We start from the raw sequence: 72,089 nt of genomic DNA, 5'->3' as shown, positions 1-72,089 counted from the left end.
AGAGATAAGACAGGAACACAAATAACTCTAATAAAAATTAGCATATGGCAAATGATCTAGACCTCAGTAACATCATTAGATAGTAAAGCCTATGTATATAGACCTGTAGATTTAAAAAACATGAAGCCAATATATTTTTTAGAAGCAATCATGCATCCTAAACAACTATTTGGATAACTTGTGATGAAATTTTTTCTTCCATTGGGCCTCAGTTTCTTCATCCAGAAAGTGAAGGGATTGGAATTAAGCTTCCTTAATTAAGATTGAAGTTACAGGAAGTGGAAGGATTTTGTGTGCCTCATTTCCATTCCTTAGTTTCTCATAATCTTTGTATAAGCCAAGGTGATTGTTGCTCTCAAATGTTCTTGGCAGTCCAAGGTCTTTTTTCATCCTTACTTTTTTCAAACTAATTGAACAAGTATTTGTTAGGTGCCTACTACATGCAAGGCATTGTAGTAAGCAAAAAAAATGCAAAGATTAAAAATTAAAGTGTCTGCCTCCTCAAGGAGTTTCCATTCCATTGGATATCAGGAAGATAAGAAATAGTTAGGGAATTTTAGGAAGTGAATAAGTCATAACTTTTATCAGCAGTGCACACACTTTTTAAACCTCTTTACAAATATTAAAAGTGGCTTATTTAGAGAGATTCACGTGATTTGTTCAACTTTAGAATGAGAAAAGTCAGATATCTCAGTGAAAAAGATACCAGACCAATAAAATGATAGGATAAACTTACTTCTGATGTTGAACTACTAGACATTGTCCAGATAAACTGGCCACTGCTGTACTATCTCCAGCATCCTCAAAGTTTAAATTATTCCTCTGGGATATCAGTAGATATCTAAGATAGCAGACCTACCTTGACTGGGAGACAGATTATGTTGTCTTCCTCCATAAAGTGTCAAATGCAGTCCTTTCAAATCAGAATTCAGCAAAACATTTCTCCGCTCCTAATCAAACCAACTATAGGCTTTTACTAACTCATGTCTTAAATGCTTATACTCTTTTTAAAAAATCCTTACCTTCCATCTTAGAATCAATACTGTGTATTGGTTCCAAGGCAGAAGAGTGGTAAGAGCTAAGCAATGGGGGTTAAGTGACTTGCCTAGGGTCACACAGCTGGGAAGTGTCTGAGGCCAGATTTAAACCTAGGACCTCCTGCCTCTAGGCCTGACTCTCAATCCACTGAGCCACCCAGCTGCCCCCATTTTACTCCTCTTATCAAAATAAAATATCATATGTATTGATCCAACCATTCTGGAAAACAAACTTGAATTCCATGAGAAAAATTATTAAATTGCTCATACTCTTTAGCTTTAAGATTTTATTACTAGGTACCTACTCCAAGGAGACTCAAAATAGAAAGGCACAAAACATATAGAATACATGGAAAGGTTAAATATATAACAAAATACTATCTGTGATAGCAAAGAAAGTAGAAACAAAGTGAGTTTCTATCAACTGAGGAACAGCTCTTAAAAAACCCATGGCACAGATATGCGATAAAATATTATTAGCATGAAATTAGAAATCATAAACATGAGAAATTCAGAGAAATAACTGGGAAATTGTTATGAACTAGTGGAAAGAATACAACCAGAAAAACACTATACATAATGACTTCAACGTCAGTTAAAAGGACAATAAATTGAATCTTTGATCTATGTAATTCCATTGATTCATCTTTCCTCTAGAGTAGGGGTTGGCAATGTATGGCTCTCGAGCCATATCTGGCTCTTTTGAGGGCCAGATATGGCTCTTTCTGCAGGAGCCATAAAGTCAATTTTTTTTCAGGCACTGTTACAGGAGTGCGCACTGTGAGCACTGTACAGCTCTCACGAAATTACATTTTAAAAAATGTGGCGTTTATGGCTCTCAAGGCCAAAAAGGTTGCCGACCCCTGCTCTAGAGAAAAGGTAGATAACATAATATTTTTTCAATAATATGGATAAAGGTATAGATATGCTATTTATCAGATTTTGCAAAAAGTATAAATTTGAGAAGGATAGTTAAGATGCTGGATGACAAAAGTCAGGACCCAAAAGAATCTTGACCAGTTAAAGAATTGTACTAAATCTAAGAAAGAAATTCAAAAGGGATAAAGGTAGTCTTTGGGAAGGCATTATTAAAGAGAAGATATTCTGGGAGGAAAAACGTTTAATATATAGCAAGCAAGCAATATAGTAGCCAAAAAAAAGTTAATGTAATCTTGGGCTGTATTAAGGACATAGCTTCCAGGAATAGGGAGATGATAGGTCCCATTGTATCTTGTTCTTCTTAAAACTTTTTCTGGAACACTGTGGTCAGTTTTGGGCATTGTGGTTTAAGGACACTAATACACTTGGGAATGTTTAGAAGAGGAAAACCATATTTAAGAAGAACCTTGAGTCTATGAAATGGTTGAAGGAATTGAATATTCTTAGCCTTGAGAAATAAAAACTAGGGTAAGGATAAAGGATAAGATGGCTGACTTCAAATATGAAGGAGGGATTAGACATAGTCTTTTTTGCTCCATAATGCAGAACAAGAAGCAAGAAGTGACAATTGAAAAGAGTTAAATTTTGGTTTACCATCAAGAAAAACTTCCTAACACTTAGAGTTGTCCAAAAGGGGAATAATAGCCTATTTCAAAAAGCTGTGAATTCTTCTTCCTTAAAAGTGTTTAAGCAAAGGCTGGATAACTACTCATTGAATTTCTTATAGTAGGAATATCTTTTTTGTTTTGGGGTATACTATATGACTGCAGAGGTTTATTCCAAATCTAAAATTCTGTGTTTCAATGATTTTATAAAAGTGAATTGAATTGTGAAAATGGAATAGAATGCTGATTAGATAGCAAGTTCCTACCATCATCCCTGGAAGTGCTCCTCAAGACTCAATATCCAGTTGTCAGAGGCTTCATGGATCAGCTAAAGTTTGGATTAGGTGATCACTAACGTCTTTTCTCATATTAGGATTTTAGGATTTAATCAAAAACCTAAGAATCTCACTGTGGTGTTGTTGAATAATTTGAAACACAATTTGGGATTATATTATATTATATATACACTGATAATTTCTGAAGGTTGTGGAGGAGGAAACATTGTGGGAACTCTGTACAATATCAAAATGAATCTATCTAGGTTACTAATTAAATATCTCATTAACAATTTCTGTGCCTGGAGCAAGAAGCACTAAACCTAGAGAGAAAGAAAAGAAGCTAGAGAGATTGCCTGGAGTTTGGCTGTAAAAAGAGGTTTCTGAAGATTTTTATTTCAATTAATTATTCTTGCTCAACTAGGTGATGAACTCAGATGTAGACATGCTGCTAAAAAATTGCAAGTTGTCTCAGTGCTTTTTAAATTTCAATGCCCTGAGAAATAGTTTCAATGACCCCTCCTCAACTGCTAAAACTGATTAATTCAGAGAAGGAAAATTTCTCAGATTTAGAAAAGTAAGAGGTGTCAAAAGCCAAGATGCGTTATAGGGCTCCAGAAAAGTCAACATCAAAGAAAATGTGGGATTCCTATAGGGGAGAGAGAGACATCTATCCATCAGTATAGGATCTACTGCTCACTAACAGACAGGAACTAGTCCTTGGAGTGTGATAATTGGAACTTTGGGTGGATAAAGAAGGCAATAAACAACTGCTCTCTCTCCTAGAGCTATCAGTAGGAAAGAAGTCAGGGCATACTTCCTACTTTCAGCCATCTTCTTGAGTCACCTTGCTGCCAAACCAGAAACCAGGTCTTAGAAATCTTAGTATTTTCTGATCCAGAACTTCAAATCAAGTCCTGAATGGTAAATATTTCATTTGGCCCACTGTTTTTTGAGGCCCCAGCTGTTCACTCTATTTCTACTTCATACTCATCTTCTGAATAGCCATCTGTACTACTGCAAAGCATTCCTCCTCAAATTCTGATGTCAAGTTCTGAAACTACAATTAAATTACTATTCCTTTCTCCTAGAAAGGATTCCCTCCCCTTTCTCATTTAACTCTTTCCTTGTCAACTAACTTCTCTTCTTCTCTTCCTTCAATCCATCCTCTTAAAGCTTTCTCCTTTAATTCTTATTCCTTAATCTTCCTTCATCATTCATTATCTTCCTTGTCCCAGTTCCTTTATTTTCAATCTTCTTTCACAGAACTTAAAAGTGAAATCTAGATCTGGAGACTATTTTCCTTCAAATTTTCCTCATTATTTCCTCTTAAACTCAACCTTTCACCTCCACAACTCAAAATTCCTTCAAATCATATATATTTCCTTCTCCTTTTCTCTCTTTTCTTTAAAGTCTATCCCTTTTTTCTAACACCTCTCTGACAGAAATGGAAAATAAAATACTTTTGACTAAAGTTAATCCATCTATGTCACACACTTTGATCTCATTACCTCTCACATCCTCTATGACCTTCTTGCCTTTCTTTTTCATCTTCAGTCTCTTCTACTTTGTCTAAAAATATGTCCAGATCTCCTTAATACTGAGTGAGGTAGAATAATGGATAGTTCCTGGGTCTGAAGTTAAGAGATCCTGAGTCCAAATATGGCCTCAAACACTAGATGTGTGACCCTGGGCTAATCACTTAATTTTTGTTTCCCTCAGGTTCCTCAGCTGTGAAATGGGGATAATAATTGTACCTGCCTAAATATTAGGTGTAAATGTAACTATTATTTCTTATTCTCTGATTATATATCTCATCTAGCTATTTTTTAACCTCTCTTTTTTCCCTGCAACAATACTAAATTTAAAAAAAATTTTCAATTCGGACAGTGATGGGAATGTAAAAAGTTTCCAATCAAGTTCATCTCCCTCTGAAAGAAAAAGAAAGAAAGAAAGAAAGAAAGAAAGAAAGAAAGAAAGAAAGAAAGAAAGAAAGAAAGAAAGGAAGGAAGGAAGGAAGGAAGGAAGGAAGGAAGGAAGGAAGGAAGGAAGGAAGGAAGGTAGGAAGGAAGAAAGAAAGAAAGAAAGAAAGAAAGAAAGAAAGAAAGAAAGAAAGAAAGAAAGAAAGAAAGAAAGAAAGGAAGGAAGGAAGGAAGGAAGGAAGGAAGGAAGGAAGGAAGGAAGGAAGGAAGGAAGGAAGGAAAAAATGAAAGAAGGAAAGAAGGAAGAAATGAAAGAAGGAAAGAAGGAAGAAATGAAAGAAGGAAAGAAGGAAGGAAGAAGAAAAATCATTAAATATGCAACATTGTGAGCTATGGTCTGGTCTGGTTATGTTTCTACAATGTAATCTCACTGTGCCTCCCCCTGTCCCCCTCAAAAAAAAAAAAAGCCTTCTTTTTCCTGGTGCAGAGAAGAGTGAAGATGCCTAGTTCTCTACCTACACATTTGTATAATATTCTCCTATCATTTTCCAATTATCAGAAGTGATAAGTTTCTCACTGTCTTTTATCCTCATGTCTTCCCTATTCTATCCCTTTTCTCCTTTTGTATTTCTCTCTGAAAAGCACACACACACACACACACACACACACACACACACACACACACACACCACAACACATCTGGGCATTTGAGTGTGTCTTTCTCTGTTCCCTTTTTGCATTCAGGATTCTGACATGGTCTAGTTTCTCTCAGCATATAAGAATCTGATCATCACATTGCTAAAAATTAATTACCTCCACAAATTTCTCTTGCCTCATATTTTCATTTCAATTTTGGTGGGTGCTACTGCTATTGTTCTTTAAGAAACAAAAGCATAAATATAGAAATAGTAAACATATACTTTAAAGACAACAATAAGATCACAATTATAAAGAATTTAGTCTTAAGTATATCAAAATAATATAATCCTGAAAAACAAATCAGTGAAACAACAACTTTTTTAAAGAAATTTATAGCAATGAGATAATATTTTTAAACTTTCAAAATATAGAAATGGGAAGATTATCTCTAAAAGTCCTTTCATTCATAAAAGAAAGAATAGATAAAAAAATAAAAAGGGGCTAAAAAAAGGAAACTACAAAAAACAAGAAGATACAAAAATGGAAATTATGAAAAAGAGATACACAAAATTACCAAGGCAATCAATCAAATTAAGAATTTTTCATATGCTAATATATATATATATACATATATATATATACTATTAGCCAATTTGATTTATTCTTATTAGATGAGAAAATCAAATTATTAACATCATAAAAAGGGGAATAGACAGTGACTGAAGAAGAAATAAAAGAAACTATTAGAAACCCTAACATCTAGCTATGTACCAACAAAACTGAAAATAAATTAAATAGATAAATGTTTACCAAAAAAAATAGAATTTAAACACCACAATCACAAACTAAAATTAAAAGAGAGAAAGGGAAGGAGAGAAAACTTTCCAGCAAATGTCTCTGATATCCAAGATATATATAAAATTGATAACAAATATATTGAAATAAGGACCACTCTCTAATAATCTAGTGGCTGAAGGATAGTAACCAGCAGTTTACAAAAGGAAAAATTTATGCTATTGACAACCATATAAAAGAATGCTTCAGATCACTTATAATAAAAGTTATATAAATTAAAATAACTCGGAGGGTTCACCTCACACTCATCAGTCCAACCATTCTGGAAAATAATTTTGAATAAAACATTTTTTTAAAGATATTGGATAGCATTTTTTTGGTCTAACCCATTCTTAGTCACATGCCCTAAGACAGTCAAAAGACAAAGGTAAAATTTCATATATACAGAAATATTTACTTCAGGATTTTTTAAATTTAAGTTTATCAATATCTTTATTAACACCTATTTTTCTTTTCCTAATATATCTCTTCTCTCACATTCCCATAGTCATCTTATAATGAAAAATGTTTGAGAAGAAAAAGAAAGAACATTCAGAAAAACTAATTAACAAGTCAAAAAGATCAATATCCATAGTATCCCACCCTATGCCAAGAAGCAAGTGGATGGTTCCTTCTCACATCTCTTCTTTAGGGCTCAGCTTGGCTATTATAAAAGTCTAGCATTCCATTATGGTTGTTTTCTTATTTCTATTTACATCGTTGTAGTCATCATTCATATTATTTTCCTGGTTCCACTTTCCTCACTTTGCACTATATAAAGTCTGGTTGTTGTCATCATTTTTCTTCAAGTATTTGAAGGGCTTTCATATGGCAGAGGATTTTTGACATTCTCTTTAATTCCAAAGGAAAGACAAGGACTAATGGAAAAAAGGTACATGGAGGTCTATATGACATTAATATAAGAAAGAACTTTTAAACTATTAGAGCCATCTAATATTGTCTCACGAGGTTTTTAAGACCCATTTAGATAAACTGGCTGAGTCTGGAAGAGGAACTATGTAGGAAAGAGAAAGAAAAAAGAATAATTTTGAAGTGAAGCAGGGAGAAGATACTCAATAGCCCCAAACAACCTTAAAACCACCCATCTATTAAAGATATAGGTAAGCAGCCTGGCCAAAAATCAAAGTTACTCTAAACATTTTTAATTTTATATGGCATATTAAACCACTTATATGCCACATTACCCCTCTTTTCCCATTCCCAAAGCTGTGCCTCAAGGTTTATTATCATGAAAATGTGCCCGACCACAAGGAGATTTATCAATTGCATTTATTTACCCAATACCACAAATCATAGACACCTAATTACATTATGGATCTAGGCAGTTCAATATAGTGGAAAATAGTCTATCCTATTTCACTTGGGGATCTCATCAGCAACCATGGATTTAATGATCACCCTGTGCTGATAATTCTCAAATCTACTTATCCAGCCCTCACTTTTCTACTCACTTCCAGGCTTTTAGATCCAACTGCATATCAGACTTCTTAAACTGATTGTGCTGCTGCTGCTGCTGCTGTTGAGGTTTCCTTAGCAAAGATATTAGAATAACTTGCCATTTCCTCATCCAGCTCATTTTACAGATGGAGAACCTGAAGCAAACAGAATTAAATGACTTGCCCAGGGTCACACAGCTAGTAGGTATCTGAGGCTAGATTTGAACTCAAGAAGAGGAATCTCTCTGACTCCAGGTCCAGTGCTTTATTCATGGACCACCTAGCTACCATCTTAAATTCAATATGTCCAAAACCAGACTCATTAACTTTCTTCCAAAACCCTCCCTCTTTCCAAATGTCCTTGTTACTGTTGAAGGTCCCATCAACCTCCTAGTCCCCTAGGCTTGGTGGTTAAGTATCAACTTTGACTCTACACTCTCCTTCTCACCCCTGACATCCAGCCTGTTGCCAAAGCCTTTTGGTTTTACCTTTGTAACATCTCCTGTATATACCCTCTTCTCTCAAACATTGTTATCACTCTAGTACAGGCATGTATTCCTTCACACTTGGATTTTTGCAGTAGACTGCTGGTTGCTCTACCTGCTATGAGTATCTTTCTTATTCAAATCTATCCTCCCCTAAGCTGTCAAATCACAGGTCTGACCGTGTCACTCTCTACTCAATAAACTCCAGTGGCTTCCTATCATCTCCAGGATCAAATATAAAATCTTTTGGTGTTTGAAGTCCTTTATAATTTACCTGCCTACCTTTCTAGTCTTACCTTCAATCCAATGGTACTTCCCTCCTTTCTGATCCTCAAACATGATACTCCATCTCCTGACCACATATATTTTCATTAGCTTTCCCTTCTGCATGGAATATTTTCTATCCTCATCTGTGCCTCTTGACTTTCGTGGGTTCCTTCAAGTCCTAGCTAAAATTCTACTTTCTACAAAAAGATTTTCTCAATCCCTCTTAATTCTAGTGCCTTCCCACTATTGATTCTTTCCAATTTTGCTGCATATAGCATGTCTCTACATATTTATCATATTTGCATGCTTTCCTCATTAGATTGTGGGCCCCTTAAGGGCAGGGAATGTCTTCTACCTATCTTTGTTTTCTCGAGCCCTTAGCACATAGTAGGTACTTAATAACTTTATTAACTCACTGATTTTATTTTATTATTTTATTTTATTAACTACTGATACTTTTAACTGATACTATTAACTCACTGAACATTGAATAAGTCTCGGTTTTGCCATGGACTTGTTGTGTGTCATTAACTTTTTTCCAAAACCCTCCCTCTTTCCAAATGTCCTTGTTACTGTTGAAGGTCCCATCAACCTCCTAGTCCCCTAGGCTTGGTGGTTAAGTATCAACTTTGACTCTACACTCTCCTTCTCACCCCGGACATCCAGCCTGTTGCTAATGAATATCCCTGAAACTTAGTTTCTTCATTTGTAAAATGGGACTAACATTATTCCCTGACTAGCCTTGTAAAATCATTTTGTGGAAATTTGTTTTGCTTGATTCTACATATCTGTCATGAGGCTTTTGTTTTATTTTTATTTTCTCAATGGGTTGGGGAAAATGGAAGAGAGAGGAAAAAAAAAAGATTTTCAGTCATTGAAAACAAATTTTAATTTAGTCTATAAAAAGATAATTCTTCTTTGCAACTCAAAATGCCACCTTCCTTCCCTGCAAAGGCTCCTTTCCCAGGGGAAGTTTCCTCTTAGGATGTGAAGGACTGGGCCTGAGCCTCTTGGCCAGAGAAAAGAAGGAAGAGGAGGAGGAAGAGGAAGAGGAGGCAGTTGAGTCAGTGTAAGGAGATGGTTTTCCCATGGAAATGCAGTGTAGCTGGTGCCTATTAGCATCATTATGCATAATGAGGATTCAGCCTATTGTCATGCAAATCAATTCAGATGACAACCCTGCTTCCTGGACAACACTGACCCAGCACCAGGAAGTTTCTCACACTGTCTTAGCCAATATAAACTGGGCCATGCACCATCTTTCATTATTTTTTTTTCCTCCTGCAAGATTCTTTCTCAGTCATATCCTCCTTTACCTCTCAGCAACTTCTGGCTGTGGTTTTGTTCTGAAGCAGCTGACATCACCCAATAAACAAAATAACCTCCAAAATAAAATTTTTAAACCCATAAGTAAGTAAAAACAAAAATAAACAAAACCTGTGATAAAAAATAAATAGGTGGAAGAAAAAGAAGAGGAAAGATATACTCTTTATATTGGAGACCAGAGCTGAAAAATCCAGTGTTAGGATTAGGGTGGCCATATCATTTCTGGCCACTTGTCAAAGTAATTTCCTTTTCAAGGAGAGGAGGGTTTTTTTCCCCCCTTTTCTTCTTTTCTCTTAAGTTTCTCTTTTTCCTTTTCTGGACTGTATCCATTTATACACACCATCCAATTCTCCTAAATGATTCCAATTTCCATTTCTTAAGTGTAGCCTCCTAAAGCCTTAAGGATCTAATTATCTTTCCTCATGGTCCGTTTGCCTATCATCCCTGTCCCTTACTTATCTACTCCAGGGAAAGCAGGAAAGAGACAGGTATAAGGACTTATTAAACACCTACCATATGCTAGGCAGCATGCTTAGAGCTTTACAAATATCTCACTTGATCCTCCCTGGGAGGTAGGTGCTATTGTTATCACCATTTTACAGATGAGGAAACTGAGGCAGAAAAAGATCAAATGACTTGCCCAAAGTCATTCAGCTAGCAAGTGTCTGAGGCAGGATTTAAATTCCAGTCTTATTGACCCTACGCCTAGTTCTCTGTCCCTAGTAGCTACACCTAGTCCAGTCATTCTTATATGCCTTTCTTCCCATGTGGACAGTGATCTACCCAAAATCTAAGTACAGTTCTGGCCCTGAACTGGAAAGATATTAGGAACACCTGCTATAAAAGTTGTCTAGCTAAGTATCAGGCTCTATTTCTTCTACTTCTTGCTAGGTGGTTCAATGGATAGAGGATTGGACTCGAAATCAGGAAGATCTGAGTTTATATCCTGCCTCCAGTCAATTATAAATTGTGTGACTCTGGAAAAGTCACTTTAATTTCTGTTTGCCTCAGTTTACCCATATGTAAAAATGTGAATAATAATTGCACCTAACTCTCAGGGTTCTTGTCAGATCAAGGGGAATAATATTTGTAAGTACTTTGTAAACCCTAAAGTGTTATATAAATGCTAGCCATCATTTATTATTATTATCATTGTCATCATAATCATCAATTCGTTAGTCGGTCAGTCAACAAGTTTCTATGATGTGCCGGGCATTGTGCAACAATCAATAAGAACATGTTAAGCACTAATTAGATTCCAGGCATTATGTTAACTGTTAGGGAGCACAAAGACAGAAATTAAATAATCCTTTCATTCAAGGAACTTGCTTCTCATCAGGATAACATGTATATTATATATAATTTTATGTATATATGGGTACACACACACACACACATATATACACACTAAATAAATTCAAGGTAATTGGGACAGAGAGGAAGAGGAGAAAGACACCAGCAGATAGGAGGATTAGATAAGTACCACCTTCATGTAGGTAATACTTGAGCTGAGTTTTGAAGGAAGCCGTGACTCTAAGGAGGGGAAGTAGGAGAGAGGGAGTTCCAGGAATGGAAGATATGTGTGTATTTCAGTCCTGTCTAACTCTTTGGGGTTTTCTTGGCAAAGAAACTGGAGTGGTTTGCCATTTCCTTCTCCAGCTCATTTTACAGATGAGGAAACTGAGGCAAGTAGGGTAAAGTGACTTGCCCAGGGTCCCACAGCTAGTGTGTCTAAGATTAGATTTAAATACAGAAAGATGAATGTTCCTGACTCCAAGCTGGGCACTCTATCTGCTATTGTATCACCTAGCTGCTGCAGGCATGAGGGATAACCAGTGCAATGTCATTGTAGATACAATGTCACCTACAAGAAACAGCAAGAAAGTCATGTTGTAAAAAATATGAAAAGGAGTCATGTGTAATAAGGCTGGAAAAGTAGATTGGGGTCACCTTTTAAAGGACCTTAGATGCTAAACAGAGACATTTATATTTGTCCCTAGACACAACAGGAAAATAGCATTTATTAGCACTTATTAAGCACCTACTATGTGCCAGACATTGTACTTTATTGAATAGAGGTGTATGTTGTCAGACAGACATTTGGGGAAAATAACTTTGACATCTGTGAGGAGGATGGACCAAATAGGGGGGAAATGGAGGCAGGGAGACCAGGTAGGAGGCTGCTACAATAATTCAGATGAAAGTTGATGGGTGTCTGAAATGGAGAGAAGGGCCCAGATTTGAGAGATGTTGTAGAGAGAAAAGGCAAGAATGGTACAACTGTTTTCCTTTTCCACTCTGATGCCTAGCTGCCCAGATTCTTTGTTCAGGCATCCACAGCCTCTTTGTCTGAATTTGTGGGCTTTTCTTCCTCTACTTGAACCCCTTCTCTTTTCCCTTCTCTCTCAATAGTTTTTTGTGCATAGCAGCTCTTTTTCTCTGACTGATGATAACCTTGGACTTGGAGCACCTTTCTCAAGGACCTGCCCACCCATACTTCTGATCATGGCTCTCCTGCCATGCTCTATCCCGTTATTAACCCAGGTCCAACCTCTAACCCATGTAAATAGTGAAGTATAGAGCATGAGCCTCAGGATAACCCAGGTATTAGCCTCAGCCCCAGGTAGGAATCTTATAATATGGTTCTGAGATGAGGAATCTGAGTCCACAAGAGTGGACAGTGGGTGGGGGAGGGGGGAAGCCAAAGAAGAAAATAAGGGAAGTGAAGAAAGAGCCATCTTCAGGGAAAATTTTAAACTCAAAAATTAACAACACTACACAAACAATGCAGCCCATTACAAACTATAAACCAATCATATGCAAATTAACTTGTGAATGCACTTTGGACCTTTGGGGAAAATCATAGCTGAGAGATTTTCCTTCTCCACTGTAAGGTTGCATTTTGTTGTCTGATCGGCTAAAGAAGCTAAACTAAATTCCTGAGCATGGCATGGAGAGATATAATTGAACCTTGTCACAGCTAGGTCACATAGGAATTCTGGGTTAACTCTTTTATTCTCTACCATGAGAGAATAAATATAGATGGTTCTGTGGAAACAAATTCCTACTCACTCTCAGACCCTAAGACTTGATCTTGGATTAGGCAGGATGACTTCAGATAAGAGAAGGGGGAACGTGACCAAGAAGAGGGTTGGGGGAAGAAAGGAGGTAGAAAGAGAAGGTCAGAAGCAATTCAGTTGTGCCATTATGGGAAATGGAGTGACTAACATTCAACATCACTGTATACCGCATTAACTTTTTTTTGTTTTAGTGGTTCAGGTTATATGTGAGTTTTATGTATATGTGCCCACAGCATATTAGAAACAGCAAACTAAAAAGCAGGTAGGGGAGGGAAGAGTGTCAAGGGCAGATGCAATCAGAGCAGTCAGAAAGACACCAAAAGAGGAGATATCAAACCATATTTCTATGTGATGTAATAATGAATAATGTTTATAATGATGACTATGAATCATCAAGAAAAAATTAAATTATGCTCAGGACTCTGTGTTTATTATGGCAGAGAAGCTTACATGTTCCAACATCACTTATCCAGGTGGAATTTGAAGAGAGGCCCCCTGATTCCCAAGCCAGTGCTCATGCCACAGGAACATGCTACCTTCTCTTCATATAGTTAGTATTGCTAACTCTATGTTCTTACCTATATAGTGTTCCTAGTGATGGCAAAAAAAGCAGGCACCAGATGCTGGAATCATCCAAAACTCATCTATGTACATGCGTGGCTCAGTTTATGTTTCTCTCACCATCCCCCCTGACTCCACCTCATTCCTTTATTGTGAAAATAAACTAGGTGATGGCAAAAAAAGGAATGGAATGTGTTCCTGAGACCTTGGATGATGTCAGACCATCACATTCTGATATTGTACTAGGGGAGCTGGCTCTGATCCATACCTTTGGAAGTAGACCTTCTCTACTCTTAGAATTTATGCAGGCTGATAATTTTTGGCATATATCTATGAGGATAGTTTACAATAGGACTGTCATACTTCTATACTCCCCAGAAATTAGACATTCAGGGAAAGGGATATTAGGGAGAGAGAAGGTTCAGGTCCTTAGAATAAAATTTCAAGTAAAGGCAAGATGGTGGGATAGCAGAAAAATAGCTGAACTCTCCATCATAACTTCTCAATTGAGATCTAGAAGAGACACCCAACCAAAGCTTTATTTGTAAAACCAAGAAAAAAAGTCATACTAAATCATTTTTTAGGCCAGGTCATTATAGGGAGACAAACAGAAAGGTCAGTGAATACTGAGGAATAGCTAGCTAGGAATGACTATACAGACATGCCAATACAGGAAGAGGCTGGACACCAGGATAAGAGGAGATCACAAATCTTGCACATATCATCCTAAATTTGTTCAGAATGCAGGAATAGCTGTCTACTGGAAGCTCTGTTACTTTTCAAGCTCTGGGTCACAGATCTAGGGTGAACCAAATAGGAGTGATATTTCTAGATTGAGGAGTGGTTGCAGTACCTAGGCTATGTACTAGGCAAGGAGTCAGTTCAGAAGCAAGTAGCTGTTGTATGGCTCTGACCCTGGAAGCAAAGTGGAGGGGGTAAGACTGGAGATGGGGTTGGTAGCAGAGCAGGAAAAGATGTCTCAATTTCAGCTTCTAGACTGGATCAAAATATGTCTATGAACAAATACCTATAGCAAGAATCTCAGGTCAAAGAGGAATCTCCAGTTCTGTCACTCTGAACCAACAGAGCTTTCCAGATGAATGAAAGTGGCTGAGTCCAGAAAAAATCTACTGGAACTCTAACCAGAAGCAAGCCTACAGCCTTATTGCTTAGACTCTAACCCACATCAGAAACTTGAAAAACTCAGACCAAGAGAGCAATAATAAGACCTTGCCTGGGATAAGATTACTTTAGGAGTACTGAAAACTTGAACCCTAGGCTGAGCTGGCCTAGAGTAACACAAAATTCAAAAAATAAGCAGCAAGACAGCCCAGACACTTCTACTAAAGTGCACAGAGCCTGAATCTAACATGAAGCTCAAAGTCAAGAAGTTGTCTGAAAGAATGAGCAAACAGAAAAAGAATCTCACAATTAAAAGCTATTTTGATAGAAACACTCAAGATACAAGCTCAGAAGAAAAGAATGACTCCAAAATATCTACAATTAAAACCTCAAAGGACACACATTTGATTACAATTCCCAAAAAGTATTGAAGCAAGAGCTGTTAAAAAGATTTTTTTTAAGTTTTCATAAATGAAATGAGAGCAATAAAGGAAAAATTCAGAAAGAAATGAAAGATTTGGAAAAATTGGAAAGAGAATCACAAAAGATATAAAACCTTACTTAAACATCAAGCTCAGAAAATTAGAATGTACCAAATAGAAGATAATGACTACAAGAAGCAAAAGAAATACAAAAACAAAGTTCAAAGACTGAAAAAAAACAGAATATCAAGGTATCTCACTACAAAAACAACTCTCTTAGAAAATATATCAAAGAGAAATAATTTTAAATCATTAGATTACCTAAGATCTACAATCAAAAAGGGCCTAGACATATTATTTCAAGAAATAATAAGGAAAACGATCCAGACAAAGTAGAAATAGAAAGAAACTACTGTCATCTCCTCAAAGAAACCCTAAAATGAAAACTCCTGGAGACAACATAACCAAAATCCAGAGGTTGCAAGTCAAAAAGTAAATATTGCAAGCAGCTAGAAAAATAATAATAATTTAAGTTTTGAGGTATAATAATCAGAATAACATAATAGCATAGCATAGTAGCAGCTACTACCATTTAAAAAAACATTGTTTGGACTATGATATTCCAGAACAGAAAGGATATAACTTACCTCTATGAATAATTTACTCCAGCAAAACTGAGTATAATCATACTGGGGGGAAAAATAGATGTTTAAAGAAGAGAGAACCTCAGGTCAGTGTACTTGTTCCTTGTGCTTTCCATTTTCTTTCTTTCTTTCTTTTTATTTTTTTAAAACCCTTAACTTCTGTGTATTGGCTCCTAGGTGGAAGAGTGGTAAGGGTGGGCAATGGGGGTCAAGTGACTTGCCCAGGGTCACACAGCTGGGAAGTGTCTGAGGCCAGCTTTGAACCTAGGACCTCCCATCTCTAGGCCTGACTCTCAATCCACTGAGCTACCCAGCTGCCCCCTTGTGCTTTCCATTTTCTATCATGCCCCTGAGGAAAGGTTGCTTGGGTCCAGACCAGAAGTCCTCAATCTGCCCCAAAGGGCCTTTCTGTTCCCAGGGAGTCCACTACTTTTTGCTGCTGCCTCATAGACAACTTCCTCAAGTGAGGTCATTACATGATAGTGTGTAAATAGAATTAGCTCGATCCCATTAATAGTCAAAAATCTACTCAACCCAGGCGTGCTAATGATGTCACTCCCACCTCCCTTAGTGGGGAGGGGAGACGAGTTACCCACACGTGACAATAAGTAACAAATCAAGAATAAGGGACGGCCCTTTGGGCAGTCCAAATCAGTGTAGAAACTGCCATTTGTCCATTTGAATTAGAGGTGGACCACAGGAAGTGATGAAAGACACGATCTCTTTAAGTAAGTGAGTGAACTTCCTGTGGGGGTAGTTGTCCTCTGGAACTGGAGGAAGAAGCATCTCCTGAGACCACAGACAGCTTACACTCTGTATTGTCACGTGGGTAAGTTAGGCTGACTTCCTTGGCCTAGCTGGGCCAATTCTAAACTCTGCCTATCTGGCTGTTGGGCCTTGTGGCTTACAGCTTCATTTATTTAGCCTTCTAACCTCCCTTTTTCTCTTTATTCCTACCCTTACCTACCTGATTGTAAATAAACTCCTCAACCCAATACTGACTTGGGTCTGATTTAATTACGGAATCAACCTGAATTGTTGATTCCTGGCGGCCACATAATTTTAATATATAGCTATAATAACTAAATTTTAATTCTTACAATAGTCTCTTGTGTCTTCTATCTCCTGCATGACACAAGGTGTCTCTTGAGAAAAGGCTGCAAGGAACAAGGACCAGGTGTCTTCCATCTTCCTCAAAGGAAGCACTTTCATAGGTGCCAGTACAAAGCGACTTTCACCTCCTTGTTGCCAGTCCAATATCCAACTGGGATGCGAAGAACCTCCAGTGTTAAGAAGAGTAACCTTCCTTTTGACTTCAGACCCCCCCATCCCCTACGTACAGTACCTGTCTTTTGAAACCAGTAGTGATACCCTTCACTCAATGATGAAGATTTTTTTCTATTTTTTAATTATAAAGATATTTAATTTTACTAATTATATGTAATAACAAACTTCCACATAAGTTTTCCAAAGTTATATGATCCAAATTGTCTTCTTCCCTCCCTCCCTCCCTCCCTTTCCTTCCCCCTGCCAGAGCTGACAAGCAATTTGATCTGGGTTATTTGTGTATTATCATTGCTAAACATATTTCCTATTTTTGTAAAAGAATAATCATATAAAACCAAAACCCTGAAACAAAAACTGAAATAAACTAAAGTGAAAAACTGCATGCTTTGATCTGCATTATGACTCCAACAGTTCTTTCTCTGGAAGTGGATAGCATCCTTTGTCACAAGTCCCTCAGAACTACCTGGCCTTATTGTATTGCTGAGAATAGCTAAGTCTTTCACAGTTGATCATTCCCCAATCTTGCTATTACTCTGTACAATATTTTCCTGGTTCTACTCATTTCGCTCTGCACCAGGTCATGTAGGTCTTTCCAGCTTTCTGAAATCATCCTGTTCAAATGATGAACATTTTTATACCTGGTCATACCTTTCACATCCCAGTGACTCTCAAATTCTACAGAACATCATTAAAACCTCATTCCACACCCCCTACGATCTAACTCCTTATATCCTGTATGGTCTATATATCCCCTGGATACCTTTGTCCCAAAGTTTTAACCTAATGCCTTCCAGTCTTTTTACTGAGCCTAGAATGCCTGATCCATAGGTTTCTCTTTATAATATCTCTTACCAAAACCTGACTCCCTCCTGATAACATTGCTTCCCTAGCCATCCTTTCCAGGACTGGATGCACATTTCCCTCATTCTCCTCAGCTCACTGATTAAGGTGGGGGAGTTTGGATACTATTTGCTCCCAATTGCTACTTCAAAGTTTTCCCTCTTCCTCCATCACTCATTAACTTTTCTTCCTTTAAGGTCCATACTATTCATATCAACTACCCAATAAAAATCCCGATAGCTATTGCCTACAGATTCCCAGGTCACTCTCTTTCCTTCCTTCCTGAGTTCAAAAATTGACTCGATTTTTCTTTCCTTCCTAACTCTTGTCCTCCTATCAAAATACTTTAACATATATGTTGATTCTCCCTCAAATACTTTAACCTATTCATTTCTCCTTCAATTCTTCAACCTATTCATCTCAAATTAGTTACTTCTCTGTCCCACCTCAGCCACATATAAAGAAAGACATGCCCTGGAACTTGCCATCACCCATAAATGTACCACCATTATGTTTAAGAATTTTTAAATCCCCTTATCCAATCATAATCTATTGTCTTTTCACCTCTCCCTGCTCTTATTCCATATACTCCACCCTTTACTTATACCAGAAGAATAGGTTCTCAAAGGGTGTCCAACTACTACTCCCACAGTCTTAGGGGTGACCAAGGAGTTGTGGCCTTGAATACTGTGTTCCTGAGTTCCCACCATTGTGTTCCCAGAAGTCAGTAAAGTCAGTTGAACTCCATTAACTTTTAGAACAAACATTTACTGAGAAGGAATAGCAAGAATAGCAGTTATAAAAACATTTCCTCCAACACTCAGGGATATTCTTTCCCCTTGAATATCTAGGGTTCCTAGGGAAAGTGGGTTCAAACTTTAAACTATAATAGCACTTGAGGCATATGTAAAGGGAACGCATGTGGTAAAGAAGGTACCCCAAAATCCATGCACTGAGAGTCCTGGAAATGAAAGAAATGGAGAGATTTGTCAGTAGAATTTATAATTAGTTCTTTCTTACCACCATTAGGATTTCCAATTCAACATTAGAAGACTTTTCATCAACATAAAATACTTTTCAGGCATAAGTTGGTAGAAACCAACTTCTCAAATTCTACAGATGCAAATGGAACCAAGCAAGGAAAATCTGCATGCTCTATATAAACCACAAGAAAGGGCATACCTGACCATTTGCTAAAAACTGAGATGTCCATTGGCCAGTCCTCCATTATATTAGAATAGGGTCTGTTTCCTTGGATACTAATTATCCCATCTTTAGAGATCCATAAAGTGACCTTCTTCCATATTCCACCTCATTATCAAGATTAAGGACAAAAGGAGAGCCAAATAAGTTACACTGATACCCTTTTATGTGTATTATATCCTACCATGTTCGCAAACTGTTTCAGTAGTATTCAAAGAGGGAAAGAGAAAGGAAACAAACCTATTCAAACTGACAGTCCTTGCTCTACCATTTCCTGTAGGATTCCTCAATCACAATCTGTAGAATGGGCTATTCTCTACTTCCATCATTTACTTCCCCGAGGTGTCACTGTGTGAAAGGAAGAATCTGCCTGCCTCTTGTTTTCCCTAATCTTCCCTTGTCAAGTAACATATGCATCACTCCCTCTCCCTATGCACTGTTTTGGCAGGTACTTCAAACATCTGTTGCCTGAAGCCAGCTGCAAATAAGCATCCCCTCATCAAATGACAGGGCCAGTAGGCGATATTCTTCCCTTCCTTCCTTTCTGCCAGCTCTCAGTTTGGGGTCCCAGGGACCAGTCACTTGGATCCTAACAAGTACTGAATAAGCCAAGTGCAGAAGCATCCATTCCAGTAAGTACATCGCTTTGCTAAAGACACCCCCTTCCCCTTTCCTCCCTAAAATTACACCCAAGTGACCTCCTCCAAAACATTAGTAATTTGTCTTGGAGAATTGCCATACCTACAGCAAACACAGGAAGAATTAGGACACAACATATGCTGCAGAAGCAGTACAAACATGCTCAAGTCTTTATAGAACCTAAAATTATTAAGAGAAAAATGAGAGAATGAAAGGAGGAGAAAGAGAGCAGAGGAGATGGGGAGAGAAGAGGAGGAGTTCTGATCAGGATAAAAAATCTCCATCTCCAAACTCTTGGTGCCCTTGGAATATGAGGGGGAAGGGGAGAAAACGAAGAAGAGGAGGAGGAAGAAGAGGAAAAGGAAGAAGAGGAGGAGAAAGAGAAGAAGAAAGAAGAAGAAGAAAAAGAAAAAGAAGAAGAAAAAGAAGAAGGAAGAGGAGGAGGAAGAGGAGGAGGAGGAGGAGAAAGGAAGGAGGAAGAGAAGAGGAGAAGAGAAGACTGAATTATGTGGAGAAAGTACCTGTTTTATCCATCCAAAACTAAAAGGAAGTGGATGCCTCAGAATGCAGATGTGCTAAAATCAATACCAATGGGAGATTTGAGAAACAGCCATCTTAAGGCTTATCAGTGGCAGGTGGGTGTGCTTTTTCCTAATCAGGGTCAGAGCTGTCAGAGATGTTCTAAACAACAAAAACAAACAAACAAAAAAAAGCAATTCTCCATCTCCAAGGTCTTACCATCCTTGGAATTCTAGGTAAGTGGAAGGAAATAAAAAGTCATCAGACAGAAAGGCAAGACAAGAAGGGAAGGAAAAGGTAGAGAGATTCTAACCCTGGGTGAATATTAGAGAGATTCCACTGTGCTCATCCTCCTTCCCACCCCCTCCTTGCCCCTCCCTTCCCTAGGAGGCCAGGCTAAAGTTCTAGGGTTAGAGTCTAAAACCTGGACTCAGAACTAAAAGTTATGGGTCATTTGTCCTCACTGGGCCTCAATTTGCCCTTTGTAAATCTATAAGGGCCCTTTTAGCTGACCATTCTATGATTCTGAGCATTAGGATGTTATTAAGGAAGAGATTTTATTTTGTGACCAAACATAATGTCAGTTCAGGAACCTTCCACAGTGATTCCCAAAGTGGGCGCCACCACCCCCTGGTGGGTGCTGCAGCGATCCAGCGGGGATGGTGATGGCCACAGGTGCATTTGGCGGCAGTGAATAACTGTAAGGGGGCGGTGATAGTATGTGACAGGGGGCACTAAGTAATATTTTTTCTGGAAAGGGGGCGGTAGGCCAAAAAAGTTTGGGAACCACAGTAAGGGAAGTAACTTCTCCCCATGCAAATTACCACCTACCAAGTAATTTAAAGTGCTACCTGGGGCATTGAGGAGTTCAATGACTTGCAAAGGGATGGTCACAGGCCAGGATATATCAGAGGCTGAACTTGAATTCATTTTCTGTTTCTCAGACCAGTTCTTTATCCTGCTCTACTGTCTCTCTGGACTAGAACTTCATAGCTTCTCCACAAGGATAGGAAATGCTAAAAAACAGGAGTTGAATGGAAACATCCTTCACTGATTTACATTCCCATTTATCAATAGCTTAGAGACCAGCCTGGGGATATTAAGAGGCTAACTCACTTGTCCCTCATCTCACCACCAGTATGTGTTAGACTAGGCAGAACCTGAGTATGAACCTATATACTCTGTTCCTTTTAACAAACTGTTGCATTTCTAATGGCTACTAGCATATGAGTATGCATTTTTAAATTCTCAAATATGTTTGAATTTAACAAGTCTGGCATTTTACACCCAGTCAGGCTGGACACTTCCATCTGCCAATACAGGGGTCGGCAACGTATGGCTCTGGAGCTATATCTGGCTCTTTTGAGGGCCAGATACGGCTCTTTCTGCAGGAGCCATAAAGTCAATTTTTTTTTTCAGGCACTGTTACAGGAGCGCGCACTGTGAGCACTGTACGGCTCTCACGAAATTACATTTTAAAAAATGTGACATTTATGGCTCTCATGGCCAAAAAGGTTGCTGACCCCTGTGCCAACATCTCCAAAAGGCTTTAATTAGGGAAGCAATTGGTTTTGAGAAGGAAGGTATCAAGAAGGTATCACAGTAGGGCAGCTAGGTAGCACAGGCCTGGAGTAGGGAGGATCTGGGTTCAGATTTGGCCTCAGACACTTCCTAGCTGTGTGATCCTGGGAAAGTCACTTAACCCCAATTGCTTAGCCCTTGCTGATTTCTGTCTTAAAACTGATACTAAGACAGAAGATAAGGGTACTTACCACTGCTGGGTTTATATCCCAAAGAGATAATAAGGAAAAATACTTGTTGTACAAAAATATTTACAGCCTCGCTCTTTGTGGTGGCAAAAAATTGAAAAATGAGGGGATGCCCTTCAATTGGGGAATGGCTGAACAAATTGTGGTATCTGTTGGTGATGGAATACTATTGTGCTCAAAGGAATAATGAACTGGAGGAATTCCATGTGAACTGGAATGACCTCCAGGAATTGATGCAGAGTGAAAGACGCAGAATCAGGAGAACATTGTACACAGAGACTGATACACTGTGGCACAATCGATTGCAATGGTCTTCTCTGCCCAATGCAATGACCCAGGACAATTCTGAGGGACTTATGAGAAAGTACATTATCCACATCCAGAGAAAGAACTGTGGAAGTAGAAACACAGAATAAAAACAATTGCTTGATTACATGGTTTTATGGGGACATGATTGGGGAATGTAGACTCTAAACAATCACCCTAGTGCAAATATTAATAATATGGAAATAGGTCTTGATCAATGACATTTGTAAAACCCAACGGAATTATTTGTTGACTGTGGGGTGAAGGGGAAGGAAGGGAAAGAACATGAATCATGTAACCATGGAAATATTCTAAATCAATTAATTAAATAAAATTTTTCAATAAATAAATAAGGGTATTTAAAAAAGAGAGAGAGAAGTCCAGTAAGTGATTTTGCTAGTTTTTCCTTGCTAGAATCCCTCATCTTTGGATTTTAGTCATCATGGTGCTTGATCCATTTAATAAGCATTCACCTGGCACACAGGAGGTATTTAATAAGCATTTGCTAATAACAATAAGCATTCTAATGGTGATCTAGGAAGACATCTACCCCAAGTGTGTGAAGACATCTCCTGGCTGAATGGGTAGACAAGAACAATTTGTTCCATCAGCCAAGATGGTGGCTAAAGCAGGCACTGGGGAGTGCTTAGAGCTTGGTCAGACATCAAAGATCAAAAGGCCATCTACTGCATCCTGGGCTATGGCCAGGCATCCTGACTTTTGTCTTGCCATTGCACTTGGCTGACCGGAAGAGACAGTGAGGCTGATGAATTTGTACAACTCTGCCTCTCTAAAATCTTATTCTTCAAGTAAGTCAAGGCAAAACCCGTCATGGTATCATTGGTCTTCTTCAAAATCGAAGGTCAAACAACAATCTCCAGCAGTTCCTTCCCGCTTCTAGTATCAAATATAAAAGTCTCACTTTTAAGAGCCCTTGGTAATCTGGTCCCTTCTTCTCTTTCCCTTTTTCTCATGCCTTGATCCCCTCCATATATAGACTGTCCCTTTGCACTGGCTGTCCCACAGGTCTGAAATATCTCAATTTTTTGATTTCCCTGGATTTTTGCAGGTCCAACTAAAATCTCAGCCTTCTACAAGAAGCTTTTTTTCAAACTTTCTTAATATCAATGATTTTCTAAATCACTTTGTGATTATCTCTAGCTAATGTTTCTGTTTGCATGTTATGGAGTTGTTTGCCCGTTGTCTTCCCTGTTAGACTGTGAGCTCCTTGAGGGCAGGGACTGTTTTCGCCTTTTTTTTTTTCTCAGTTCTTAACAGTGTCTGGCACATAATAAGTGCTTAATAAAATGCTTGTTGATTTCACCACGATGAGAAAAGGAACAGACCAGTCTAACTCATTCCAGGACAAGGTCACTTGAACAAGAAGCTCTGTCCACCAACAACTGTTCACAGCTGTGGGAAGAAGAGTTTTAGGCCCCAAGGAAGGAAGAGCAGTGTTCCGTGTGGGAGGAGAGGATCAGTACACCCCAGGCGCCTCCAACTCAGAGGAGCTCCCTAAGGGGAGGAAGTCTGTGTATTTCTACAGCAAAGGCTCAGTATCCCTGCTGGGCTCACCCCAGAGTAACTTCTCCAGGATAGTGCTTTGCTCCAAAATCGCTGACCCCAGGCACAGGTCTTTGAAAACTTGCTTAGAGAAAAGCTTTCTTTTTCTTTTCTTTCTTTTTTTTTAAGCCAGATTAACAAGCATTTACAGAAGTAATGAAACTGAATTGGGGTTTTTATTTTATTCAAAGAGGGAAGAATGTCTATTAGGTAGAGCAGACAATCTTGGAGTTAATCTTAGATTATATTCCTGGGTTTTTCTAAGCAATTTTTCTTTGGAATTTTAGGACAATAAGAGGCAGCATGGTACTATGGAGTGGGATTTGGTAAATCTGGGGTCTCCTTCAAGCTCTATCATTAACTAGCTGCATGATTTTAGGCAAGTCACTAATTGGGTCTCATTTCTTGGTTTGTAAAATGAGAGAATTTGAACTAGATTATTTCAAAGATACTTTCTTCCTCTGAAATTATATTATTTGTGTAAAATTAATCTTCCTTCTTGGCTTCCCTCTTTAAGAATATTTCCATTTGTGAATAGATTGCTCTACTTAAAATCAGAAAGACATGCTAAAATCCTGTTTCAGATACTTACTAACTGTATGGTTCCAGAGAATGATTTAACTTCTAAGTCTCAGTTTCCTCTTCTATAAAGTGGGAATAATAATATCTACCATAAAGGATTATTATTAGGATTAAATGAGATGATATTTGTATAGCATTTTGTAAACCTTGAAGTGCTATATAAATGTTAGCTATTGTTGTTGCTGCTATTATTTGCCTTTAGGTCTTGGGGGGCCCAAACAAGGCAGTTTAGGATAGCACAGAAACAAGTTTCATAAAGGAGAAGAAGGAGGATGTCCTGACTTCAAAAAAGGTAATCACCATCTTCCTCCCTACATGCCAGAGTAACAACAGAGACTCTAAAATAAAAGTTTAGATAGAACATGTCTAAGATCTCCTCAAAATGTGGAGAACACTTTGCTCTTAAAAAAAACATTCTCCATGTATAGAGGGTGTCTGTAGAAAGGAAAATTGTGGTTAAAATACCCTGAGGGACTTGTGAATATAAAATGTAATAGACAATTTTACTGGTGAGAAAGAATAAAAAGGCTAAAATCAGAGTATGCTTGCTGGCAAAAGTTTAACAATTAGCTCTCTAAAAAATGTATCCAAGACACATTAAGTCTAATATATTTAATATTTTCTCCATCATTTTCCCAAATCTAGACAATTGAACAAACAATAAATCAAATTTGCAGTATTTGCATATTTCTGAGATACAAATGCTCATGCTGAGCATTTAACAATCAGCTCTCCCAAGCTTATTCTGGCAGGCTCCAGCTCAAGGCTGTATACAATTCCAAAATTAAGAAAAGGACAATAATTCATGTCAAATGTCTGCTTCTTTCTCTTCCTATTCTACTTTCATACTCACAACTGACCACATTAAGTTGTAAAGGCAACCTCCTGGTGCAGTAGAATTTGTATTAAAAACTCAGACACCAAGTCCTCATAGATGGGTCCGGTAGCAAGGATACTAAACATCCCCAAACATCCCTCCTTTAAAGCCCAGTCTATGTACAACTGGCACTCCTACCAAATTCCACCCACTGGAGAAAACTCTTAACATTTTTTTTCTAGAGGATCTTCTAGCACTAAATTATTATTTTTAACAACTCCATTATGTAAGCAACTGGGAGAAGAGCTTAATAAAATATTAAAAAGAAAAAACAATGCAAAAGCCCTTATAAACCATATAGTGGGGATAATTTCAGGGATAGCTCAATGTTGGTTTCATGATTTAAAAACAAGCACTGCCCAAAACTTCAAGACATCAGCAAAGAACTATACTTCCAAAGGCACCGCCAATCTCCATCATAGGTCTGGGTCATCTTTGTCAAGGTAGCTAAAGGATCATGGGCTTTTCCATGCCACCCATCCAGGGACCTGAAATGATATTGGGGTTAACTTTGCATTATCAACTACTCAGTTTTCCCTGGCCAATCAATCAAAATTTCCCCTTTTTTGGAATCTCCCTCAGGAAGAATAATATCAAATTTTGGTTTCTTTCAAATGCTTTACTAAGGCCTATTCCATTTCTTCTATGGAGGTTGGAGGTTGATCTTTGTCTTCATTCAAGATTATTACCAAATAGATTAATGGACTCCTTTCCTCCAGGTAAATTCTTGTTTGTTATTAGTATAAAAAGACCATGTCTTTTCTCCTATATCATTAAAAAGAAAAGCAGTTTCCACAATTCCACATTGTAGGAGGTAACTGAGGCCAGATTAGACCCTAGGTCCTCCTGACTCCAGGACTGTTACTCTATCCACCGTGCTATCTAGCTGCTCCATAAAGACACATTGTGTAAGAGCTTTGACACTAGTTGCTTCCATGGTAAGAATAGCCAGTATTTCCATATCTCAAATAAATATTAACTGTAATGAGGGCAAATTTCTCGGCCAAACGTAAAAAGGGCCACTATAATCAATGTCCTGACTGAGGCAAGTCAAGAACCATACTTCATCACACTATGGTGATCTTTCAAACATGGATATTATGATTTATTTGAAGAACAATGCTATTCTCAAAGCTCTTGGATTGAAGATCCTGGATTGTCTCCATCTGGATCTTAGGGTAGATGGCAGGTAGTGGTGCTGGTGGTCATGGTTTGATTCACCCAGCTCATACTGCCTCCTAGCACTCTACTAAACCCTAATTATTCAATATACAAGGACAACTTATCTTTGTTTTTTCTTATGTCATCAATCTACCTTTCCTAAATGTCAATAAGAATCAAAGGATACTTAATTTTCCTGTATTTTTACTTTCTCCGTCAAGTGCCTCAATCAACCATCAAACTAACTCCCGAGGTGAATGGGAGATTCTTCATTATCCCATTGAGAAATCTTCCCATATCCTCTAACTAAGCTGTTGCTACAAAATACCAGGGTCCTGCATCAAGCCACCAAATGCCAATGAGCCTCCATTTCTTTTGCAGGAACCTTCACCCACTCAACGATGTACAGTATTATAAAAATAGCATTTGGAAAGCTAACGTTCATAATAAAGTAAAGGTAATGAAGGAACCTAAGAACAACAAAAGGGCTGTTATTATTGTTGGTGCTATTATTTTTAAGCTGTATTTGGAGAAAAAAGGCAAACGAAGGAAAGGACAAGATCTATGTTTGGAGTGGTTAGGATAATGAAACGAGACAACAAAGAGAAGGCAGAGTTATTCAATCCATATATTGCTTCTATTTTCTCTGGAAAGGAAAATGACTTTTATATTGGAAAGGAAAGAACAAAAATAGAAAGTTTATCCCCAAGATAACTAAGGAGAAGGTAGAAGGACACCTAGGTACACTTAAGACATGTAAATCATCTAGATCAGATTGAATGAATTCTTGGATCTTGGGGTGGGGGGAGAGGGGAAGCCTTGTATATGTCAATACTCAGGAATATTTGGAAAATTTGTGTAACCCAAGGAAACAGGTTGGAGAAGGATAAAAGTTGTCCCAAACAGTCACTTTGCCTCTGTAAGGAAGCCCACTCCACATATAATAGATATCACTCCAATCACCCAATGTCCTGGAGTCCTGGATTTGCTATGTAATATTTGGGTAACTATGAGTCACCTTACCATTTCACATCTTAAGGTCTCACCTTGCACCTTTACAGAATGAGGGAATTAGATTAGAAGTACCCCAAAGTCTTTTCCAGATCTAAATGTATGATCCTATTCTGCTAGTCCATTCAGGGTGCCTCAGCAGCATAGAGAACCATCATTATGCAGGCAAAGGTTGAGGAGAAGCTTTCCTCTTTGCTCCTTCCTTCATGCCAAGGTCATCCCAGCATCTATCCAAATGGCCAGAAGATGGGAATGGTTACCACTTTAAGGGGCATCCTCCCTTCTTATCTTCTTCCTTTTCCAGACTGCCTGAGAGTTCATAGGACTTAGGTAGGGTGAGAGAGAGCAACTCAACTCTTGTGAAATGGAGATCAACCACTAGGCTTTATCACTTAATCTGCCATTATCTCCTAAAATCTTTTAAGGCTTACCCATCTTCCTAGCCTCAATGGTCTGAGTGCTCCAGCACTGTCAGATTATTACTAATGTAACCAAAGTACCGCTGGGGCCCTTATTATCTGTCCCATCCCTGCTTCCCTAGTATTTTCAGGCTCTCAAATCTGCCCTAAAGCTAAAATTCCTTCTGTCTTCTCATTCAATAAGAATATGGGCTCTTTTTATTTGTATCCAGGCTCTTCACAGTACTTGGCACATAGTTAAGTGCCTCAACAAAAGGCTTTCTACTCATTCATTCTTTCATTTAAACATACACTAGTGTTTATGGATGAGACTAGATATTTATATTTAAGTTCTTCAGCTACATAAATATGGTCTAGTTTGTTTTTCCGGGTCAGTCACAACTCCCACTCGGCTCCATTGGAAGCCTGGAACTTAGTTTAATTGTGTGTGTGCTTATGTGTCTGTTGGGATTTTAGGTGCTCTGGATAAATCTGTTTACATACAATAGAATATTGACTCCATATAAATGCAAAATATATAAACTAAAAGAAGCAGAAGGCTCTTTGAATCATTTCTACTCAGATGCTGCCCACTTGAACTCAATATCCATGATCTGCTCTGGGCACTGTTTTCATTTCCAAGTTTCCCAAAATCAATCTAATTGCATCTTTAAGACAATCATATTTCTCACATGTTAACTCATTGCCCCTGAATTTGTACATGTTCCGGTTCCTTAGCATGAAAGATCTTAGCAGAAAAGATAATGAAGAAGTTATAAATATACATAAGCCTATCATCAGGGCCCAAAAATACTTTTACACTACCAAGATAATTATTAGTCCTTTCAATGTGCTCAGGTATCCTTTATTAGCAAAAGGAGCAATTGCAAAGAGAAGAAAAATTATCACCTATTCAATAAATAAAAGAAATCATAGGATATTAAATAAGTGTTTCATTATATAAAATAAGGAGCTGCACACATCATGAAGCAATAGATCAAAAATAAATAAATTGGAGAAAAATATTGGCCATTAGTATGGTGATGAAAATTTAGCATAAAAAATCTTTTTAAGGAATCAACACAAAGTTTTAAGAATAAGAGTAACAGCCACTTTCCAAAGGTTAGGGCATCAAAAGTTACGGACAAGAGATTCCTTGAAAAAAGAAACAAATTATGAATAACCACCTGAAAATTGACCAAACTAATAACAAAAGAAATGCAAATAAAAAATAATTTTGAGGTACCACCTAACAGCTATTAAGTTGGCAACCTTGTTTGGACTATGGAGAAATGAGCACTCCCTAAGACTGTTCAGGGTCAAACCCTGAATGGGTGACATTATGGAAAGCTCTATGTTAACAAATGGGAAGGATTGCAAAACTGTTGATATACTTTTGATGAAGTGGAGAGGGAATTATTATTTATTAAGATATAAAAGAAATTATAGGATACAAAATAGATATTTTATTATATAGAGTTGTGTACTTCAAAAAGAAATTTATCAAAAATAAATAAATTGACCCAATGAGCCTACTACCAGGATGATTCTCTGTGAATGTTCTTGGCAGAGGAAAAGGACCTACCTACATGAAGATATTCATAGTATTATTTCTAATAGTGGAGGAAAAAAACTTGGAAACAACCTACATGTCCTTTGCTTGAGTAGTTGAGTAAATTTTGGTGTTTGATTATGTAAATAAAGAGCTATGCAATGAGAATATTATGCTATGTTGTTGTTCAGTCACATCCAATTTTTTGTGATCCCGTTTGGTTTTCTCTTGGCAAAAATACTGGAGAGGTTTGCTATTTCTTTCTTCAGTTCATTTTACAAACAAGGTTAAGTGACTTTCTCAGTTCACACAGCTAGTACATGTCTAAGGCTAGATTTGAACTCAAGAAGATGAATTTTCCTGGTTCCAAAGCCAGTGCTCTGTCCATTGCACTACCTAATATTATGCCATAAGAAATGACAAATATGAAGAATAACAAAAACATGGGAAGATAGATGAAGCAATGCCAATTGAAGAAAGCCAAGTAAAATAATAATATACGAGCTATCATAATGTAAAATTAATAACAGGGGCAGCTAGGTGGCTCAGTGGATAGAGAGCCAGGTTTAGAGAAGGGAGGACCTGGGTTCAAATCTAGCCTTAGATACTTCCTAGCTGTGTGACCCTGAGCAAGTCACTTAACCCCAATTGCCTAGCTCTTACTCCTCTGTTGCCTTGGAACAAATACTCAGTATCAATTCTAAGACAGGAGGTAAGGGTTTAGAAATTAATTAATTGAATTAGTAACAACCAAAGATTGAAAATATTTTCTTTAAAAAGAGTTCAAGAGAGAACCTTGATGAAATTAGACATTTTTTGGTATTACTTTATTAAAGTTAATATACTACTAATAAAGTTAATATAATATAAAATTGACATAAGGATGAGAGCTGGAACCACTATTTTCTTGAATAGGAAATGCTTGGATAAGGAAACACCTTTGCAAGTCAGCACCTTCTCTGCAACATAGAGTCTCATAGGGCATTGAGGAGTTAAGTTACTTGCCTAAGGTTTTCAGAACATATGTCAAAGATTACTTGAACCCAGGTCTTCCTGGCTCTGAGGTCAGCTCTCTACCCATTCTGCCACACAACTTATGCCCATTTTAAGATAAATTATAATTAATAAAGTATGCAATTTTATGTATACTTATTTATTTTGTTTGAGTATTCCAATTTTGTTTTGTTGTATAGTAAAATGAGAATAAAATTGCAAACTTTTTCATGTAGTTTCCTAAAATAAGATCTGAAAAAGAGAATTCTATGATCCTAAGCACCAAGGAAGCTATTAGGACAAGAAGGGACCTTAAAGATCATTAAGACCACCCTTACTCCTTTTGAACAGTTGAGGAAACTTATAAAGACACACATATAAATGATACACATAAAAACTTATAAAGACACACATATAAATGAGAGAAGCAGAGCCAATATTTTAACCCAGACCCCTTGATTTCAGCCCGATAGCTCTTTCCACAATACTAATATAGTAGTATGAATTTAAGGACTTGAAAATGTAAGAAATAAAATGCTATCAACCTATAATTTAATTTCTTTCTGTAGCATCCATTCCAGACAGAAGTAAAGGTGCATGGTCATCCCATGCAGGCTCAAAGCCAAACATAGTGGAGTGAGCATAATATAGAAAAAAAAAAAGATTCTAGATTTGGAGTCAGGACACTTTCATAAAATCCCAGCCTGCCACTTGCTGTTTGTGTGACCTTGGACAAGTCACTTAACCTTGTGGGGCCTCCGTTTCTTTTTCTATAAAATTGGGAATGGGATGGGATAGCTTCTATGGTCTCTTCTAGCAGATGTGTGTGTGTGCATAGATATAAATAAAAAGATATAGATATAGGTATGTGTTCATATATATACACATATATGCATATGGATATACATAATATATATACAACATACACACATGTGTATATATGTAGATAGATATAGACAGATAGATAGATAGATAGATAGATAGATAGATAGATAGATAGATGTATAACCCTTTAATCTTCTGAAATAAAGCAGTTTCTCTAAGACTTACTCTGATGTCAACACTTCTGAGACTTGAGTCAGAAAGGGAAAGCATAAATATCCTCCACCCACATCCAGCTCAGCCAGGAGCCTTGCCCTGCTTGAGTCACCCACCGGTAGCTGTGCTGATGGTCCAGGAGGGTGCCGAGTCATGTCATTCCAAATGCATAGCTCACAGAGAGTTCTGCCAGCAGCCTCTGCTTGTTGGTCATCGCAATCGTATGATTTTAGTCTCTCCAACAAGGAAAGAGGCAAAGTTTAAGGAAAAGACCAGCAAGCAGCCAGGGTACATTGGAATTAAAGTCCATCCGATTTTATTCAATTTAATAAACATTTATGAGACACCTACTCCTTGCAAAGAACCACCTATGTTCCGAGGATTGTGCAAAGCTGGATAAGACAGAATTTTGGACATAGTTCTTGATAAATGTGCTGAAAGAATGACTCATAGAGATTCTATTCTCTAATAATTTATAGTCTAGTAAGGAATATAATCCCCATATATGAGGGGCACAGGTATATTTGGAATGAGTGAAGGCAAATTCTGCTATTGTTCACCTGTACGACACTGGATAGATTACTTAAACCTTCTCTATACCTTTGTTTTCTCCCCTATAAAATGAAGGCTTTGGACAAGATGAACTCTATTATCCCCCCTTGCTCTAATTCTGTTCTTATCATACTGAGTATTACAGTTTATAGACCGAAAATATTTTCAATCCAACAGTGAGATAAATCACTTCCTTTTTTTTTAAACCCTTACCTTCCATCTTGCAATCACTACTGTGTCTTGGTTCCAAGGCAGAAAAGCGGTAAGGGCTAGGCAATGGGGGTTAAATGATGTGCCCAGGTCACACAGCTAGAAAGTATCTGAAGTCAGATTTGAACCCAGGACCTCCCATCTCCAGGCCTGACTCTCTACCCACTGAGCCACTCAGCTGCCCCCAATAAATCACTTCCAATTAAGGAGAAGGCTAAGGGAAGAATCAGGAAAGCTTTATGGAGATGGTGTCATTTGAGCTGAACCTTAAAGAATGGAGAGAGAAGGTTCTGTGAGGCAGAGCTACAGTGAAGAACATTTCAGGAATAAGGAATGGAATGAGTTCATAACCAAAGGTGGGAAAGTATTGGATGTCTTTGGAGAACGAGGAATAATCCACTTGAGATGGAGCATAGATTAAGCAAAGAGGCAGAGTATGAATTATATCTGGGCAGAGAGACAATGGACGCCTAGGTTGGAAAGGGTCATGAATGCCACGTTAAGACTTTATTCAATTGGCAACTAGAAGACTGAAAAGTTTTCAGCCAGATATGGTGGGATATAGCTGCAGTATCTGATACTAGGGAAACTGAGGCTAGTGAATTGCTCGAGTCAGGAGTTCTGAACTGCAGGAGGACTACAACCAATCAAGGGTCCACATGAAGTCTACCACCAAGAAGGGGAGCTCTTGGCAGCTGAGGAGGAATGGACTAGCCCAGGTTGGGGGTAGGAGAGACAGGAAGAGCAAGTTAAAGCTTCTGTGTCAGTGAATATTGGGATCTTGTGCATTCTACATTTCCAGGCAAAGCAAGATAGGGAGACTCACTACCAGAATTAAAATGAAAAGTTTTCGTCATGGGGGTGGCATGAACAAAGATGTACATTGGGAAAATGATTCTGGTAACAATGGAAGGGATGTTCTGGGGAAAGGAGAAACTGAGATCACTTAGGAATTTTTTGTTCAATTGTAAAAAAGTTATTATAATACTTCAAGGAAAAGGTAAAAAAGGGCATGACAAAAGATGGTGGCAATGAGAGTGGAAAGAAAGATGGATATGAAAGTTTTTATAAGTGGATGGAATGAAATAAGATGCTATGATACTTCTGGAGAACTGAAAAATATCTATATTTTTCTAAGCTGATATACAATGAGAAAAATAGTTTATTGAGTCAGTAGACTTGGGTTCAAATTCCAGTTTTCCGATTTATAAACTCTGTGACAGTGGTCAATTCACTTAAATTCTCTTGGTCTCCTGTGAAACTAAACCATACAATCTCTGATTCCTATGAGCGAAACCACATAAAAACAATACTATATCCTCTTATTCTCTCTCCAGGCACCAAGGAGCAGTCAGCCAGTAGGAAGAGGGGGAGTTATTATAGGAGAACCAAATATTATTTCTTCCCACCATTCATTCCAAAGACAGCAAAAAAGAGAAAGTGAGATAAAATTATAGGAAACATACAGACCCTGGGAAAAGTGCTTTCTCCAACAGTAACTGCAAGTCTTTGAAGGCACCGATTATATTTTACATTTCTATTTTATGTCCTATTAGATAGTCTATGGTAGGTACTCAGTAAATTCTCAGAACAATAAAATATCTGAGAGATAACTGATATGAATTGTCTGAGGTCACATAGCTAGTCCTACAGAAGAGTTAGTAATAATAACATTTATATAGCACTTACTATGTACCGGACACTATATCAAGTGCCTTACAAATATTCTCTCATTATATAGTCACAACAACACTGAAAGTTAGATGCTATTGTTATCCCCATTATACAGACAAGGAACTGAAGCAAATAGAGGTTAAGTGACTTGCTCAGGGTCACGTAGCTAATAAGTGACTGAGGCTGAATTTAAATTTAGGTCTTCTTGATTCCTTCAGACCCAGGACTCTAGCTGCTTAGTTCTTAAGCCCTCATCAGACATCTGGGAAAATATTTTTCTTTTTTATTATGCCACATTGGCTTGTAAACACATTAAACTAAATTGAATTACAGTTTCAAGTGGTTGCTTCATTCACACAGTCCTTATCCCTTTTCCATATCATATTAGAGCCCAATACTCTCATTTAAAGATGGGGAAACAAGGGCCCACAGAATGAGTGACTTGCCCAAGGATTACCCAACTCATGAGTGGCAAAGTCCAGGATTTTAAACTAGATCTTCCATCTCTAATTCTAATGTTCTTTCCTCTATACTAAGCTGAATACAAGAAGAGATTTATAGAAATCCCAGGCATATTTAGCAAGTACAACGAGAGTGGAGAGTTTGGGGCCTTGCCAGAGTGCTAAATTTAGAGGGCGCTGATAGTTTTTGCAGGCTTTCAGCAATATAAAAAAACAATAGAGTTTAGCATGTTGCAATAATAATTAGTTTAAATTAGATGCTACCAGGTGGTGAGTCAGGAGTTTCTCCCCCCATGTCCAGCTGTTCATCTGCCACAAAGGTAGACCAGCACTATGGACACAGTACCAGAGCCCAGAGCCAGAACCCTGCCCAGACCAACAATGAATAGACTCCCTGAAAATTAGAATGGACCAAACTGAAGTTAATGACTTCATGACATAATAAGAAATAATAAAATAAGTCAGAAGATTGAAAAAATGGAGCAGCTAAATGGTGCAGTAGATTGAGAGCCAAGCCTAGAGATGGAAAGTCCTAAGTTCAAATCTGGCCTCAGACACTTCTTACCTGTGTGACCCTGGGCAAGTCACTTAGCCCCCATTGCATAGCCCTGACTGCTCTTCTACCTTAGAACCAAAACATAGTATGGATTCTAAGACAGAAGGTATGGGTTTAAAAAAAAATTTGAAAGAAATCAGGAAAAAATTCAACTCTCTCACATAAAAAACAACTGGCTATTCAACAACAGATCAAAGAAATAAAATTTAAATAATTATTGTTTGCTTAAAAAATATATCTGAAAGGGGGCAGCTGGGTAGCTCAGTGGATTGACAGTCAGGCCTAGAGACAGGAAGTCCTAGGTTCAGATCCGGCCTCAGACACTTCCCAGCTGTGTGACCCTGGACAAGTCACTTGACCCTCATTGCCCACCCTTACCACTCTTCCACCAAACAGCCAATACACAGAAGTTAAGGGTTTAAAAAAATATATCTGAAAGACAAAATGAAAAAAAGGGGAGGGTCTGGATATATTTAAAGAAATCATGAAAGAAAACCATCTAGATGTCTTAGAAGTAGAAGGAAATGTTGGGGGGAGGGGGAAGAATACACTGGTTACTGCCTGAAAATTACTACAAATGCAAACTCTCAAGAAAATCACAGTCAGCAGCAATGCAATGATCCAAGATGTTTCTGAGGGACCTGTGAAACAGAATGCTATTCAAATTTAGAGAAAGAACTGTGGAAGTAGAAAAATAGAATTAAAACAACTGCTTGATCACATGGTTTGATGGGGATATAATTAGGGATGTAGAATCTAAGCAATCACCCTAGTGCAAATATCAATAATATGGAAATAGGCCTGGAACAATGAAACATGTAAAACCCAGAAGAATTGCACATTGGCTATGGGAGGGGGTGGGAGGAGACGAGGGAAAGAACGTGAATCATGTAACCATGGAAAATTTTTCTTAATTAATCAATAAAAAAATTTAAATCATATTCAAAATTCAGATCTTCCAGGTCAGAGAAAAATATTTCAAGTAGCAAATAAATAAATAAATAAACAAACAAACAAACGAATGAATGAATGAATGAATGAATAAAGCTTAAGTACCAAAACAGTACAGGTAGGGTCACACAAGATTTAGTAGCTTCTACTATAAATAAGCAGAGATTATGGAATACTATATGCTGAGAGGCTTATAATCAAAGATATATACTTATAACCAAAAATATCTTACCCAAAACAATAAAATTCTACAGGGGAAAATAGACTTTTTTTTTAAACCCTTGTACTTCGGTGTATTGTCTCATAGGTGGAAGATTGGTAAGGGTGGGCAATGGGGGTCAAGTGACTTGCCCAGGGTCACACAGCTGGGAAGTGTCTGAGGCCGGATCTGAACCTAGGACCTCCTGTCTCTAGGCCTGACTCTCACTCCACTGAGCTACCCAGCTGCCCATGGGAAATAGACTTTTAATGAAATTCCAAAAACATCCAAGCATTTCTTTTTCTTTTTTTTTTTTAAACTCTTACCTTCTGTCTTGGAGTCAATACTATTTATTGGCTCCAAGACAGAAGAATGGTAAGGGCTAGGCAATGGGGGTCAAGTGACTTGCCCAGGGTCACACAGCTAGGAAGTATCTGAGGTCAGATTTGAATCTAGGACCTCCCATCTCTAGGCCTGGCTCTCAATCCACTGAGCTACCCAGTGAAAAACAAACACAAAAATATAGAGAAACACTATAAGATAAATTCAAGTGAGTAATTAGAAAATATTTTATAACCATGAAGTGTTTACCTTCCAATAGGTGGGGGGTGGGGTGGGTATATGATACTGGCCCCCCTTAAGAACTATAAATGTCAGTTGAGATTTTAGAAAGAAGCAAATAAGATGGACATTCTGTGAATTATTCTTATTGTGATGTGATGGTCTTAAAAGAAGAAATGGGAGTGAAGGTAAAAAGAGACACTAGAGAAGAAAAGAGGAGGAACAGGAGAGGGTAACTTATTTTCTCAGTTAATCAGTGAGTAAAAATAGAAATCCAGACAAGTGAAGGATTGGAAAAGTAGGCGTCACTTGAATCTCACTTTTAACTGATGCAAAGTAAAGTAATAGAAGTAGAACAGCAATTTATTTTTATTTTTGGTTTTTATTATCAATTTATAACAATTGCTTTGTTAAATAAACAATTTTGTAGTCCTTAAGAAACCCTGATTAATGCAAATATCAACTTATTTCCAGAGAACTCATGATTTAGGATACTACTCACCTCCTGACAAAGAGGTGATGGACTAAATGAGTAGAGTGTGATATTCTTTTTTGAATATGATCAGTATGGATAATTGTTTTGCTTGATTATACAGATTTGTTGAAGAGATTTTCTTTTCCTTTTTTTTTTTATCCTGAGAGTGGGGGAAAGGGAGTAGAGGAAGGTAAGAGAAAGAGAAAGTATATGCCTATTAAATTTTTTAAAACTCTTACCTGCTGTTTTAGAAGGGTGAGGCAATTGGGATTAATTGACTTAGTTTCACACAGCCAGGAAGTGTCTGACTTCAAATTTGAACCTAGGACCTCCTTTCTTCTAGTCTCAGGTCTGGTTCTCTATCCACTGAGCCATCTAGCTGCCCCATTGCTTATTAATTTAAAAAATTATGTTAAACAAGAAGTTCTTAAAATTCAACAGAAAAACAAATGGGGAATAGAGAATGATAGAAGAAGTTGAAGAAAGATATTACCGGAAAGGGAAAAGTCAAAAGCAAAATAAACTTCCTGATTCTGAAGGTGAGATAAAAGAGAAATAAAGAACTGGAATCTAAGGATGTGCTCATTGATTGGTTAGGAAATGGTTGAATAATCTGTGGTTTATTAATGTACCAGAATATTGTTGCAGTATAAAAGAAAAACGAAAGAGAAGTTCAGAGAATCTTGGAATATATGGACTAATACACACAAAAGTGAGAATAATTTATTTAAAACAATTTATAACATATGACAACAATAATATAAAGACAAATAACTTGTAAGATTTAAGAACTCCAATCTTTATAATGTCGAACCATGTTTCCAGATGACCAGTGATGACATGTCATCCACCTCTTGCCTGAGTGGTGATGAATTTAAGGTTCAGAAAGAAATAGGCATTTTTTTTGGCCATGGCCGGTATGTGGATTTTTTTTTTGCTTGACTTGTTTTGCTTATTTGTTAGAAGAGTTTTCTTTGTTTTTAATTGTAGAAATCCTCTTCTTTCTGGTAATATTTAACTTCAGAATAAAAAACTTAAGAAACAACGGGCCTAGTTCTTTGCTTGAGTCAATGTACTATATATGTACATATGTGTGTGTGTGTATATATACATATATATATATAATTTTTAGACTGATTTAAGCCTTCAGGATTCCAACAAATAGTTATTCTAGGTTGGACCAGCCCTAATTAAATTAACAAAGAGAAGTAGAAAGAGGGTGAGAAGCTGAGGACTCAGGATAAAGAAGCAAGGATTAAGGAGAGAATTCCTGTGTGCCTCCTAATTCTCTATTCTCATTTCATAGCATCTTCTATACCTTGTGGCTACTCAATGGATTCTCAACATGCAAATTTTATGCGAACCCACATGTAAACTGGCACCATTATATGAAGTCAAAAGCCCAAACCTTTTTTCTTTCTTTTTCTTTTCTTTTTTCTTTTTTCCTTTCTTTTTTTGTAACAGAACTTTTTTTTTTTGTAATAGAACTCCACAATTCAGAAAAAAAACCCTAATGCTAACTAGCATTCATACCTGCATTCTCAGAAGAGAACTAAGTGTCAGAAAGGATAGGCTGATTGCTAAGGAATCTCACTGAGCTGGCAGAGAAAACAGAGATTCAGAAGCATCAAAAAACAGAAAGTGAGATGCTGCCTCCCCACTCCCTCCTTCCAGTCTGTGGGCAGAAATATCTCCCCTTTCTTTCATTCCTAGACAGAGCAAGACATGATACTGATCAGCTGTTCTGAGTCACTGAGTCACAAGGAAGTAGACCTATCTTTTGTGTATTAGGTATAGTATGCACCTTGCTTATTTATAGCTTTCTATCAAAAAAGAGACAGAGGAAGGAAGAAAGAAACAGGTTACTTGGAATTCTCTAGTTCTGTTGTACTCGAGGAAGTTCCACTGACTTTTCTTAAGAAAACTTGAATTCAGATCCTCACTGACAGTTATTATGTGACCCTGGTTAAATCAGTTAACTGTTATCTGTTGAAATGTCCTCATCTGTAAAATGGGGATAATAATAGCATTTATTTCATAGGGTTATCGTGAGCACAAAATGAGATAACATGTAAAGAGCACTTTATTTATCTTAAAACAGTCCGTTTGTTGTTGTTACACCTGCAGATTATATCCTCCCACCTCTCTAAAGACACATACATGCACCCTACATGTACAACCATGCAAATATCCATTCACATGTGCAGATAAAAATTCAAGACATGTACACACGTGCACGCGCGCACACAGACACACACACACACACACACACACACTCAGATAAGGAAGCAGAGGAGGATTTGATCATCATGGCCACTTGGAAGCAGGAGGAGGTCACGGTTTCTTATTGGAGTCCTCCTCGGTGTTTGTTTTGCATGCCCCAGGGCCCCCCTGACAGGACTTCAGGACAGGGAGATAAGTCAGGGGCTGACCCTTCTGGTGACCCATAGCCTCACCCGCCAACTCCTGATTGCAACCTTCTGGCTATGGTAACAGTCTTTAATACAAACCTCCTGCCTGTCCAGAAGCAGCCACTGCAAGAGATGTTGTTGGTGGGCAGGGATCAGCCACTGCTCTGCAAGGTCATCCCCCATCCCAGATGCAGAAAACCACTACGTTGGGCAGATGAGGGCGAGGAAGGGAAGATGGGAAGGATCTGAAAGGAAGAGTAAAAAGCGGCTCAGAGGACATAGACTACAGCAAGCTCCCTGAATGACGAATAATATCTTCGTCAGGACAGTTCTCTTCTGACATCTGCACACCGTCACCCTCCACCCCAGGCACCACACTACCCACAAGGAATGGGCTGTTTCTTAGAAAAGCTTTTATTCTGGATGCTCAGGCCTTATAATGGAAAGGTAAAGCATTTATTAAGTTTTAACCCTGTGCCAGACACCATGCTATGCACCAGAGGAACAAATGGAAAATCATGTCATTCCCTGCTCTCAAGGAGGTCACATTCTAATTAGGGGAGGCAGCACAAATATTCCGTCAATCAACAAGCATTAGTTAAAGTATTTACTATAAGCCAGAGATTGTGGCAAGTTTGCAGGACAGATAGAAAGAAAAGGAAAAACATATTCCTTGTTTGTTTGTTTTTTTCATTTTTTTCTTGATTAATTAAGAAAATTTTTCCATGGTTACATGATTCATGTTCTTTCCCTCCTCTTCTCCCACCCCTCCCATAGAGCCAATGTGCAATTCCACTGGGTTTTACATGCATTAATATTCCTTGTTTTTAAGGAACTCACATTTTAATGAAGAAGACAGCATGCCAAAAAGCGGACATACAAATTACATGCAGTAAATATAGAAGGTAGTTTAGAGGAAAGGCACTAGTAGGGAGGGAGTCTGGGAAAGGCCTCCCACAGAAGATGAGATCAGAGGCTGAGTCTTGAAAGATACCAGATTATAAATTGAAAGGCCAGGTAATACCTAGGAGAAGAGAAAATGGCAAGAGCCAAAGAATTTGGAGGAGTAACAGCATGGCAGATCAAGAGGATAGGATTCAAAGGTTAGAGAAGGGTGGTGCAGTGGGCTCTCTCCAACAGGTAGGGTCTGCGATTCAGTGCCTAGCTGCCCAGCATCCTGCATCTGGGGCTGGTTGGGTAAGGGATTCATTTGTGGCTCAGGTGCTACAGGTCTACCTTCTGCTACTCATTAGTGGTTTGAGACAGGGAGAAGAAAGTTCTTAGCTCCTCACCATGGGAGCAATGGAGGAGACTGGTCCTAGCCATTGGTCCTGGGGTTGACGTGGTAACAGAAAGAACACTGGATTTGTATCTCACTTCTACTGCCTTTTAGCTTTGCTATCTGAGCCAGTCACCTAACCGCTCTAGTCCCAAGTTTGTTCATTTGCAGCCTCTAAAGTTCCAACTCAAAAAATCTTATAATCCTAAAAACTCCTAAAACACAATTATCCAAGGAAGTATTCATTGCAAAGCTACTTGCCATGAATTTGGGAATGGTATTATCAAACTAGATGTACTGACAAAAGAAAGAGGGGGAAAAGTTTGTGATAGGAGAACATGGGGGAGGAAAAACATGGCTCAGAGGTATGACCCTGTGAAAGAAGATGTAAATAGGATGCAAAACAATATGCCAATTCGCTATCATTTTTCTTTTCTTTTTTAAAACCCTTATTTTCCATCTTAGAACCAAAGAGAGAAGTGTTGTAGTAGCTAGGCAACAAAGATTAAAAGTGACTTGCCCAAGGTCACACATCTAGGGCACATCTGGGGCTAAATCTGAACCCATGACCTGTCTCCAGGCCTGGCTCAATATCCACTGAGCCACCTAATTGCCCCCTCTATCATTTTTCCATCCAATGCAAAGGAGTAGGACTTTTGTCCATTTTAGTAAACTGTTGGTGTCATCCAAGACATTGCAGACTTTTTGATCTATGGACAAGGAGTTATCCTTTGTTCAATAGTTAACGCGAATTTGTAGAAAAGAATACAATAAGAGCTTACCACAAATTCTCTGGGTGACCTTGTTCACTGTATGACTTAATTTCCATTTAATTCAACAAGTAAATTACATCAGGCACTTATGCCTTTGGACATTCTGGTTTTACAGTGGCTTCTGACTGGAAATCTCTTATAGATTTTCGGATCATCTATATCTTAGGTTAGTCAAAAGGAAATTAGCTAGCAAGGCAAAAGCCAACTCACTAAACAACCTATTTATATATCAGGTACTCATTCACCAACACAAACATGCCCGCATACCTATTGCTAAAGGACTCTCCACTTACTCATATGAGACACATGCCTTGGCAGTCATAGACAGACACACACACACACACTGATAAATGTCACAGATGATATTCACACTGAAAATAAAGGATGCATGACTCCCAAGAAGAAAAGATAATAGATTACTTTTACAGAAGAATCCATTTGTGTCATGGTACTGTACAAGGCTGGTACAGCATCTCCTAGGCAGAGAAAACTCAGGGCACCACAGTGCTGAGAAGCGTTTGTCAGGGTACAGACTATATCTGCTTTCATTCTACTCCTAGACCATGCCACCAAGTCCATGCCCTGAAAAAGTAAAAATAAATAAATAAATAAATAAATAAATAAGTTTAAGATGTGCAAATTAGCTAGTCAAATGCTTGTGTTGGCTTGACCTAGTGCAATAAAGGATAAGGATATATAACCCTTCTGATAGTATGGAAAGAAGAAGCATTAGTAGATACTATTCCAGAGTATACCAGTTGTTGTGTTTTGAACATGTACTTATTGGACCGAGGGATATTTTGATTTGTTTCTTGTCACTGTTTTTTTTTTCTTTTTTCTGGGAGGGAAGAGTTAGAAAGAGGGAGGACGAGAGGGAGAACTTAGGAACATGTGGGCAGAACAGGACTGAGGACAATTGAGTTTCTGGACATAAGATTTCCTTCTCTTTCCTTCTGAAATTTTGGCAAGCCATCGCTTCTGTTACTCTTGTTGGTGCTATGCCGAGTGGCATTCAAGAGAGAGACTTCTGGGAACTGGGAGCAATGATTAGTGAGATAATGTAAGTGCCCCTCAGAGGCAGCTTTCATTTTCCTATTCTTGTATGCCATGGAAGAAAGCAAACTCCCATTAAATCCTCTGAGTCTGTCCCCTCCCTCCTTCTTTCCCAGGAAGCAAAACAAGGTAAAAACAAAACAAAACAAACAAAAAAGCTGATTTCTGCTCAGCAGTCAGCAGCACTAGAACGACCTGCTTCCCATCCAGCTGAATTGTTCCCCTTCTCATTGTTCCCTGTACTTTCAGATCTGATATTTTAATCCCCTATTTATAAATAGGCTGATCATTAATTCTTTTAAGTGCATAATGGGTGTTCAGGTCAAGATTTTGAGGGGGGGGATGAAGAAGAATCTGGATTAACATGTACACCTTACACATGGTTCCCCTTTGAATTCTTTACTAGTACTGCCATATGGACCTAAACTGACTACTCTGACATCTCTGCCCTGATAAAAATGCTATACAAGAAGATGCTTCTCTTTCTTCCCTTGATATTCTTTACGTAGAGTATCCTTTCTCCACATATTTTTTTGTAGTGGTACTACTCATGAAACAGCATTGCATGGGAGTGAACTTTATTTGTGAGGACTTCACAGATAGAAGAAAAAGGAGATAACCATTGTGATCAAGCTCATGGTGAATTTTGTGGGTCAAATGAAATTTCTCTCATCTAAGATGGAACATCACTTTTTTATTTACTATACTAGAAAGAACTGTGAGGTAAAAGTCAGAAGATCTGGGTTCTAATGCCATTAGTTCTATCATTAACTATTTATTTGGGCAGATCATCAACCTCCCTATGTCTCAATTTCTTTAATTGCAAAGAGAGGGATTTACACGATATGCTTTCTGTTCTAACGTTCTATGAGTTTGCAATAATAACCGGAAATTGTTACGGCAGCTGACTTACTCCTATCATTAGACTTCTACCATTAAAGTTTCTGATAGTTTCATTCCACTGGGCAGGATCTCCCAGATTTCTCTAATTTGAGCTCAAACATGGCCCCTCTTTGGGGGAATTTGTCTTTATCCTCTAGGATCCTGTTAGGCTCAAGGATTTACAAAGCAAATAGTATTTTTAAAAAGATGAAAGTTGGGTAGAGGAAGCCAGCCTTCATAAGAAGCCCTTTATAGAGCTTCAAGCACCCCCTTACCATCCACTACCATCCCCATCTCCTCCCCACACATACACACCACTCTTCGTCTCTGGAGGGATTGACTTTCAAAACCTTTTTGCCAGCTCAGCTCACTTCCAGAGCAGGTCAGGATATGAACTCCCAAAAGAGGAAAACTGGCTGCCTGAAACCCTGCTGCTTATACACATATTAAACACACTCCATCAAGGTGAGACAAGCTTAACATTTGACCTGACTTTCATTTTTCTTTTCTATTTGCTGAGGTTGGGGGGGGGCGAGGGAGAGGGGAGGTGCAGTGCAGTAGAGAATGTTCAAACAAAGTTTTAGACGTATTTTGCTATATTAAAAAGAGACCGGTGATAATCATGAGCTATATTCGCTACAACTAACAAGCATGGAGAACAACACCCCAGAGCAACAGATTCTTCACTTCCTCTCTCAAATCTACTCCACCCCCACTTCTTAACAGTCACCCACCTCCCCCATACAAGTAGTGTTCCAATAACCATCTGGTCAAAAAACCACATTTACAGGAATTTCTACCATGGCATACTCCATTTTCCATGAGGAAAGTTGTCAAGTTTCAATAGGATTAGGGATTTCTGTTTCCAAGGGGCCAAATTCCAGTCTCAATGGTGATTGGGGATAGGAGAGTAGGCAAAGGAAAATTATGAAAATCACTTGGATACAATACTTTTAACCTTTTTGGTCCTGAGAAGCTTAGTATAAATTCATCTTTCCAGAGCCTGTGATAAGAGATAGCCGAGCTACTGGAGACTGTGTGTCTGGACACCTTTACAATTTTTCATTCCAAAAGTTAGGGGTTATTAACTAGTTCTTCATATCCCTTGTCTACTTTTTATAAGTGCAGGATAAGTTAAACATGGCTATAAAGGAAGTCATGAGAAAAAAATTTGGAGGGGTTTTGATGATGCAACCAAGACAAAATATTTAAGAGTGATGTGATATGGCAACCAGAAAGCCAGTGCATTTATCAGTATGCAATAATACTCCTGCTTGTGCTGCACTTATCATCATCTGTATGGACTATCATGCTAAGTTCTGGACACTGTCTTTTAAGAAGATCATTGATAAGCTGAAATTTAGGTGACCAGGATGATGAAAAGACTATAAACATATCATGTAATGAAGAGTTTTAAGAACTAGAGCTATTTCACCTGAAGAAAAGGAGATTATGGTGAGAAACAATTGTACTCTTCAGATAGTTGAAAGGTTTTCAAGAAGAGTGATTACAGTTATTCTCTATGACTCCAGAATACAAAATAAACCCCTATGAGTGATACATGAAGGAAGATTAGTAGGAATTTAATAACAATTAGAACTATCAAAAATAGAATATGCTAATGCACAGGACAGCTCTGAGGGATTTATGGTAAAAAACGCTACCCACATTCAGAGGAAGATCTGCAGGAGAGGAAACATAGAAGATAAACAATTGCTTGAATGCAGGGGCTGAGGAGGACATGATTGGGGATGTGGACTCAAAACTACCACACCAATGCAACTAACAACAATATGGAAATAGGTCCTGAACAAGGACACGTTACAACCAGTGGAAATGTGCATCGGCCATGGGTGGGGGGAGAGCAGGGGGTGAAGGGGGAAGTAGGGGTATGAAACATGTAAACAGGTTAAAATGAATATTAATAAATGTTTAAAAGAAAAAAAATAGAATATGCTATCTTGGGAGGTAATGAGTTTGCCCATGTTTGGAGGGACTCAAGCTGCAATTGAATAAACTTCCCTGGGCATAATGTAGAGAATTAAGAATTAGATCTTGCTCTATCATGTGAAGTTTCTGCCTTCCTCATTCCCCACCCCCTCCAACAAAGTAGCAAGTGATCTCTTTTTTAATGTTGATCTCTCCTTTTGGTTAATCACATCTACAGAGGTCAGATTGTTAAAAACAGAGCTGATCACTGTTCCTAAACCACTAACTAGAAGTCCTCAGTTTAGAAAATTTGACATTAGATCCCATAATCTCTAAATCTCTTTCATCCCTAGGTTTCTAGAATTCTCTGTTCCTCTTTCTGCTCTCCTGTTATTCTGAGAAGGGATGGCCCCACCACTGTCTTACAATTTTCTTTCAATCCAGACCAAAGGCTATTTCTCTTATCTCTATAAAGCTCCACAATTAACCCAACACAACATCCCTGGAGATGAAATATTCAGGGATCAGAGGCAACATGGTTACAAAGCACCACGGATGAGGCTTTCAGTTTATAGAAAATAGAAGATAGTCATAAGATAATAGAAGAAATAATAGATAAAAGAAGGAATAATAAGATAATAGAAGAAGCTAGAAGGTACCAAAGATATCACTTTACAGTTGAGGAAGCTAAAATCCAACTCCCATCTAGTCTCCCAAACTCACCCTCACTGCCCAAAACTGAGAGTGAAAGAAATTAAAGCATCCTTTAATCGGACTCTTTCGCTCTATGTGGAAACCGACTGGGATGATGCAATATTCTTTAGAAGCCAAGACAGATCATTTGACCACTGAATCCCCAGGATGGTTTACAGTCACGCCAGCATAGCCAGGTGTCTTTCCAGTATCTCCAGGAAGCCCAGCATCCAGACAATTGGCCCCAGCCTTGATGGGAAAATAACTTTGTTAAACAACCATTCATTATGGTTTAATAGACACATGTAAGGCAACAGAGGTGGCAGTGTAATTAGTGAAATGATGGAAAAAAATATGTAAGCAATCCAGGTGTAATTAGAATCTTCTTAGATGCCCATATGATGTTCCTAAATGTGTCTCTGTTTATATAGGATATAAAGCAACACTTGGTATTTATATAGGAATATCTTGCTCCAAATGTTTCACAAACATTACCTTCCTAATTCTACTAACAGCCTCAGGAAGCAAGCAAGGGGAGTGTTTGCCCAGACTTTACTGTTGGGAAACCTAATGGGTTGTTTAGAGTGCCTAGTTACATAGCACCAGAGAGTAGGCCCTCTAATAAGAGTCTTACAAATACCATCTCAGAAGTCACTTGTCTGCGGCAATTTTGTTTGGTCTACAAATCCACATCAGTCTTTCTCAGATTACTCACTGATATATCTCCCAACTTGTCACAAACTTTATCTTTTCCTTCTGGGCCATGGAACCCAAGCAGCTGCCTAGAGTTGACATCTACTTAAGACTAACCTCCATGTTTCTATATCTTTTCTTTCAAAATCCAATCTACGTCTTTGATTTATGCCTTTTCTTTTCATATTAGAATCATTTGCCAATATACCTTGCCTTGCATTAGTCCCCTTTATGACAAAAAAATGAGTAAAAGCCAACTGTGGAAGTTGCTTTAAGGAGAAGAACATTTGTCTTCTCTTTTCTAAGCTAAACAAACTCAATTCCTTTTAAGCAAGTACATAGGGAAGGGACAATCTAGGTCCATATTCCATAACAAAGAGTAAAACAAACAAAAAGTCATTCAACTTTCCCCTAAAAAATGAGAGCCCAGAAAATTTCTGGAGTAACTTAACAGGCTAACTTGAGCAGTTAGATAGATGTGACCCAACTACTCAGATGTCTAATACAGAAAAACGATCAATTAAAAAAATTATTTGTCACCACTGCCTGGACTACCACTAAGCTAAACTTTGATACCCAAGGCCCTAACTAGGATCGCACAAAGACAGAATTATATGATAAATTTGCAAAGAGGGGTATAGATACATTCTCTATAAACACAAACTGGGCAAGATCCTTGTATGCACACAGGACCATAAAGGTACCATATCCCTGTTGCCTAGATGCAGCAACTCTGAGGCATCTTCCATGAATATTTAGGTATTAAAGTTCAAAAGAAAAATGTCAAGTGGCAATACATGTTCAAAAAGGTCTAAAGACCAGAAATTTTAATTACCTCTGAAATATCTGTGTAGCTCGAGAAGGAACCACAGATGGTCTATTTCAGTGATGGGTAAACTTTTTAAAGAGGGGGCCAAAGGAAAGGAAATGCTCATCTGTCAGTCTGTTTCTAAGGCAACTCTTTGGAAGTTTCATTGTATTGTATCCTACTCATTGTATTCATCAGATTAGGAATAATGTAGCATGGCCGGATAGTACATTTCAGGGGCCACATCTGGCCAGCTGGCCGTAGTTTGCCCATCCCTGGTCTAGATGAAGTCACTACCATTTGTACATAATGTTAAGCTAAAACCCTAAGGAGAAATCAGACCAAACTTATAACCCTACAAATACAAAGACTTAAATGCTCAACTGGAGAAGGTTATAGGTAGATCAGGAATATAAAAATGGGTAAGGCCAAGGAGAAGGCTGAGGACCCCTTCCAAATTTGGGGTGTCAAGGGCCACATCCAGGGGACATTTCCTACTACCGCGCACTTGTAAAGCACTAGAATAGTGAATGTTCAAATTGTCCCTTCTTGAACAAAAATGAATCAAACCCACCAATACTAGAAGAATAAAAAGGATTCTGGTGCTAGAGTCAGAGGACCTAGATTCAAATCCTTTCTCTCAGCTTACATGTATAATCTTGGGCAGGTTACATAATCTTCCTAGGCCTCAGTTTCTTCCTCTATAACATGAAGGGATTAGATTAGATGGTTTCTGAGGTTCCTTTTAGTTCTTAATCTATGATCCTGAGACCTACATCTACCATTTTTGTTTTCTTTTTGGCCACATGGGAAGATGCGATGTTGATTTTACACTTCCAGCCTGCCCTATTATCTGTGAGCAGCAAACCAGACGTTTTACTGCCTACTAATGGGAAAATGTATTGCTTCTTAACAAAAAACAGTAACAACACACTTCGTTAATCCTTACTCCATTCTGCAAAAGGACAGATTTTCTTCTGATCCTTTTACAGAGAAAATAATTCAAGCAGTGGGAGTCTCCATTGTTCCTGTGCCTCACCCTGTTTCTCAGCAATTATCAGTTTCTATGGGGCCACTTACCTCTAGCCATTTCTTCCTTCTAAGCCCAACTTCCCCAACAACCTTTTAGGTCATGACCTCTTCCGCAATCTCCGTTGTACCATCTAATGCACCCCAGATGGAGTCTTTTTTTGATATTCCTGGTGGAAAGACTCGCTTTCCCTTGTGAAGTCCCTCCCTTCCTCATTCCTTCTCTCCCCCTCCCTCAACAAAGTAGCAAGGGGATCTCCTTTCTAATGCTGATCTTTTTGGTCAGAATCGATTGCTGTCCCTAAACCACTGCTCAGAAGCCCTCGGTATCCATTCTAACACAGGCTTTAGGACTAAGAGGTGTTCTTTCTGGTTAAGGCAGCCCACGTGGGAACTTTTAGGCCAAATTCTGACTATGTAGTGGCTCAGTGCTGGGAAAACTTGCTACTCTGGTATGATGTGGCAAGCAATGAGTCATGTCTTGGTTCTTTCCTTGTATTATGATATGGCAGGAGGCCTTTGGAGGCTAGTTCAGTTTATTTTTGTTTACGCTGCAGGTGGCAGGTAACTTTGAGGCTTCCAATGAGGGGCGAGGTGGTCTTCTTCTATCCCAACACTATGGTGACTGTGTTCATGTGGTAACTAGTTTGGTGGGGGAGAGGGAGTGGGAATCAATGGGGCAAAGTCATGCCTTTATCTTGCCTGATTTTTTCCTTCTTTGTGTTTCCTTTCTTGAGTAGGAGACTGAGCAACAACTTTGAGATGAGTTCTTCCAGGCTTGGAGTTGAATTTGTGAGCTAGAGAAGCCAAGACTTTGGCAAATGTGAAAGGAAAAGCATCTGTTAGAATAGTGGTGGTGTCCAAAGAAAGAACTGCATCTGGAGGCAGATGAAAGCATACTCTTTTTACCTTTTTTCTTCAAGATTTTGTTTTGTTTTGTTTTATAAGAGACTTTTTCCATATCATGACAAATGTGGAAATACATTTTACGTGATCATACCTGATCAAATTGCTTACCATCTCAGAGATGAGGAAAGGGAGGAAAGGAAGAAAAGAATTTGAAACTCATTTTTTTTAATGAACCTTAAAAATAGTTATTACATATTGTTGGAAAAAATAAGATACCTATAATAACGGGGAAAAAAGAAGGGTGGTGGTGGTGTCCACTGAAGAGGTAGTGGGATATGGAGAGAGAGCTTCTGAATTAAAAAGAATAGCAGTCCATGAAAGCACGTGTCAGATGTGTACAATTTTCTAGTGGATTATAGCTATAGGTCAATTTATTGGATAATAATAGCTAACATTCATTTAATGCCTTAAGGCTTACAAAGAACTTACAAACATCACACTTTATCCTCATAAAAACTCTGGGAGGTAGGTGCTATTATTATTCCCATTTTACTGATGAGGAAACTAAGGCAGACAGGAGTTAAGTAACTTCCCCAAGGTAAAATAGTTGGTATGTATCTGAAGTAAAATTGAAATTCAGGTCTTCCTAACTTTAGGTCCAGGACTCTATCCATTGTTATCACCCAGCTGTCTCTTGGCTCCTGTTCTGCTAATGCATAATGGTGAGTTTTTTATTTAGAATTTATGATGTGTATAGGAATAAATTACAATTAATTTGATTTGTATTATACATTGAATACTTTTTTTGACCCTAGGCATGAGTGTGTATGGGCATGGGTTGAGGGATTTAATGAAACAAAGATGGTGGGAATGTTAAGTATATCCCTTCTTCTTAGGAGTCAGACTTCCCAGGACTGAACTCCATACAACCACATTCCTGGAGGGAACCCTTATTGGAAAAGGGAGTAGATATAGTGTCCCAGGTCCTGGGTTAACTCAGGAAAACTTCTTTAAGGTTAGGAATTAAAACTCCGAGTGGAAGTGAGAATCCAGCCTATAAATGAGTCTCTGCCAGTACAAAGTACAGCCTTTCCTTCCATCTGTCCTCAGTCTTCCTATTGTCTTAGCCAGGAAGGCAAATTATAAAAACTGACAATTTAGTTAAGGCCTCCATACAAGTAACTAAACAGTCCAACCCACATTTCCATGTATCTAAATCTGCCACTATTCTTCATCAATCAACAAACATTTACTAAGCATTACTGTGTGTGCTAGGCACTGTACGAAGCACTGGAAATATAAATATATAAAAGAAAGACAGTTCCTGCCCTCAAGGAATTTACAATCTATTTGGGTAAAACACAAGGAAGCTTAAAGGCAGAGGGTGTGATAGAGATTTAGAGAAATTCAGTGAGAAAGGAAATGAAGAGATGGCTGGTGTAGATCCCATCCTTAAATGGAGGTTCTTGGGAGGAACTTTCTGTCCTCCACATCAGAGGGAAAGTGCCTTTATTCCTCCAATAGCTACAAAGGCAGACCCCTACTTCCCCCATAGTATCCATGTCTTTAGTAAACCACTGTGCTTCATGGCACGGACATGTTGACAAGGAAAGAGTGCTGAAACATTTGAAAATTAATTTGTATGTATCTAACATGCATTTCTTGCAGAGTTCCACTATCCTATCTGCCACGTCAAGTAGGCAAATGAGAGACTAGCACCCAGGTTCCTGTAAAAAGGTCCTTTCCTTAATCTATAAATGGACTTCATTCAGATAACTGAAATATGCAGGGTACAAATACATCATAGTAAGATATGTTTGTTTTCTGGGTGAGTAGAAACCTATTCTTATTGAGAAAGTCAGTTCCCTCACAAAAGCAAAAAAGTTGTTAAATCATCCAATCTCCACCTGAGGAATTTCAAAATCCCTTTCTAGTGATTAAGGAACAAATTTCATGGGGGAAAATCACATAACACCTGCTAAGATTCTAAAATATGAAACAATCCCTCCATTTCTCTTACCATCTTCAAAGGGTAACGGCAATGTGAAGACAGAATGGGATACTTAAAACAAATTTGCCAGACTATGTGAAGAGAGAGGCCTAATCTAAGAAAATACCTTAACTTGGGTTTATTATATCAAGGGCAATGTACTTGAGAACACATGGGCTCAGCCCTTATGAAATCCCAGTAGTGCAGACCAGAAGACTTTTGTCAGATTTGCTATCAACAAATGATTTTACTTAAATTTGTAGCAACATAACAACACAGGATACAAAATGAATGCAAAAGGGAAAGGTTTTACATTTCCTAGTCTAGACAACATTTCAATAGAGCTCAACCAATAATCTTGCCTAAATACAGGGGACTGAGTAGATGTGAAAATCTATCAGAGAAAACCGGCCTTCAACCCTAGATAAAAAAAGCCCACATTAGATACTTCTTAATGTTCATATGGCAATTAAATTGGATGGCATGGACTCCTCTATACATGCTTCAAAATGTAAAAGAACCATTCTACCAACTGAACTCCATTTATTTTTACATACAAGGAGGTGGCTTGGACATGGTAGCAAATGACCTCAACTAAAGACCTCAAACTTACCCTGAAAAAGAACAAAATACGTCCCAAGAGTCTGAAAGAAGATGTTTTCTGAGGATCAACCAAGGTGGTGCTCCATAGGGTCACACAAGTAGAGAGGGAAAAAAAAATTTTAAAGTGCCTGATGGAACAAACCAATTAATGCCACACAGACAAGAGTTTTCTTTGAACTATGTATACTGCTTCCATTTCGGAAAGGTCTACTATGACACCTCAAATGGGATGGTCATCCATTGTTAAAAATTCCCTTTTGATATTTGGAGATGGTTACCCTACTTGAGAGGGAGATAGATCACTCAGTGAATAGAGTACTAAACCTAGAGTCAGGAAGGCCTGAGTGGAAACCTGACTTTAGGAGCTTATTAACTGTTTCACTGTGGACAAGTCACTTAACCTCTCTTTACCTTAATCCTGTGGGGAAGAAAATGGCAGACCACTCCAGTGTCTTTGCCAAGAAAATCCCATGGATAGTATTAACATAATATAATCCACGGGGTCATGAAGAGTCAGACATGACTAAATGACTGAAAAACAACAAACCAACATCTTGGGTTGTGCAAAGAGCTTTGCTTAAGTACTAAATAATCAGTCTAATCATTCCTGTTGCTTATGTAATTCTACTGTTAATAATTTCCTTAGTAAGATGATGCATAAACAAACTTGATGGGATAATAGACAAAGTTGAAAGATGGTTAATGTTGTTTCTATTCAAACAAGAAGCCAGATGCATCCCTAAAATAGCAGTGGAGGGATTGACATGTGTTGAGCTATGTCAGAAGGGATTGTGCCATTTTAGGAAGAAAGACGTTTTAGAAAAACACTAAAGCCTGCCATAGGTCAGTCAATACCTGACTGCATGTCCCCTGTGTCTCTTTATAAGGAAAGTAAAATAAATCAGCCAACTCACTAACTATTCTCTTTTCTTTAGCACCATATTTATTCATCTAATTCAGCAAGAAGAAGCCCTTTCTACAGAGATTCTTCCATGTGTAAAAAAACAACTGAGTGCTTGATAAATCCCTAAACTGCAACTTCTGACAAAACAAAATAATTGTTTCCAATAAAATATTGAACTTTCCATACCCAGATTCTTCCAAACGGAAGTAGATTTATTTCCTTTTTCCTCTAGGCCAACATTGGTCCTTCCAATTAATATGAGTTCAGCAATGCTTCAGTGTTATTTTCATTTACATTATTGTCATTATGTTTATTGTTCTTTTGGTTCTACTTTTTTTCTACTTCTCTACATAATTTCATTTGAATCTTCCCATATATTCTATTTCCTCATATTTGTCATTTCTTAAAATGTGTTAATATTCCATTATATTCATGTACCAAAATTTGTTGAACCATTTCTTAACTGTTGAACATTGATTTTGTTTCCCAGTTTTTACTATCACAAAGAGTGCTACTATGAATATTTGTTTCTGTATCCTTATTTGCCAATTGAAAAAATAAAGACAAAAACTATTCTCCTTAAAGAGATTATAAGAACTACAGAACTCAGAGTTGAAAGGGATATTAGAGATCATCTACTCCAACTCCTTCATTTTACAAATGAGGAAGTGAAGACTCAAAGGAAGGGAAGTAAATTCATAACATTAATGAGGTAAAAAGCCTGTGAGATAATTTATTAGTATATCCTAAATCAGCATGAGATAGAAGAATCATTCTTTTCATTTTTAGAAGTAAAATTATCAATTAACTGGTTAGGTATGAAAATAACTCAGTCAAAGCCCAGATATTTTCCTAGAAAAATAGTGAGCCTTTACATGACCAACAAGAAGACAAAGGACGAGATAACCTTCATTGATCTTCATATGAGCTTCCTTGATTCTTCTTTGATTATTTGATCATCTCAAACTTTTTTCAAAATAGTAACTGCATGCAAGAGAGAAAGCATTTTCCACTTTCTCCATTATCTAGGGTACCAATAACCCTAACAAGGTAACAATTCAATGAACTAATGGAATAGATGGTGAATCTCTAAACCCTAACTGGATCACTCATCACTCCTTCCCACACTTCCCACATGGGCAAGAGTACAAAACTGATCTACAAGGTTGCAACAGTATTCAATTATACCACTTTTCCCTTCCAGTGCTTGTAGAAAACCAAAAGAGAAAAGTTTGTTTTGGCTGGAACATCAGAATAGCAATGTTCTGTGCTCAGTTAAAAGTACTAAGGAACAGAGAGAACTGGGAGAGGACAGCCTAGTATCTACCTGAAGCCAGTTCTATCACCCCAAAAGTCACTTGGGGCAGAGAATGAAGCCATTAAAATGTTCGTTGCATATCATGGGAAGAGGTTGAGATTGCTTTGAGGTTCAAGTACAAGGGAAAGACCATCAAAGGGAAAGGAGTAAAAAAATAAGTAATATGGGAAGAATAAAGGATGAAGGAAAAAATAAATTACCATGTGCCTCAGAAGAAAAAAAATTAAAGACTTTGAACATGCTCAGATAATCCAAAAAGGAAGACATTAGTAACATAAAGGAATATGGAATCTAGATCATCAAAAAGAATCCAGGCTTCCATAAATAAATATTGCAAGGGCAAGGAGAGGAATAAATATCTGATGAGACAGAGGAACCTAAGGATTCCCCCAAAGAAGCATGGAACAATTAAAGGATATTTTTGAATGGTTTAAAAGAGTTTTTGTAAGTCTTAAATTTAAGAATATTTAATATACTTGACATATCCTTCCAGATACCATTTTTGAAGATATTCTAGAGGAGAGATGTCCTTAAAATCTTTTTGGTTCAGCTGAGTATCTTTTTGTTCCTGGTTATATCTCCTGGGTAAAAAAGAAAGACAGCTATTATCAACTCTACAAAAAATGTTCCAAATTAATAATAAAAAAAGAAACATAAATTAAGTAATCTTTGAAGTTCCACTTTGTCAGATTAATAAAGTTGACAAAAATGGATAAAGATAAGTGTATAATATACACACACACTAATAACACTATTAGTAAGGTTGTGAAATGGTCTCAGTCACTACTGTACTCTGCATATCCTTTGAATGTTAGAAGGCATATATCCCAAAAGAATAAATGAAAAAAAAACCATATATACAAAAATGTTCATAGCAGCACTTTTGCTGTAGGAAAGAAAGAAAGGAAGGAAAGAAGGAAAGAGGAAGAAGGAAGGAAGGGAAGAAGGAAAGAAGGAAGAAGGAAGGAAGGAAAAGGATAATTGTGGAGGAAATCTAAAGATGACAGGAAGAGTTGGGATCAAGGGAACATATAAGTTGGCATAGGTAAGAATAAGGGCAATGATATGCTATTTAACAACTAGATCTCTGGAAAAGATATGCTTGATATACTTTTTAATTTTCATTAACATTTTCTTCATCACTTTCTTAAGACTAGACAATAAACAAAACAAGTCCTTGACTTGCAAAATTTGCATTTCTGAAGTACAAATACTAATACTGAAAATTTAATAATCATCTCTCTCAAATAACTTTGATCTACTTCCAGTAGACCCCTGGGTAAGGGCAACCTCATTATTTGTCACTTAAGAAAAGGAGAGATTGAAGGATGGTGTCAAGAAAAGGATTTTGAGATTAAGAATAGGGGAGAAGAAAGAGCTCACACGAATACTCTCCATTTTCTCAGTGAAGATGTGATTTTCAGCTGAAAGGGCATGGGAAGGGGAAAAATAGGGTTCAGAATTCAACTGTAGGCTTTTAATAGTATCCCAACCGTTGGTAATGAAGTCTTTAATGACAAAGTATTATTGTTGCAGCACATCATGTTCACTAAGAGAAGTATCACTGGACAGTAACATATTATTTTGAGATCTTGATAGGATAGAAAAATATCATATAAAACAGGACAGCCTGAGAATCCCAACCTTGTTCTTCTTGTGTAATCTTTCTATAACAGTTTAATGTCTCTGAGCCACACTCACCAGAGAGGAGATTCTTCCAAGCCTCCTTGAGAAGGTTTCCCGACCCTGAAACCCAAGATGCTACATAAACAGAAAACACTATAGTTACAGTTTTCCCACCCAAAATGACCAGAACTAGAAGTTCTAAACATTTGTTATAAAATGAATATTCATGCCAGGCTCAAAACTTTGGCACCAAAAATATACATTGCCATTACTTATAGATTAAGCTATGCTGCTAATTGATGGTCTTTTATGGTCATAACTACTCTCTCCACAATGCACAGCCTTTTTTTTTTAAATCTAGCCTGGATTTTCCTTTCCTGAGTCATATGGCTTTATGTGTCCTTGCTCAGCATGAGTCCCCCTGGCCAGTGAGAAGGATGCTCTGATAATCTAGGGGAATAGAAAGTATGTAATAAGCTATCTATGCTCTGACCTCATTCTCTCCTCCTATCTGGAAGAAGTTATGTTTAGACCTTTCCAATCTAGAAACATCCAGTTTTGCAGATAATTGGCATTTCCTAGCTCTAACGTCAGAATGAAGATAGAAAACAATCAGGTAGACATAAAAAGGGACTCAGATCTTAAAATATTTGGAGCTTACCTGATTTCAAGGTTGCTTTTATACACAATGTAGAAGTGGAACCAGGACATCTGAGAGAGATCAGTGGAACAATGCATCAAGTCCTAGAAGTCCTCTGTTAGGAATCTGACCCTCCTTCCCTGTACTGAAACTATTATAGCTAAGATTGTCTGGTGCCATTCCTATTTATATCTATTTTTCCTCAACTATATGTGGATTTTAAAATTAATATTCAATATCTCCAAAGTATAATATTTATAGAGATTTATTAATATTTAACTAGAGAGCTAGAGAACACAGAGAAGGTTCCCTACTCACTTCACATGGAAGAGAGAGGGAGAGGGGTGTTACCCAAAAATTTATATATAATCATGCAAAAGACACACGCAAATAGAAAAGAAAAGGAATTGTGGGCAATACAGAAAAGAATCCTGGGCAATGCAGTTCTAAGCAGGGGTTGAAGATTTTCCAACTATACATATATTTGGATCTGTTAGTCCAAGACCCAGGATAGGGAAGTTGGCAAGTCTAAGGGCTGCCCTAAAAGTATCATCTACTGTGGGGGAGTGTCTGTTGCCTTAGTACCCTTCTCTTTTCCTCTTTTTTTCCTTTTTTTTCCTAACCCTTAACCTTTCATCATTGGAATCAATATTGTCTATTGATTCCAAAGTAGAAGAGCAGTAAGGGCTAAGCAATGGGGATTAAGTGACTTTCCCAGAGCCACACAACTAGGAAGTGTCTGAGGTCAAATTTGAATCCAGGACCTCTCATCTCTGGGCCTGACTCTCAATCTACCGAACCACCTAGCTATCCCCCCACCCTTCTCTTAATGCTCTTGTCTCCTTCTTTATGTTCCTTTGGGTGTTTCCAATTAAATCACATGGGTTTCCCCTTAAATATACTAAATATAAGGGCCAATTAAATCACATGGGCTTATTGCTTTCAGTATTGTTTAGCTCAGGTCAAAAACTATAGAGAAAAAGAAGAAAAAGAGATTGGAGGTACCAGTTTGACCTTTTGAACTTCCCTAAGACAAAAGCCCTCCATTTAGAAAAAAATGAGTGAAAAATTAGAGACAGAGTTAGGATACTTGAAGAAATTAACCAAAAAAAAGGTTCTTCATGATCTGGTGTAACTTCTCAATGTGGATATTTTGTTTTTATTTAAATTCTCAGTGTGGACATTTTCCAAAATGATAGGAGATACCTTAGATGCAAAATTCCTTTAAAGTTTCTTATTTTTTCTCCATATGTGTATAACAGAGTGGGTGGAGAAGAAAATGAAAAGATAATATTCCTCCCCTCCCCTAATGCCCCCCCTCATACACACACTTTCCTTTTTTTCCTTTCTGAGTTTTTTCCCCTTCCCTTGAGGACTTAACTTGTTTTTATTGGGGAGAGAAAGAAGAAACAGAAACAAAGAGGGAGGTAGACAGAAAAAGAGAGAAAAGAGAAAACTAGAGAGACAGAGATAGAAAATGAGAAAGGACAAGAGAATTAAATGTGTTAGCCAGCCAAGAAAAAAAGGTTAATTTTTGTTTTTTAGTTACATAATTGAAGCCTGGATAATTTGCAAAGATCCACCTCCCACCATAGAGACTTGTTCAGAGTTCTTAGTGAATGAAAAAAAGCAAAAAAACTGAATTAGTTTTAACTAGCAATCAGCATGAGCTTTGCCATATATTTGTGTGGAGTGAAATGATGGCTAGGCAAGCTCTTCAAATACCTCTGAGCTCATATTGTTCTTCCAATCTTGTAGAGCTATCATGACATCTCTTCTTTTTCTCAGTTATCTTTCAAGACCTGACGTTCCTGCTGCTTTTCTGCTTTCCTCTATTTCTTGACATCCTTTGTTCACTGTTCTTCCTCTACCTGCCTATTATACTCCTCTTTTGGAAACTTACTTTTCTTTCCTTGTTTTTACCTTCAGTTGCTTAATGTATTGAGACTAGATGATCTCACCAAAAGAGGACAAAGATTTTCTAGGGTGTAGATCACTAGGTAGAGTGTTCTGAGGCCCAACTACATTTCCATAAAAAAGTATGAGGCTACATTACTTTCAAATTCCAGGTCAACAATTTCTAAACTGTTTTCCTATTAGACCAAGTACTCAATCAACATGAGTAGAAGTTCCATAAGAAACTTCAATACTAGAAATATTTTTTACCCCTAAAATGTTAATTATGGGGAAAAGCATAGCCAAGATGGCAGAGTACAGGCAGCAACCTAGCTTCAAACAACTTCAAAATAATTCCTCAAATCAAATTTTGGAGCAGCTAAGCAACAAAACTTCAGAGTTAGACATTTTTCCCACTTAAGAGTTTGGCAGGAGATGTTTGTGACACACTAGAGTAGAAGCTAACCTAGGGCACAACAAGAGCATCAGCAGTGGATCATCAGAGATGGTCATAAGAGTGGCGGCTACAGTAGCTTCAGTAACTCTCAGCTCAGAGACAGTAAGAGAGTTGGACAATGGGTCAGAAAGAAATTACAGGGGACACTAGGTGCATATGGCAATGATTAGCAATTCTAATGCCCATACATAATTCTGGGTTGCAATTCTAAGGCAAAGAGGAGTGCTTTTGGCTTTTGGCTACAGGAAAGCCAGGGTCCTGGTCACAGTTCCAAAGCCAAAATGAATGCTAGTACTTGCAGCTTCAGGGGAGCAAGAACTCTTTCTGGGTAAAAAAAAGAGCGTGACTACCCTTCTCCCCAGATCATAACACTTTGGGAACACAGAAGATTTTCAGCCTCCCAGAACTAGTTCAGAAAACAGTAACACAATAAAAGCCTAAAGCTAAGGAAAGTGCCTTCCCATCTCCAGGCAAGCAGAGCCCAACTTCAACATCAAGCTTAAAGTCAAGAAATGGGCTGGGGAAAAATGAGAAAACAAGGTGAAAAAGAACTCAAACATAGGAAGCTACTACAGTAGCATGGAAGAGTAAAGGCAATAATATGTAAAAGGCTACAAAATCTCAAAGAAAAAAATGCTAATTGCATCTAAGTCCAAAAAGAATTCCTAGAAAGAGAATAATAGTAGAGGAAAAATAGAGAAAAGAGAGTAATGCAAGAAAATTATGAAAAGAGAAGTAACAGATTGGTAAAAGAGGCACAACATTTAACAGAAGAAAAGAAGTCTGTAAAAAGTAGAATTGGGGGCAGGTAAAGTGACTCAGTGGATTGAGAGTCAGGCTGGGAGACGGGAGGTGTTATGTTCAAGTTTGGCCTCAGACACTTCCTAGCTGTGTGATCCTGGGTAAGTCACTTAACTTCTATTGCCTAGCCCAGCGATGGTGAACTTATGGCATGCATGCCAAAAGGGGCACACAGAGCCCACTCTGTGCATACCTGCAGCCGCCCACCAAAGTTCATTACTAGAAAGCCAGAGGGACTCAAGATGGAGCTGTTCCCCTTCCCCTATCCATGCACTCGAGGACATTTTTCCCATCACCCACTCCTCTGCCCAGCAATCCAATGAGAGCACTTCCTCTCTCCCCTATCTGGGGTAAAGTGCTGGGGGTTGGATGAGGGGTAGAGTGGCTCAAATGCTACATGAGAGGGATGGGTTGATGGAAGCCTGTTGAATCTGTGCTGAAGGTGATTCCCATGGTAGGATTGGAAATGAGCTAGGTTTGAGGGAAGCATAGCTGAAGAGGAGCTGATCCCTGAGCCACTCTTCTCCCCTTTTCCACCTGAGTCTCTCATCACCCACCCTGCTGCCCAGCAGCCCAATGAGAACACTTCCTCCCTTCCCTATCAGAAGGGGGTGGAGGTAGAAAGGGGAGGTAAGGCATGCCACTCAGTCTGAAAAGTTTGCCATCACTTGCCTAGCCCTTACTGTTCTTCTGCCTTAGGACCAATATACAATATTGATTCTAAGATGGAAGGTAAGTGTTTTTTTTTTAAATAGAATTGGTCAAATGGAAAGGGAGGTATAAAAACTCATTAAAGAAAATAATTCCTTAGAAATTAAAATGGGGCAAGTGGAAGCTAATAATTCCATAAGACATCAAGAAACAATAAAACAAAATCAAAAGAATAAAAAAAATTTGGGGAAAAAGTGAAATAACTCATCAGAAAAATAACTGCCCTGGAAACTACCTCACTTAAAAATTATTGGACAGTTTGAAATTCATGATAAAAAGAAAGTAGTAGAAGAAGGCATGAACTATGATATTTTGGAAAGCAAGGATTTCCAAAAGAAAGAACTAGGATTACCCTCTACCCAGTAAAATTGAGTGAAATTCTTCAAGAGAAAAAATAGATATTTAGTTAAAATATCTGAGCCATAAAAATAGATATTTAATTAAATAGAGTACTTTCAAGAATTCTTGATGAAAAGACCAGAGCTGAACAGAAAATGTGACATTCAAACATAAGACTTGAGAAACATAAGTCAACATGAAAGAGTAATCATAAGAAAATCAATAGTTAAACTGTTTAAATTCCTATTTGAGAAGACGATAACATATAACTCCTAAGAACTTTATCATTATAAGGTAGTTAGAAGTAGTCTACATAGACAGAAGGCATGAGTTTGAGTCAGTTATGTTGGAATTGTCTCAAAAAATAATGGATGAGAAAGAGGGATGTAGAATGGAGATATTTTTCCCCATAAAAGAGACTTGCAAGAAAGTGCTTTTATAGTGGAAGAAAAATAGATAATGCTTGAACTTCACTTTCATCAGAATTGGTTCAAATTGGGAAGAAAAAAATTATACATATGTATGTATATATGTATTCAGTTGTATGTAGAAATCTATCTTACCCAACAGGGAAATAAGAGAGGAAAAGTATAAGAGATATGATTGGGCTGGGAGAATAATAAAAGGGAGAGTAGATTAAGGGAAGCAGTGATCAAAAGCAAAACAGACCTTTGAGGAGGGACAGGATGAAAAAGAAAAAGAAGGATAAATAGAAGAAAATAGGATGGGAGAAATATACAGTTAGTAATCATAACTGTAAATGTAAATAAGTTATGTTCACCCATAAAATGGAAGTACATAGCAAAATGGATTAGAGACCAGCATTCAACAATATGTTGTTTATAAGAACCATATTATAAACAGAAAGAGTTAAAATAAACAACTGGTAGTAAAATAATAGAGTTAAAATAAAGGATTAGAGTAGACTCTATGCTTCTGTTAAAGTAAAAAAAAAGAGTAAGAATCATGATCGCAGACAAAATAAAAGTAAAAATAGACCCAATTAAAAGAGAAAATTTGCTCAAAGTTATAACAGACAATGAAGTAATATAAAAAAAAAATTTATACCAAGTTTCTCTGAAAAAGGCCTCATTCCTCAAATATATAGAGAACCAAGTCAAATCTATAAAAATAAGAACCATTCCAAAGTTGATAAGTAATCACAAGATATGAATGGGCAGTTATTAGAAGATGAAATCAAAGCTATTTGTAGTCATATGAAAAAAATGCCCTAAATCGCTATTGATTAGAAAAAAGAAAATTAAAAAAACTCTAAGGAACCACGTCACACATATCAGACATGACAAATGCTAAAGAGGATGAGGAAAAATTGGTAAATTAATAAGTCATTAGTGTAGTTATGAACTATTCCAATCATTCTGAAGAACAGTTTGGAACTATGCCCAAAGGGCTTTAAAACTGTGCATACTCTTTGGCCCAGCAACACTATTACTAGGTCTGTACCCCTAAGAGATCAAAGGAAAAGGATATGTATGTAAAAAAGTATTTATAGCAGCTCTTTTTTGTGGTAGCAAAGAAATAGAAATTGAGAGGATACTCATAAATTGGAGAATGGCTGAACAAGTTGGGGCATATGATTGTGAAAATAACTGAGACATCATGTGTACAGTAACAGCAAATGATCCACTATGAAAAAAACTTGGCTACAATGATCAATTCAGTAATTTGAGACAATTCTAAATGACTCAGTCTATCCACCTTCAAAGAGAAAACTGATCAATTTTGAGTGCAAATTCAAGCATAAATTTTCTTGCTTTATTTTTTCTTGCTTGTTTGTACCATAGATAATATGGAAATATCTTTTTGTGTGACTCCACATATATAATGAATTGATTTCATTTTGCTTGTCTTCTCAGGGGATAGGAAAGGGTGAGAGGAAGGAAGAGAATTGGGAACTTAAAATTTTAAAGGAATGTTAAAATGAATAATAAATTGAGAAATAAAATCTTAAATATCAAAGTATTTATTATATTATAGTAGTAAATGTGAATTACTATGTATGTATGCATTATACACATATGCATGTTTATATGTGTGTGTATATATTCTATGACTCAAAATGGTAGAAGGTAACAGTAAAAGTCAATTTGCAAAAAGCTTTGTATAAGACCCACCAAAAAGGAGTCATCCTCCGAATGTTTAAGAATGAAACTGAAAGAATAAAAGACAAAATTTTTAATGCAAAAGATCTAATCTAGTAACATCTGTATACCAAGGTTCTTTATCAATACTATGAAGCTACTACATTCAAAATCCACAATATTCTACAAGAGAAAGTAGACTTGGTACTAAAGAAAATGAAAACAAAGAAAAGCCAGACTGAGTATACACAGAGAAAGCTTGTGCTGGAAAGTGTGAAGGTGTTAAGGAATCAAATCGCAGCCCATATAAAAAAAAGAAAAAAAAAAGAAAGTGATTGAATGACTAGAAAAGGTTGTTGCTATTGTTGCTGTACTCTTCCCCACCTCCTGAAAAAGAATGAGAGTGTATCAGTAACTACTGATCCATATATCCACATGTAATCTTAACAAAACCTGCATTACTAATACAATTTTTCAGAAACTTGGTTTATTGATGAGCTACTGGTTTAAGATGGTCAAAGAGAATTTGGATGACATTGCTAGAGGGGAAAGGGAAAGGGTAGTCATCTGGTGTTCTGAAAAGGACTAGTAGGTTAACAAGCATTCTGAGATTTAAACAAACTAAATACTAAAGAGACTTTGATTTAGAAAGAAGCAGTTAATGAGCATTGTGAGAGAATGGAATCTTTGAAGAGGACAAAGACAGTTTAACTGTCATCTAAAGAGAAAAACTGTTTAATGAACATGTCTGAGGGACTGTTATAATTGGTGACAATCAGTGAGAGAACTTTCAGTCACCAACTTCCAATTTCTCCTTTCATGTAACCATTATTTAAATGTTTATTGATATTTATCAATATTTAGACAAATATCATAGTCTAAACCTATTAGTTTAGCATTAGAGACTGAGAGATGAAAGATCACTTATGGGAGAAAAAAATTTTCCAAGTTTTATGCTCTGTCTCTGTCTCTTGTTTCTCTTTCTCTGTCTTTCTCTTTCTGTTGCTGTCTCCGTCTCTCTGCCTCTCCCTTAAATTCCTATAAATGGCTTGAATATTTAATGTTATGTTAATTTGTTTCTAAAAGATTTATGGCTAAGTTGCAGAATTAAGTATTAACATTTTTCTCCAATACCCTTTTGCCACATGCGTTTTCTAAACTTGAGTTCCCTTTCCTTGGACTCTATATATAATTGTATAAAAGTGTGTACTTCAGGATAGAGAGGGGCAACATTTTTGTACCAACTATTCTTACTATATTGAGTAAATATATTCCTTTCTAAAAGCTAATTAACTCTGGCTAGTTATAATTGATGTTGAGGATCATACTGGAGAAGAGGTTCAAGACTGATAGCGTTGGGAAACTACAATCTATTACTGAGGGAAAAAGTAGTAGTCACACAAATGGGAACCAATCTGTTCAAGTACAAGTGGGAGTTTAGATTCCCCAAACCTGTGCTATATATGTAAAATCTAATTACAATAAGTATTGTTGTGAGGAAGATTAATTTATTATGTGTTGGACCTAGCAGGAAGGGCTGGAGGATTCCAAGATGGAATGAAGGAGCAGGAAGTGGGGCTTAGACTCTGAGAGAGACTCCATAGTGGTTGGGGACATAACTGTTGCTAACCCTGGGAGATCTCAGAGTTAGGGAAAATAGGGAAAAACTGCATCCAGATTCCCTGGGATCCTGAGAGGTGGAGGCTTTCAGCAGTGGACAACAGACCTGCAGAGCAGCACCAAGTGGGGATTGCTATTATTATTATTATTATTTGTTTTTATTAAAATTATCAGGTATCTCACCCCATCTCTATCTTCCCTTCATCATAGAAGGTATCAATCACCCAACAACAAAAAAATGTATATATAAATTGTGTCTTTCATGTTTCTATATATCAGCTCTTTCTCTAGAAACGGAATTCACAAGTTAATCTTCAAATATTAACTCTGTAACTATATGTAATATTATCAGTTCATTTTTTCCATAGCCACCACTTTTTGAAGGATTCCAGTAATATTATATTCCTTTCCTTCCCTACCTTTTCTGCCATTGCTTTTAAGGCAAGTCTCCTATTATAGATTTTTCCATTTTTAAAAAAGGCAAGTTAGGTCTAGACCTATTAATATGCACTGGCTCCCATAGCTCATCTATTTGTTTGTTTTCTCCTCCCAATTCCCCCTTTCCCTCCCTTATTCCACATTCTAGCTTGAAAAGGCATTGCTTATTTTGTGGCCAGATGTCCCACTGGCATTTCTCAAAGGGATATGAGCCATGATTCAGCTACCTGCAGCTGTTCCCTAACTAACCTTCCCACCCCCCATAAAAATAATTTTTTTAATATTAAAAAGTATGACAGCCACATTTGGTTTGATTTATACAACAATCTGAAACCTATAACTATGCCTCCACTCATTCTGTTCCTATGTGCCTAGCTAAGAGAACAATCTAATTTTCCCCCATCTCTCTTTCTCTCTCTCATATATACATGCGCGTGCACACACACACACAAAAACACATGCACACATGCACACGTGTGCACATACACAAATACACACAGTCTTTAACACCTAGGGAAGATATACATGTACCCTATAAATCACCTTCCACATGATACTTAGAAAAACAGTTCATTTTGTCTTCTCAAAGAGAGATTTAGAGTTGGAAGAGACATAAGGTAGCTCGATGGCTCAGCAGATACAGCTCTGGGCCTGAAGTCACAGACGAGTTCAAATCTGGTCTCAGATATGTACTACCTGTATGACCCTGGGAAAGTCATTTAACCTCTATTTGCTTCAGGTTTTTCAACTGTCAAATTGGGGTAGCAATAGTATCCACCCCAAAGGATTGTGAAGGTCAAAGAGCTTGGTACATAGTAGAGGTTTTATCAATGCTTATTCCCTTTCCTTTCCCCACAGCTCCTAGTCTAACCTTTTCATCTATAGGAGAGAAAATTTTGGTCCAAAGTAATGAAATGATTAGCCAAAGTTCACCATAGTAAGCAGAGACAGAATTTCAACACATTTCTTCTTACTCCAAATTCAGTTCTCCTTTCCACTAAATCATACCACCTTATACTTCTCATAATATCTTCAGCTATCATGGTGATGATTCCACTGCCCTATGGAAAGATCACAGGAGCCAAGAGAAAATATAGCAGCAGAGATTTAGAGCTAAAAGATATCTCAAAAGCCTAACACCTCCATTTTACAAATAAGGAAATAGAGGTCTGAAAGATTTTAGGGACTTGCCCAGAATCACAAAATCAATATACAGTTGTGTTGGGATTTTTACCTCAGGTATTTGGAAGATGAACCTAGGTCATAGGACTATAGATTAAGATCTGAAAGAGATCAGGTCATCAAATCCAACTCTATAATTTTTATAGGTGAGGAAATGACACCTGGGGTAAGGGGGTGGGTAATTTGCCAAAGGTAACATGGCTAATAAGGGACAGAGCTGAGATTTGAACTTCCAAATTCATTGTTCTTTCCACTATACCATGCTCTTCTGACTCAGAAAAAAAAAACCTACCTATTCTAATGCCTCAACTAGTAACTTTTCTTACTTGCAGCAATAATGTCAAAATACAGATGCCCTACTATCACCTCATTCAGTGATAGCCTTTTCTCCAAAATCTCCTTCCAGTTGAGGAGATGTCCATGAGTTGGGGAATGGCTGAACAAATCATGGTATCTGATGATGATGGAATACTATTGTGTTGTAAATGAACAGGATTATTTAAAAAAAGCTGGAAAGACCTACATGAACTGATGCAGATTGAAATAAGCAGAACCAGGAGAACATTGTACACAGTGAGAGCAATTTGTACTATGATAAACTGTGAAAGAACTAACTACTCTCAGCAATACAATGATCCAGGACAATTCTGAAGGACTTATGACAAAGAATGCTATCCACCTCCAGAGAAAGAACTGTTGGAGTCAGAATGCAGATCAAAGCATAATATCTTTCACTTCGGTTTATTTATGTTTTTATTTTGTTTTTGGTTTTATATGAATATTTGCTTATAACAATGAACAATATGGAAATATGTTTTGCATGATAATACACATATAACCTGGATCAAATTGCTTTCCATCTCTAGGAGGAGGAAGGGAAGGGAGGAAGGGAGAAAGCTTGGATCCTACAACTTCAGAAAACATATGTGGAAAATCATTACATGTAATTGGAAAAATAAAATATCTTTTAAAAAATAAAATTTTCTTCCTTTTCTTCCCCTTTGTGTTATTTCAATCAATAATCTTCTTACTGAAATGAGAATGTGGTACACAAAATGTCTATCTCACAATCACAAAAGCTTCAGCCCTCAATGTTCATTTGTAAGTAACATTCCTCCTCTAGCAACGGACCCAAATGAACAAATTTAGCCCTGAAAATACTCTTATCTCCTATCCACCTGCCCAGGCCCTTTTTACTGTTGTATGTGTGGGCTCTATTGATCACAGATCCTCCAAAAGAGAGAAAAGGAAAGGACAGGCTACCTCAACTTGTTTCTATCCTGGGGCTATCAAGGCCCTTTGCTCCTGGGCAGCAGCCAGTAATGTGATATTTCTGAGGAAGCTCCAAATCCCCTCCTCCCACTGGGCACTCAGCCAATCTCAGAGCTCTTCAAGGAAGAAAAATTCCATTCTCTGACCCCTGCAGGTGATCACGTTGAGACTCCTACTGTTTGAAATTTGATTTGATCTTTGATCTCTGCTTACACAGCTGCATGATTACTATTAGCCATAAAATGTTTTAGCTTCCTTTCTGCTCACCTGCCCACCACAGTTAGCCCTTGGGTCAAGGTATTCCTCAAACCCTGCCAGCACTATATTCCTCACTCTGCCACATCCTCAGTCTAAGGACTTACTTAGCACCTCTCCCTAACCACCCTTAACCCTAAATGCCATGCAACTTCTATCATCCCTACAGTTTAATCTCCACTTTCAAAACCAAAGCTGCTTCTGAATTGATCATTCTGAGCTCATTCTTCTGAATTCATCATTCTCAGTTAATCAGCTGAGGCTTAGAAAAAGTCCCACATTTTAAGACAGAAGCGTCCAACTCAAATCCCACAGACACAAATCACCTTCAAAACTTGCAAGTGAAGCAGGAACCAGATTAAAATGCAATTGGGAAACCAATCAATAAACATTTATTAACTGACTACTATTAAATGCCAGGCACTGTGCTAAGTACTGGCAAATTAAAAAAAGGGCAAAAGACAGTCTCTTCTATCAAGGAATTAAAAATCTAATGGAGGAGACAATATGCAAACAAATATATACAAAACAAGATACATACAGGATAAGTAGGAAATAATTAACAGAGTGAAGGCACTAAAGTTGAGGTGTTAGAGAAAACTTCCTATAAAAGACAGGATTTTAGTTGGAAATTAAAGGAATACAGAGAGGTCAATAAACGGAGTGGAGGAGAGAGAGCATTCCAGACATAGAAGGCTGACATAAAAAATTCCAAGAGCTGAAATGTTTAACAAAAATTTTTAAATGAAATATGACATAGATAATGCTAACTTGTAGTTTTCCTAATCAATATTCAGCCCACAGGGATATATTTCTATTTGAGCTTGACAACACTATCTAATCTAATCTAATCTAACCCTTGCCAAGGCAACCCCATCATCAAGACCCTAATTTTTTGCTTTATATCAGTAAATTCATCTATTCAGTCCTACTAACTCACTCAAAGCTAGTTCCCTTTTCCTCATTCTTATACTACTACTTCTATTTTAGGTTTGTAACTTAATATTGTTATGGGGAATATAACCCTGATATTAACTGGTATTGGTATCAATAGTTATCAATAGTTGTTGGTAGGCTATTAGATTTTAAGAATATCCAGTTGATGACATTTGGAGAAATGGCTAGACTTGGCAGTTGAGGAAATCAATTTGAGACTGGTTATAGAAAAACCCTATTTATTATAACTATAAGAACGCAGGGAAAGGAAAAAGAAAGGAAAAGTATGAAATATATTGAATATATATGTATATATTTCCCTCAGCTAAAGAATTCTAACTGAACCCCCCAAAAAAACAAATAAAACTACTTCGCAAGGAGTGTCTTCTGCCTGGAAATCAGGCCTACGCTAAAACTCCTTAATCTATCTAAAATATGTTTCTAACTATATAACCTACTCTATTTATAAATATCTTTATATTGCATAGTCAAATAATCAATTCAGCCTTCTCCATCTCTCCTGTCTCTAAGCTCCAATTTTGATAGGATCACAGGCACTGCAGGTTTCACAGAAATCAAGCTCTCTTCTGCCCCCTATGTTAGAATCAGGGAACAGCCTGAGCTTCTATAACTCAGATTCTCTTTCCAATTCTTCTCAGCTCTCAAAGTATTTTCCAGACCAACTGTCACTAACTCTTCCAAGATTTCCAGAAGAAACTCCAACCATCTACCCTTTGAGCAACAAACTCAAAGAGTGTGCAGAAATTCCTAACTGCCCCCTGCTAGGGGAATCTGGGAATTCTTTTCCCATCATCTCTTGAGGATTCCACTGTCGGAATTTAAAGGACCCTTGGACCACTCACAAACATCTTATCCAATCCTATTACTTATTCCTAATTATTCAGAATTTCTATTTATTTAGCTAATTGACAAATAACTTATTACAATGTACCTTCCTTGAAACTGGACTATGTTGTTACCAAATGAGTAATGATGCTTTCATCATATATATAGTCTATGGTTTAATATGAAATCTAAATAAGAACTATCTGTACTGATTGATTGACTATAACCAAGGCATTTAGTAATCAAATTTAGATTCAAAAGATGTTTGAGAGAGCATCTAATACACTCTTTTGGACAAGGAATCTAAGGTCCATATAAATTAAATAATTAAAATGCCCAATTGACATTGCTCTTATATTTAGCTCTTATATATAACTCATATTTCAGACCCAATTCTTTCTCTTATTTTTAAATTAAAAATCCATCTTTTATCAAAATAGCTGAGCAAAATTATAATCAATATTACCAGTGATTGTACTTTTAAAAGATGTATAATGAACATGACAAAGTAAGAAAGACACACTTTGGTAACATTTTTTTTTTATATTTACAGCTTTAATGTCTCTTATTCTAGCCCTACTCTTCTTACCAAATTTATAGATTCATAGAGTACTCATGAAGATGGAGGAAACCTTAAAGATAATCTCGCCTTGGGGCAGCTGGGTAGCTCAGTGGATTGAGAGCCAGGCCTAGAGACAGGAGGTCCTAGGTTCAAATCCGGCCTCAGACACTTCCCAGCTGTGTGACCCTGGGCAAGTCACTTGATCCCCATTGCCTACCCTTACCAATCTTCCACCTATAAGTCAATACACAGAAGTTAAGGGTTTAAAATTAAAAAAAAAAGATAATCTCACCCAACTTCTTTTTAGAATTAAAAAAATGAAGACCAAAGAAATGAAAGAATTTGCCTGTGATCTGTAGCTAGTTAATGCCGGGACTAAGAGTAGATTCAAGTTCATCTGATCCAAAAATATTCCTCTTGACTTTACCTAGTGTTCATTCACATAACACCAAAATGCCTTTAATACAGAAACATGACTTTGGTGCTTCTGCTCTGCTTAGCCTAAAAAGCCCTTGCAACTGATCATAGCTTTGATATGGATTCTTAATTCTTTTTTTTCTCTAGTATTCTAGATGCAATGTCTTGGATGAAATTTCTCAAAAGTTTAAACTCATTTTTTAAATGTTCATTATTTCCATAGGGAAGAAGCAAGAGCAGAGAGTCCAATTATGTATTAAATCTTTATGTAAATAGTTTACTCTGTTTAGTTAATAAGAAATTTTCTAACCACAAGGTAAATGATCACATATATCTAATAATAATTGACATTTATACAGGGAGTCTTCAAAGTCTTACTATAGTTTTAAGGTAATGAACCTTACTTATAAGTAATTCTATACATTTTATAATACTAATTTATGACAATATAAATTAATAATTACATTCTTTCTAACAAAGAAGAAAAACATTCAGCAAAGCTAAGCAACACATTGAAAAAGTAGGACAATATTTATAGTATTCCACACCCATAATTTCCCACTTCTACAAAGGGAGCATTCTCATATATCTTCTTTGGGCTCTAACAGAACAGGTTTCTGCATTTTGGTTTTTAGTTTTGTTTTGATTTTTGAGATCTAACGGAGTAGTTTTAAGCTTTGGAAGTTTAAAATTGAACTACGACATAAAGACTTAGAACTATTTAAGTTATTAAAACTTAAAACTGTACTAACAATTGGGATACCTTGTATATAAATGTGACTATTTCATGGGACTATTTGCATTAATTGAGACCTAGTTGTAAAGTAAAGATGTAACTCTCTGGGAGAAGGAAGAAGAAAGGATACATTAGGAAATATAAGTAATATTTTTTTAAAAATCAATGTAATTTAAAAAAAAATAACATTATCAGAAAATACAAGATTACTCATTCCGTAATGAGTTCCCTCATCATCAGATAAAGTATTCAAACAGAGGCTAGGTTATTATTTGTCAGAAATGCCACATAGTTCAAGGAATCTATGCTTTAGGTAGGCTTGGATTAGATGATCACTGAAGTCTATTCCAACTGTGAAATTTTAGATTCTATGATATATCCCTACAAGTAACTGTAACCATATGCCAACCCTTGCCTTCATCCCTCACTGCAATCCCACCCCCACTTCCTGGCCACACAAAAATTCTTGCTAATGCTTTCATTGCTGTTTTATTATTATTTTCTGTATGATCTTTTCTAAATAGTTAATAAAGAATTTTTGAATCTATGAAACTTTGTATTACGGTTATCATCATTATTGTTAATAATAACAATTTATAATCATATGTTGCTTTAAGGAAAGTTCTTACATCAATTCTGACCCTCTAGTGCAGGGGTCGGCAACCTTTTTGGCTATGAGAGCCATAAACACCACATTTTTTAAAATGTAATTTCGTGAGAGCCGTACAGTGCTCACATTGTGTGCTCCTGTAACAGCGCCTGAAAAAAAAATTGACTTTATGGCTCCTGCAGAAAGAGCCATATCTGGCCCTCAAGAGAGCCAGATATGGCTCGATAGCCACATGTTGCCGACCCCTGCTCTAGTGTTTCTAACTTCAAGGAAAGTATTCATACAAAATAATAATATTGAGAAGAAGAATATTATTTATATAGTTCTTCAAAGATTGAAAAGTACTTTACCTACCATATCTCATTTGAGCCTCACAACTACCCCATGAAGTATTTACTAGGAACCCCCTTTTATAATGAGGAAAGTGAGTCTGAGAT

Source organism: Gracilinanus agilis, chromosome 4 (genome assembly GCF_016433145.1).
Source record: "Gracilinanus agilis isolate LMUSP501 chromosome 4, AgileGrace, whole genome shotgun sequence".
NCBI lineage: Eukaryota > Metazoa > Chordata > Mammalia > Didelphimorphia > Didelphidae > Gracilinanus > Gracilinanus agilis.
The sequence above is the reverse complement of the archived record's forward strand: the minus strand, read 5'-3'. Positions refer to the sequence as shown.